Here is a 55,156-nt window from a genome sequence, read left to right on the forward strand (position 1 = left end):
GAATGATGAGAAAAACCCACAAACAGACAAACGGGCGCACACAGCTGTGGAACATTATTATCAGTGATGCTGCTGTGATCTCACACACACACACACACACACACACACAGACACACACACACACACACACACACCTGGTCTTACATCAGCGAGCTGTCGACTGCGCTCACTTTCTTTGCTGACTCAGCAGAGATCAAACACTCGCTCCCAGCAGCGTCACACATGTGCCCGCACGCTTTGATGACTCGACGTCTCCACACTGCAGCACGCACACATGACATCACTTCCTGCCTCACATTACGAGGTCTTTCATGTCCACTTCTGAAAAAGTGAAAGCCCAGAGTGGATCTGACATGAAGCAAAGACGGTGTTTCCAAACGTGACACAGCAGACAGACCCACGCTGAGTGAAACTCCACAGATTCATCGTCGGGATCAAAAGGCTCCAGTGACACGCCCACCTTCATGAAGGCACAAACCCAGAGGATGAGGAGCAACGATCAGCGTACGAGCTTTGTATGAAATGTTTCTCAGAGGTGCTGACATCATCACAGAGACTTTCCTATAATGACCAGAGTGTGTGTGTGTGTGTGTGTGTGTGTGTGTGTGTGATACACAAACTCACCATAAAGGGAACTAAAACAAAAAAAGATGCAAACAGGTCCAACAACACCTCAGCAGCAAAGACACAAAATAAAAGCAGATAAAGAACGAGTTCATCTCGACACTGTTTTGAGATTTTCAGTTTACGTTTAAAAGATTTTTACAAATGATAAAAACGAATAAAGCTCAGGCACAGGAAGTGAGGCAAACATCACAACAACACACAGACAGAAAGGCTGATTCACAGCGACTGAAACACATCGCACAATTCATACAACAGGATGTAAACCTGCACTGTAAAATATAACTTGTTGTTTCAACTTAAAAATATGAGGTAAAGGGCTGCCTTAAAATTTTAAGTTAAGTCAAGAAATAGAGTTTGTTCTTATAACACAACCAATTGTTATCTTAATGAAAAATCACATGTTGTCTAAACTTTCATCTTAGTTTAGTTGACTGAGATTTGTTAGTCAGTTCAACTCCTTTAATTGTCATTTTTACTTGGGAAAACCCTTTCAGCTAAATTAAAATAATCTATTGTTTAAACTCTTGTCCTAGTTCAGTTGACTTGGGTTTTTTAGTTAATTCAAATACTTTAGTAGTTCTTTTAACTTAGGAATCTATTTTAGCTTAACTAACATAACCTGTTAGCTAAGTTGATTTAAGTTTATTAATTAACTGAGCTCCTTAAGGTAGCTGAGTGAACTTGTAAATCAGTTTCATTTTAATTATCAGAGTTGATTGACTGGATGTAAAGAAAAATGTGTATTAAACATCTTAAGTTTTGTTTTGTTTTTTTAGCTTTCTAACATCCATTTCAGCAAAACTACCTGTTAGGTTTATCTTAGATCTCAGGTTTAAATATCTACATTCCTTTAAATTAATTTTCTGTTGTTTACAGAAAAAAAAATAAAACCTCACAGATTCCATTAAAGTCTATCTGATCATTTCATACAGAAAGTTTGTTTTAAGAACATGACAAGACAATTACTCATGAGCACCCAACATTCACCATTTATTGTGCCATCTTAGTCATCTGAGAAACAGAAAAATCAGTGACGTAGCTCATCAGGCTCACAATCCATCAAAACTCAAAGGCTGCTCCCTGTGAAACAATAAATTTGAACTTGGTCTTGAGCCCAGTTTGGGTGAAGATTAAATTCTGACCAATACTCTAGGAGCAGTAGTGATTCTTGTGAAGTAACAACATAAAGTCTGCATTAATGTAATGTATCAACGGGACACTTGCTATTTTAGAAAAGTTATTCTTTACATTTACAAAATTTTTAAACTTCATTGTGCTCAGTCACACCTGTTAGCATAAAACTTGAAATATTAAAATAGTACAAAACCTTTGATAAGTGACAGTAAAGATCAGTTTATAACAAGTAAGACATCAAACTCTTGTATTTGTCTTCGTTTACAATTGCAACAAATTCCACAGAACCAATATCTCTGAAAATGAGTGCATGCTTCTGAAACATTTGATAATATGGATATTTCAGAAACATCAGTTTGAGTCTGCTCAATTGCAAAACAAAGGAAAAACTACTGACTTGCATGAGATAAGCATCTGCAGAGTCCACCATTATATTGTTGTTCACATAAGTTTCTTAAACCATGAACAAATGAGTAATTGTCTAATCTGGAATGTAAAGTGTAGTCATTTAGTGACATACAAAAGTGAGAATGAGAACTTGCAAGAATAAAAAAACAAACAGTAAAATAAAAACTGTCCTTAACACTAAGGAACATACAATTACAGTTCTGCATGGCTTTCTGCAAGAGTCTGTTTCTTAGACCATGCAGTAGTGAGATGCACTGCCTTCCACCAATGTTCATTAGGATGTTCTGAATGACTTCAAAGATGTCCTTAAGTTCCTTTGGATAGTCTATGTTGAGGGCAAAAAGAAGGCCCATCAGCATGGAAATGGCACTTGAGACATCCCTCAGATTAGACAGGATTACTGCCGCCTCAAGGACAACCAACACATCGATGATGTCTTCTTCTTTCACCATCGCAATGCCAACTTTCATCCTCTTAGAAAACGTGTCTTCAATACCTGTCGGCTATAAAAGGGTTCAAAGACAAAAAAAAAAAAAAAAAATTACACAATTACAATTACACAATATCCCTTGTGCTTAAGAATTCATGTCTTTCCAAAGAAGAGCCATACTGATGCCTTGGATGATGGTGATTGGCTTTGGGTAACACTTATTAGTTGTTAAAGTTTTTCAGAATGAGATGTGCACCCCCATGTTACAAATCCATTTCTTGCTTTAAACAAAGACCATGTTCATAAATAACTGAGCATGTCTTCAATTGCAGAATTCAAACAAAATTTTCAATTTAAATGGTAAATGGCCTGTATTTGTATAGCGCTTTACTAGTCCCCTAAGGACTCCAAAGCGCTTTACACATTCAGTCATTCACACACATGGGTGGATGACTGAATCGTGGCTCAAGAGTTGACAGTTCGTCTTATAATTGGAAGGTTGCCGGTTCGAGCCCCGGCTCCGACAGTTTCAGTCGTTGTGTCCTTGGGCAAGACACTTCACCTGTTGCCTACTGGTGGTGGTCAGAGGGCCCGGTGGTGCCAGTGTCCGGCAGCCTCGCCTCTGTCAGTGCGCCCCAGGGCGGCTGTGGCTACAATGTAGCTTGCCATCACCAGTGTGTGAATTTAAATCTACTTATGCTAAATATTGGCTGTGCTCTAAACCAAATCTGGCTGAGAATACATGAAATGTGCAAACTGCAGCTACACTACAGGATCAGATTGTGGCTCCATAGACAATGCTTCTTTAATCAGTTTATTGATTAAAGTTTATTTTTCCCCCTATATTAACAGCATGAAAAAAGAGCATATAGACATGGCTGAACAGGCTGCATAATTGGCACTGAATATCAACATCCACCTTTACCCAGCTGCCCAATGACTCTCGGCCAGTAACCTTTAATTGCTTACCCAGTCTACACAGTCTCTTTTCCAGGGTCCAGGACATTTCACCAAAGTATTGCCCCCCACAGCTGTAGCAGCCACTGCAGCCCCTTAAATATCCTAATATCTCTGCCATTACAATATACAATGTGAGAAATCAAACGTAAAGCTGAAGTGAACAGTACAGCAGCGAAATGTCAAAGACCCTGGTGAAGACATGAATAAACACAAGACACTAATAATATCAATGCTAGCTTGCCAGTTAGTTTCTCTGAAACCCAGGCCAAATCCAGTGTCAAAGATCTTGTAATAATACATTTGGTGAGGAAAAAGTACACATGTTATCATGTGGCATCTATTGTTTCATAGATGCAACATGTTTCATTTAAAATCCACTGTGGTGCTGTCATTATTAAATTTACTAAAAGAAACAATGCTAACCTTCACAGTCTTGAAAGTGTGTGAGGGATCTTCCTTTAGAAAATGAGGTCCTCTGTCCTCTTCCTTTGTGTAGGGCTCTGGTCAAAGAAGTCAAAAAGAAAACAAAAACACTTTTTAAACAGTGTTTATGAAGCATGTAGACAGCTCCAAATTCACAGCTTTTTGATACATAATTCCATCAATATATGATTATCATTGGAGATTTTGAATCAGGCTTATCAGGACATTCAAGTAGAATATGATATCCAACCTACCACCAATATACATAGATTCTGTAAAAGTTACCACACTAAATGTCCAGTTGTGAAATATGATGACAGACTTTACTTATCAGCTTTCTTTCAATGAGTTCATCAGTTGAACTGGATAACCTAAAACTTAAACAAAGGATTAGATTTCGCAGTTGAACACTTACATCATCACCGAAGCATCTTATGAGCCTAGTTAGCCCTCCTATGCCGCTCTTGATTTTGTACAGCTCCACGAACCTCTCCATAATGGTCAAGCACAGCAAAAAGGAACCCTTTCAGGTCAACAGATGTAAGACGGGCAAATTCTGCTTCAACCTGAGCAATAGAAGAAGAGGGGTGGAGAGTACAGGCAGAATAAAAAAAAAGATTCTTTGAGACCCAAATTTAAGCAAACAGTCATCTGAGGCCCATTAGAGAAAACACAAACACACAAAAGCAAACAAACAAAAAGATGCATTTTACCTGCCGTTCAGCAAACAAGGAAGTTCAGAGAACAATAAGGTCTGTCTCGAAATCTTTTAAAGTAGAATGATTGTGAAAATGACTTATGTGATGTAAAACTTTAGTAAACGTGCGATTAAAAGAACACTGAGTAAAAGGACAAGTAACAGTTTCCTTATTCCTCAGATGTTTACCTTGATGAGCAATACTGTTTTAGTCCAACTGCCTCATTAAAGTTACACAACAGGCTTTTTACATTAAAGCCAGCAAGTCCATTACATACTCCCTTTTTAGATCTGAAATACTGTGCACATTCTGTGTATATGTAGTGGACAGCAATTTACCCAAAAGAGCGCAAAGTTTGCAAGTCCACCTCATTTAAATGACAAAGTCAGATGTGATCATCTAGACCTGTGAAAATAAATTAATGACAAACTTGCAGTTATGGATGTTATTACAACCACAAGAACCTAAACAGTCTGCTCCATTGCTTTTGTTAATGAATCATTTGTTGGTAACACGTCTGAATATTTAGTTTATGCCACCTGCATGTGATCATCAATAGTGCCATATTACTTATATCATTTGTTCTACAGAGCTATTAAGTTACAATATAATCTGTGGTGTTTCCAGTATGACAAAATGCACAAATTGTAACTTACCATTTGACTCCATTGACAAAAATAAATCCCCAGCATCAAGTTTGGCTTCACAGACCTAAAATAAGTAAAATAAAAATATATGTTATTATTATATTGTTTTCTCCATTTATTCATGTTTGCTAATTTTCTGACATATAAACAATGTTAGTTTTGTTACAATACAGAGAATGCAGTTTAATTAAAAGGTAAATTATGCAAAAAAAAAAAACTTCTGCAGTATACCATGCCAAAATCAGTGTCTCTGATGCCAATTATTTTATCACTACAGCTCTTTTAGTATGGAAACTCACACAAACTAGTCATACTGATCACAAGAGTTCAAAAATAAGTCAAAATAGTGAGCTGTTGTTAAGCATAAAGCATTTCAGGGTAACAAATAACTGCACAATAGAATTAAAGCAAAAAATAAACACACTTGAGGACTATCTGATAAAAACTAATATAATGCTGGTTTGTAGACCATATTTTGTCTCAGTCCTCAGTGCACTCTTGCAGCTTAGCATGCAGCAGTTAATAACAACTTAAGTGATTACATAGGGGTAAACAGATGACAACAAGCATCGGAGTCCTGCCAAAAAGTTCTTTTTGAACCCAGTCAGTTATTGGAAATATTGCCAAAATGAACTTCCACCAAAATACAACAGCCTGTGAACTTGAAAGAAATTTACAAGCACAGAGACAATATGAAATAAGCTTTATTAATTAGCTGAGTTAGCTTGCTAATATCGCAACAGTGGTTGAGTGCACAACCTTAAAGCTAGCGGCACAATACTTGTGATTTGGTCAGCGCCACATTAAACCCATAAAAAAGGCCATATGTCAGTTTATTAGGTCAAGTTTGGTCATGACACACAAGCTGGACCTTGTCGGCTAAAGTTACATTAGCTAAAGCAAACATTTCGATAAAAGAGAAAAACACACATCATGCCATAGATTCAAAACATGTTCCAACTTTTGTATCTCTCTTTCCTTATAGTTATAACCAATGTTACTCACCTTGAAAGCATATTCCAAAGAAGACGATTAGAAAACGTCCAAGTAAAGTGAGCATGTCGTTAACCGCCAATTCCCCATGATGCACCTCGGTAGCAGTCACGTGAGGCAGTTTTGAATCCTGCTGTGCTCAACTTACCCACATTGTCAAGTTCACATAAGTTTTTGATTTAGCTGGACATGAGTTTTCAAGTTAGCTTTTTTTGGTGTAATTGGGACGTTTTTAACTTGTAATTCTATGTTATAACAACAACTTCAGTCATCTATCGTCAAACTGATATAGAATAATATGTTGAAATAACAAACATCTAGAATTACATTTTACAGTGTGCTGCAGTCACAGCTGTGAGGCTTCTTCACTTCCTGTCTGACGGTTGCTCCTTCCTCCTCGCGCCTGTGTGGAGGTGATGGTTTAGACTGACGCTGACCTGCTGTTGACCCCACTCAGGGAAAGTTTCACGGTGAGGTCGGTCACACACAGGCTGCTGCACCAAAATCCTCCATGTGCTCGTTTAGGCAGATTTCAAAATAAAAGCTCTGTATTTTGAAATGTGCTGATGTAGCAGTTGGGCACTTTTACTTTGAAGGTGAGTGACTTTGTTTAGCTGTACACTTGGAGGAGGTGGTTCCACGGAAACTGTGAGGCAACCAGGTGGAAACCAAAGCAGTCCAGCAGCCTCCAGCAAACACCGTCCAATCAGCTGCCACGTGGCTCCTGGTGACCTCAGCGGTGCCCCCCCCCACACACACACACACACACACAGACACAACAGGAGGTCTGCAGGACGTGACTCAGCAGATCCTTCTGTCTGATGTGGGCTGCTTCACCACAACACACACACATCTGGACACACACTCATTAACAGCGCAGTCACATGCTCAGATAAACGTCACACACCCACTCATGGAAACACACACACACACACCTGTCCCAGCTCTGGTGGTGTGTGAAGCTCACCCAGCTGCTCGTGAACCAAACTCATGATGACGGTTGATGGAGACGCTTCATCCTGCTCTGACCTGCAGTCTGAGGGTGAAGCAGGTGAAGTGTGTGTGTAAATAAAGTCAGTCAGTTACACTTACACATCAGTAACACCTGCATATGCTGAGAATGTGATCAGGACCTTTAAACACGCCACAAACAACCATCTGCTTCCCTCCCAGGAGCTCATGAAGCCCTCGACCCTTCGGAGAGCCTCTACGATCACCTGTGTGTGTGACAGTGTCACCTGTGTGTGTGTGACAGTGTCACCTGTGTGTGTGTGACAGTGTCACCTGTGAGACGCCCCACGTGTCCTCAGTGACAGGACAGACCATCAGACCATCCCTCACCTGACATCCACAACAATCCAGCAGATCTCTGTTACCTCACCAGTTACTGTTACTGACCTTTGACCTCTGAACAGGCAGGATGACCTCTCGCAGTAACCTCACAGGATAAAACATAATGTCTTCTTAATCAGCAGATGTGCCCTCCTCCTGCAGCCAGCTGACAGAGAGCATGGATGGGAATGTTAGCTCCAGGCTCCTTCTTATTAAATCGTGGCAGGTTTGGAGAAGCAGCTGAACTGTAAAGACAAAAGGCTGCAGTTCCTCAGGACACCTCCACCCCTACAGAGGAGGCCTCGTCTTAAACATCTCGTATCTTTAGTGGATTCTGTGTTTTTTCTTGTCCAGCCTTTAATCACCACGGAGCGGCTGAAGTTAGCTAAAACACAAACTGACCCTCTGAAAGTCTTTAACCAGCAAACAGACCAATCAGAGCCTTTAAATGAGACTGAATCGTCCACACTGAGACGAGAACACAGCAGTGATGCTCGACTCTTCCCAAAAACTGCTGAACAACAACGAGCTCACAGGGATGTTTGTGAGGAGATCCAGCAGAGCCAGAACCACAACAGACACACACACACACACACACACACACACACAGTGGAGGCGTGCATGCATTAAACTAGCTCAGCATCACAGACAGAAACTCTCTAACGAGCAGCAACATCATGTTTCTTCTGCTGAAAACATCCAGATGAACAGAATCAACTTTTGGGGATTTCCTCTCCTGGATGATGGAGCATCAGGACACTTTACTGCAGACCTTTGAGACTCTGTTTCTGTTTTCTGATGGTTCCTGGTGGTTCTGGGTCTCCCTGAGTCTCTGTGGTCTGCAGCTTCATCTTCTCTTCGATAGGTGGGAGAAGCTCTGAGGAGGAGAGTGTGACGGGTCTGGAGGTCTCCAGGTTTAATTCGGTTTCTCTTGGCTGACCTTCTCAGTCCTGGTCTCTGTGGTCCTGAGCTGCTGTTTGCTGAGACCTGTAAGCAGCTCCGCCCAGGTTTAGCTCGTCCTTCTTCAGCCGTCACAGTGTTTAGTTTACAGGGTTTTACAGGCCATCATCCTCTGAACCTTTGCTTCCAGCGTGGATCAGAGCTCTGAACATGCAGGTAAAGATGGACGCTCAGGTGTTCCAAAGCATTGCTCCGCCTCCTTTGGGCCGGCGTGTTTTACCAGCAGGTGTAAACGTTTGTGGTGTTGTTGCTTCACACGGTTCATGAAGCGCTTTACGTTCCTCCACGTGTCCACGCATCTAACCTCACTGCACAAGATCACTTCTGATTGGATCACTTGTAAACTGCCCCGCCTTTCTACACAACGTGATGATCTCTGATTGGACGTCGTCTCCCGGATGTATTTTTGTCTCGTTTTTATTTGTTGATTAAAGTGTTGATGTGTTTCTGTCCTCCTGCATCACGTTTTATTCAGTTATTGTCTCATTTTCATCAGAAAGCAAACGTCATCCATGAAAACTGTGATGGAAATTACAGGTGATAGAAACGAGCTCTGCTTCAGTGAAAGGCCGAATCCAGTCTAAGAGCAGAGACGTCCTGACTGAGCCAACAGGTGCTTTTGGACTGCAGGACCAGAACCAGGACAGCTGCAGGTCTGAGCAGAGACCCAGAGCTGCTGATGGACGCCATGACCAGCAGGTTCACAGCCTTCACACCATCACAGCGGCGAACATTTTTAAACACACGGCTCAGTGAAGAGTTCTCGTGGTGTATTTGTACTTGTGTACCTCTCATAAACTATAACTGCGTACATGTAACAGCACACTTCAGTGTTATTTAAATCATCCTCAGCACTGTGGTCTGTGCTGTAACCACACTCAGGACCTTCATCGATGAAGGCCCCTCATCTGCACCTGCCTCCATCAGTGCTGCCTCACACAGAAGCAGATGTGTAACCAGATGTGGGTGTGATCAGATAAGTAGGAAAGCACAGTTTTAACATTCCCCTCATTCCTTCCCCAAACTCAGCGGTCTGAGAGCTTTTATGAAGATGAATAATGGAAATGAGGCAGCTCTGTGACCCTCTGCCTCGCTTTAACGTGCTTCCTGTGGCCAGCAGAGAAGGCTGGAATGCATTATGGAGATGAAGCCAATGTTTTTGGACGTCATCCTCCCGCAGTTTGACTTTTATGTGCTTTTACCTCAATCAGGCAGGTCTGAGAGCTGCTGGGCGACCCGTGCAGGGCAGAGAGCAAACGAGCCGGTGGGCTTAAAAGCAGATCAATTTGCATGTTCTCATCACGGCGCTGAATTATTCCTCAGTGACGCAGCGTGACTGAGAGCACAGCTCGCTCTCCACGCACCTGCCGATTGATGTGGACGGTTTATTGGTGACTTTCCACTTCCTAAACTTTTAAACGACTGCATGAAAAGCTGATTTTGTTTCATTTCACAACAAGCAATTTACTCACGTCCACCAGTAACAGACGCCTCATGAGTCCAGCTTTACTCATCTTTATAAGCACGAAACATCCAAACCATCAATGCACAGACTCAAGTTTGAAGCCGTGCACTAACCTAAAGTTACCTTAGCTTTAGCACCTACATCCCCAAATGATTTGACCCTAATTTATTGCCTCGCGTGTCCTGACAGGGCGCCACTGCCGTACTGCGCCCAAAACACACAAGACTGAATGAATCTCCACCCGTGAGCTTTCTCTGCAGCTCTCTGTCTTCTGGGGTGGAGCTCGCTGGTCATCATGTGACCTGAGGACCCTGACCCTGTAGAGACAAAAAACTTCTTCCACTAATAACATGCAGAAACCGTCAAGGAGTACGAGCGGCGAGGGAGGAGCACCATCTTCAATAAAGTATGAGTCTGCTTATCCGGGGCTAGGTCACAGGGGCAGCAGCCTGGCCTCCCTCTCCTCAGCCACCTCCTCCAGGGGCCTCCTCCTGTGACAACATGCCCAGAACACCTCCCTCAGGAGGCGTCCTAGTCCTGTACCTGAACCACCTCAGCTTAAGAGAGTTCATGTTTCAGAGGGAGAGAGGCGCCCTTCAGAGAAAGTCCTGGAGCCTGAATGCATTCATTAAGACTCATAGAGTCGGTTGGTACATATCGTTACATCACGCACTCCAGGTGTACACAAGCATAGCAATGCTATAACGCCACGCCCACAGAGGGAAAAACAGCTGTTATAATGTTAGCTAAATGTTAGCAAGCTGCAGTTGTTATACGTAATGACGTCGCAGCTTTGTGAGTTGTATAAATTCACCTCCAACACCACGATGCCTAAAAGCCACATGAACAGACGGGTAAACGGTGTTTGAATCCAGAAGCTCTTTGGTTTTACGAACGTTGTCATCTTGTAACAAAGTGCTGCTAGAAACATCTTCACCATCTTCAGATGGACACGTATCCATGCAGCTGTTTTAAACCATCAGTTTAGTCAGATCTCAAACACTGGACCGACAGTTCATCAGCCAATCAGCTGTTAGCCTTTGTTGTTGTTGTTGTACTGACTCACAGTACAAAGATGATCAGGAGACAACAACGATCACACAAACATTTACACAGCGTATGATCTCACAACAGCTCTGCATTAGTTCACCTTCTATTGACCAATCACGTTTCACCATGCAGGTAAACATTATGTTTGTACCTGCTGAAACATGACATCAGCCACACCCACAGCAGGAGTGGGTGGAGCTTCACTGTCGTCCCGAATGTGAAAGCTGAAAACTGTAAACTCAGGAAGTGTTTCTGCGTTGTGTCACACAGACGAGGGAGCGAGGAGTCTCAGATGGATGTTGCACGCCGCCCTGCTCGTGCTGCACCTACACGCTGCAGTACAGGAGCGCATTAATGTTTCACAGTCAGCCTACAGCGAGCTCCATCCATTACATTCAGTTTTTCTTTGCTCCTCTCCTCTGTGGCATTCACCCACCTCCCTCTCTCTGCAGTCTGTATGTAGGTCAGGAAGCCGTGTTAAATGTAAATGTCGCTCACACGCTCAGAGCGTCCCCGTGATGCAGGGACTGTTGAGAGATGAAATGAAACACCTCCGTCCTCTTCAAACGCTCAGAGAGAGTTCGTCTCCCGGGCGACCCCGCGAGGCTGCAGCCGCCCGCAGAGTCCAGGTGAACTCGCTGAAGCCGCTTTGATGAAGGAGTCTGGGGGCGGGGTCACATCTGCACAGGTCAGCCAGGTCCGCCGCGGCACAGGTGGGACTGGAAAACGAAGCAACCAGAATTGAGCCAAGTGGACGAACCCCACACTCCATCAGCGCTCCATCAGCGTTCCATCAGCGCTCCATCAGCGTTCCATCAGCGCTCCATCAGCGTTCCATCTGCGCTCCATCAGCGCTCCATCAGCCGACCACAGGAACATATTCATCACATACTCTGGATCCTTAAACTAAAGATGAGACCTTACTGGCCTCTCTGACACACGTGGAATATTTTCCGTGTGAAGGAACTGAGATGAACTCTGATGATGGCGGCGCCATCACTCAGGTGTCTCTGCCACAGAGTGTCTTATGTTGCTGTCACTACGTTTAATTCACCAGAGTCATAAACTCCAGTGGGAGTGGATCCTCCTCAGGTGGCAGCACACTTTCCCACTGTGGGAGTGTGAGGAAGTGTGGAACCTCTGCCGGGAACAGTTCCATCACTGATCCGACACCAGGAAGGCAGCGAGTCCTTGTGATCTGTGGGCGGGACAGGAAGCACTCAGGTGTCACACGTGTAAAACGTTCAGGTTTCCGTGGTTACCTCGGGCGGTGACGGTCACAGCTGGAGGCTCATTGATGAGTGCGTCTCAAAGAGGAAGTGATCAGGAGATTTATCTGTGTCGCAACAAGATTAGATTAATTTATTTCTAATGTTTTCATTCAGATGTGGGTCAGAGGGTCAGTGGCACAGGTCAAAGGTCAGCGGGTGAATCAGCAGCATTTGCAGGATGTAGTGCTGAGCGGGAGTTTAACAGTGTGGAAATGAAGCAGCAGTGAAAACGCCTCCAGCTCCTCCAGATTCTGAGTAACAGCTTTGATGCTGCGCTGCCAACCAAACCACAGCGCAATGAAGCCAGCCAACCAGAAGAGCCGCCTCCCCCCGCACGCCAGGGAGGAGGAGAATCCGTCGCTGCAGCGGGTCAGTGGGTTTGATCGCTGAGAGGAGTCACTCCGGGGCGAGCCGCGCCTCCTCCTGAATTTTAATGAGGGTCTGCTACACAGAGCGAGCTCACACCTGCCGCCATCACACAGTGAACATCAGGCTCCTGCCTCCGGCCCTCTTACAGGTCTTATAGACACACCTGCTCAGGTACACTTTCACAGCAGAGCAGCTGCGACTGTGATGTGTTGCAGAGACATCAGCTGAAGCTCTACACAGCTGGCTGTACTCTCATGTAATACCTCTTTGAACCACAAGATGGTGCAGCGAGTCGGTGCACTCGGGGAGGATGCTTTTATAACTCACCTGTCTAAATCGTACTTAAAGTTTGCTTTATTAGGGGCGTGGCCTCTGTGACTGACAGGTGGCTGTAGCTGCTAGCTTCACCTGAACTGGACTCATTCATGTTTTCTGTCTTTACTCAGCTGAACAAGTAAAAGACTGAAGTCAGACGTGGATCCTGAATCATTGTATGAGTTATAGATCTGAGAGCTCGGGTCTCACATTCATCAGGCTTTAATATCCTGTTAGTTTGCACTAATTAACAGACACGTAAAGTGAAAATAAGCAGATATAAAATCAGTCGTGTTGATGGTCAACATGGGATCCACAGAGGGTTTCAGGTCTTCTCTGCTCATTTGATTTCTTCCATGTATTAAGAGAGCAGAGCTCCAGATGTTTGCACAGCAGCAGGAGCTGCAGCCTGATGCTATCCTGGAGAAAGGTCAGCAGGTCAGAAGATGACATCTATTTCCATCAGCTCACGCTGCAGAGCTGCATGAATATTTAGATTTCCACACGGAGCAGATGTGATTAAATCCTGGTGATTAGACTTTCAGGCCAACTTGGAAATGTCATGTGAGGACAGGTGTGAGGCGGCGCTGTCACGTCCTCCCCCTCCCATCCGCACGAGTCCCCAGCTGATCTCTGAGGAAATTTTCATTCCAGCGGCTCGGCGCAGTCATCTGAATGTAAATGCTGAGCTGATTGCAGAGCGCGGCGAGGATCTCCGGCGGGAGGAGGCTCTCTGATGCGAGAACGCAGCCGGGGTCGCCGAAAACCTGTCTGACACCGAGACCCCAATCAGGTCTGCGAGGGAGGACGACGTGACGGGAATAAGCAGGTGCTCCCGTCACAGACTCACAGAGAGCTGGATCACTGAAACACTCACAGACATCACATGATGGAGACAGATTTATGAACCAATCACACGCCTCTGAACACGCCCGTGTTAGAAACTACACGAACAGTTCGTTTGTTATAAATGTTTGGTTTTCTTTCTCTATCAAAGTGTTTGAGGCTCTCCTGTTAAAACCATGAGCTGAGACGCTCAGCTGGCAGCTGGGAGCAGATACAGGAGACTCTGACCCGGACGCTTCCTCCTGAGGCTTCAGGTCCCCGAGCGGCTGCTCGCTGTATCGTCCACATTAACCAGGACACACTGCTTCCTGTCCTTTGATGGACGGGTTCCTGAACTCCTCGACCTTCAGCTGTTGTGAAAGTTGATGTGTGGACGTGTTTATTATTATTTTTTATTATTTGATTGTAGTTTACTGTCATCATTGTTCATCGGTGAAGCTCACCTTCAGCTCACGTCTGTTTAAATCTCGCCTCTCATTTTGTTTTCTTCCACCAAAACCATCTCTGCTTTCCCAGCTCTTTACCCCTCCCCCACCCTTTCTCTCGCTCTTCATCAATGACTCTGTGTTATCTCCTCCTCCTCCTCTTCCTGCTCTCTGTCCTGACTTGATGCTCGGAGGTCACATCAGGTAAATCCAGCTCTGTCTTTGTTCTTCAGCTGTGAAGTTTAATCCTCTGCTCCATTAAACTCTGGAGGAACTCAACCTAGAAATGCATCGATCTGATTGGTTCAGTGAGCGAGCTCATGCTATAGACTCTGTGTGAGTCTCCGTGGATAAAACCTCCACCCTCCTGTGGATGTGGACAGATTCAGAGTTAGGTCAGGACAGCGGAGGAGAAGTCGCCTCAAAGCATCACAAAGTCTCACAGAGAGCAGCCGGGCACCTTCACTCTGCTGATACTGAAGTCAAAGGTCAGCGAGCTCAGCTGTCTTCTGCAGCAGTTTAACTTCATCTTCACATTTCTCTTTCAGACTGGCCGTGTTGTACTGTAACAGTTGGTAACAGACGGCGCTCAGGAGACCACGGCGCTTTTTATTTTTCTGTTACTGCACAGCTACAGCACACGCCCGCCCTCTGCTGGTGGAGGAGTCAACAGCACTCCCACCACAACTGTATATTACACCATCCATCCATCCATCCATCCATCCATCATCCATCCATCCATCCATCCATCATCCATCCATCCATCCATCCATCCATCATCCATCCAACCATCATCCATCATCCATCCATCCAACCATCATCCATCCATCCATCCATCATCCATCCATCATCCATCCATCATCCATCTGTCCAACCATCCATCCGTCATCCATCATCCAACCATCCATCCATCCATCCATCATCCATCCATCCATCCATCTGTCTGTCCATCCATCCATCCATCATCCATCATCCATCCATCCATCCATCCATCATCCATCCATCCATCCATCCATCCATCCATCATCCATCCAACCATCATCCATCATCCATCCATCCATCCATCCAACCATCATCCATCCATCCATCCATCATCCATCCATCATCCATCCATCATCCATCTGTCCAACCATCCATCCGTCATCCATCATCCAACCATCCATCCATCATCCATCATCCATCCATCCATCCATCTGTCTGTCCATCCATCCATCCATCATCCATCATCCATCCATCCATCTGTCTGTCCATCCATCCATCCATCCATCATCCATCCATCCATCCATCCATCATCCATCCATCCATCCATCTGTCTGTCCATCCATCCATCATCCATCCATCCATTATCCATCCATCCATCCATCATCCATCCATCATCCATCCAACTGTTAAGGTTCAGAATATTGAGGGGGAATCCAAAAATAACCACAGATCCAGGCTGGTGCAATTAGACGGCATTTTAATGAATACACATATGCGGAGCCAATACTGTTCAGATTCAGCATTGAACTGCTTTACAATCGTCAGACCATGGTTTTATAGGGTTAAGATAGTACAGCCCCCCTTTTCTGTTGCTAGGCAGATTTAATACAGCATACATCAACTCAAAACCACAATGACTTTTAACATAGTTTAAAACAGAACATCATCTTCGGGTCGAAGCCAGGTGCTTCCCCCCTCTCGTCTTCGCTGTCGCTTCTCTTCTGGGACATCTGGTGTACTTCCTGGAACAGACTACCACGTACGCACCCAAACTTTGCAGTTATAAACTCTTACCTAAATGAGTCGATCTAATATGTGTGTGCGTGCACGTGCGGGGGCGCGTGCGTGCTGTGTACTGCGTACGTGTCATGACCTCTCTCACTATATGTGTCTGTATGTGTGTATGTCTGCACATACACGCTGCACCTTAATTGACCTCAGCTTAAGCAACCAGGCTAAGGCCATCCTGTGTGTAATGATCTTAACTTCTATGTAAAATGTATAAAACAAATGTTTCAATCTAATACAACTACTTAAAGCTTAAATCAAAGATAAATGCATAATAAAACACCCTGCTCTTAACTTGCACTCACTCTGCTTTCGGTTTCACTTCTGCAAAAGCATGTAACTTCAAAAACATGTACTTCCTGTCGCTGCAGCTCAGTTTTCTCACTCACTGAAGACTTCAGTGTAAGAATATAAAAACATTCAAAAACCTTTAAATTATAGATTCAACTCCACAGTTTGAAGTGGTTATAACTGAACCTGTAATAAAGACTATAACCATATATTTGAACATCTGAATGCATCTGAATGCAACATCTGTCATGGTCCCCGCACCTCGCCGGCTGACAACAGTCAGGCGCTATGTATGTTGTTTATTCTCTTCTCTCGCACCTGCTCTCTCTTTCTCTCTCGTCCTCTCCCTCTCTCTCTTTTCCCTGCCGAGGTGGAGCTCAGTATGGGCTCCCGCCTCTGGCCCACGCACCTGGGGATGATCAGCACACCTGCCGCTGATTACCAGAATTAGAGTCCTACTTAAGATGGCGGATCTGCTCTACTCGTCGCTGGATCGTTGAGCCATCAGCGTCAGTCGCCCTGCACTCTGCAAAGTTTTGCTCGTGAGTACGTCTGAACCAGGAGACTAACTGTTTCTCTGTCTGTATATAGATTACCCCCGGACCCGTTTCCCGGTGCACTGTGATTGAACGTGAGCAAGAGTGGTTGAGGAAAGAAGAGGAGCTGTGTGTGTTTGCGAGAGCTGTATGGAAATCTCCCCTCCCTGGACTCCTGCCCCTTTCACTCCGGGACCCTGGAACCCCGGCCCCTTTTCCCCAGACACCGTTGTGTATATATATTTCACTGTGGAGAACACTGTAAATAAATTCACTTTTGGTTTGAAGGAACTTGTGGTCTGCGCCTGAGTCCGCTCCGCTAATCGTGACAACATCACCATTAATAATAAAATGGTAATGATGATTATACTAATAGCCACAAAAATATCTTCCTCCTGACACAACCATCATCCATCCATCCATCCATCATCCATCTGTCTGTCCATCCATCCATCATCCATCCAACCATCATCCATCCATCCATCCATCCATCCATCATCCATCTGTCTGTCCATCCATCCATCATCCATCCAACCATCATCCATCCATCCATCCATCCATCATCCATCCATCCATCCATCCATCCATCCATCATCCATCTGTCTGTCCATCCATCCATCATCCATCCAACCATCATCCATCCATCCATCCATCCATCCATCATCCATCTGTCTGTCCATCCATCCATCATCCATCCAACCATCATCCATCCATCCATCCATCCATCATCCATCCATCCATCCATCCATCCATCCATCCATCCATCATCCATCCAACCATCATCCATCCATCCATCCATTCATCCATCCATCCATCCATCCATCCATCCATCCATCCACTCACAAACAAAATTTTGGTATTTTGTCTCATTTATTAGAGAAACTAAGGATTGTTACATCGAACTGAAAAGTCTGCTTTCATGCTCTTTAACTATCAGTGCTGACTGGCCTCAGCTGGTTTCATCACTTCTGCCATTATCATTGAAGAACGTGGGTTCAGTTGACCTTCAGAGGTCGTCGTTTGTTTCAGAGCTGGTTTTGGAGAAAGTGTGAACAGTTTATGATGTTTGTCAGAATGATTCTTTTATTTATTCCATGACTATGAAACCAGAAACGCCACACTGGTGTTACCTGGTTAGAGTTGGTGTCACAGATAACTGGCTGAAGGCAGGCGGAGAATCACAACAAGCTCATCCTGAAGCTGGAGCTGCTGACCTCCACCGAGTCCTAGGATCTAGGAGCACATCTGGATCATGAGAACATCTCCCAGTTTTCTCAGTGGACTGTGCCAGATGTTCAGTTTGTTCCTCTCACAGCGGTGAAGAGTTCTCCCAAAATAATTCCTGGATGCAGATCAACTTCAATCACTTCTGAGTCGGGTGAAGCCTCAGCTCTGCGAGTGTTTTCATTGGACTCTGGTTTTTTGGGTAATGACCATCAAACCGATCACATGACCTCCTTCATGGAGGTAATGAACGTAACAGCGACGCAGCACGGCGCCTTTTAGTTTCATTTATGAACAACTGAAGGTAAAAGCATAAAAACTCCAGGAATCACGTCTTCTTCACCTCCTCTCTCTCTGACAGATGGCAGGTCAGTGGGACACGTCACAGCGACTGATTGATGATTGGTCCCTTCAGGGAGCGCCAGTCATCCAGCTCATGTGATTGGCTCCTCACAGCTCACCAGAGTGGAAACAGAGTCTGTGTGTTTCCCTGAACACTGAATACACATCCATCCATCCATCTCTACCTTTTATCCAGGTAAAGGTCACAGGGGGCAGCAGTCTAAGCTCCGCCTCCCTGATCCTCCCCCTCGACTCCAATGTGTCGTCCAGCAGATGTGGGCTCAGACTTGGAGGTACAAACATCACCTCAGTGTAAGTCTGAGGTTATGAAGCCAACGTGATCACATGATCTAACAGGACACACTCTGCCCTGTGATTGGCCCAGAAAGTAGCGGCGCTGTCGACCAAACAGCCCGTGACCTTAAAGCCTCCGTGACATCATCGCTGTGCTTCTTGGTGTCTGTTTTTAGCCATGTGTGGGTCTTTTTCAGCCCTCTGTGCTCGTGTACGAGCAGTTTTAGTCTTTGTGGTTGTTTTGTGTGTTTTTAGCCATGTTGCCTCTGTGTGTACTCCTCCACCTGTCCTCCACCTGTTGTTGAGCTTTTAGATTTTTTCTCTGATGTTTCTGAGATTTAGTGTCTGTGTTTGCTGCTCCAGAAATGTGACTTCACTGAACCACCGAGTGAAACGTGGAGGAGGACGACTGTGGGTGAATGTGAGCTGAGTGGGAGACAAGCCGAGGGAAACCTGACCGGGTGGAGCTGCAGCCTGAGAACAAGACAGGGAAACAGAAGACAAGGAAGGGAGGAGACGAGGAAGGGAGGAGACGAGCAGATGCTGAGAGTGCAGACTGGCAGCTGGTTTTCCACCCGTCTTGTATTTCATGTGAAGGATGTGTCCAAACCCTCAGCAGGCCACACACCGGCCGCTCCACCAGCACCAACCTGTCTGCAGGAAGATTTAAAGGATCTGAGGTGCACATGATCAGGTCCTGATGGAGTAAATGTTCCCAAACTGTGATCTCACACGAGCGTCCTCCTAGAATGAAAATGCTGTTGTGCAGGATTACATCACTTCCTGTGAAGACGCGCTGTGATAAATCTGAGCAGCTGGACTCAATCAGCAGTTTGAGAAGCTCATTAAATCGAGTTTGACCAACTTTAGTTTAATAAATCTGACAAAAGATTAAAAATTAACATCTTTCCTGTGTTTTTACTCTCACTGACTTTAACCTGCAGGCTCCAGCACTTCATTAATGAAGACCTCAGTGACCACTCTGCTTCTTTAGCTAAAGGGTTAGACACCTCGCTCAGCACGAGGCCTTTAACACACCGTAGATGCTCTGTTAGTACACTGACCTCACAGCAGCCGTGTTATTGGTCACATGACGTCATTAAAAGGCTCCAACAGCACAAACACGTGCAGAGGTCCAGTTCAGGTGAAGCTAGCAGACAGCTAGCAGCTACAGCCACCTGTGTCACCATCCAGCTGTCACTCACAGAGGCCACGCCCCCAATATTGCTAACTTTAAGCCTGGTTATGATTTAATGTTGGACACAGGTTTATCTTCATGCTTTAGGGGACAGATATCTGCTGAGTGTGACGTCTGTGTGTTTACTGCTGTGTTCACGGAGCAGATTTAACATTTCAGAACAAATAACGGACCAAAAACGATCAAAGTAAAACCATGTGAAGGATTTTTATTCGTTCTGTTAGAAACAAACGGCTCTGTGAGATTTCTGCACATTTTCATCCTCTGAGGCTCCGACAGTCAGATGATGATGTCTTCTTCTCCTGCATGCATCACTGAGGGAAATCAATCACACCTGTGCAGCACCCTCATCGTCCCTCACATTATTATGTAAATGGGACTCGACACAGTGAAAGTGATTCTGCAGAGAAGCTGCACATGTGGACGTGGTTTCCTCCTCCTGTCCCGGTGCTGTAAAAGCTCCGTGTTGTTTGTCAGAGCAGAGACGGGTTCATTCACTGCCTCCTGCATCTCAGCTCCAGGCTGAGCTGATTTATACGTGGCTCTGGGGCGGCTGCAGACTCCGGCATGTTTCAGAGCAAAGATAAAACTCGGTGACGTCCATCGGAAATAAATAAGAGCTAAAAGACAGTCGCAGACTCCCACAGCACGTCCCACAGCTCAGGACGCCATCGTTAAACACGACAACAACAGAATTGAAGCAGGGCGAGCTGCAGAGGCCACAGCTCAGAGAGATGGACCCCGCTTCCTGCTCAGGTTTCAGAGCAGAGCGGGGTTAAACGTGCGCCCAGATGTTCCAGATGCTCCACTTTTACTTTCACACAATCTGAAAGCTGAGCTCCTGCTGCCCACACCAGAACACTCCACTGTGGGCGCTGAGGTCACAGCTACACACTCATGACCACAGTCTGCTAGGAACCATCATCCATCCATCCAACCACCATCCATCTAACTGACTGCTCCATCAAACCTCCGCCCGTCTGTCCATCCAGCCTCTGCTCACAGACCTGCTCCAGACTAACCTCCATGTGACGGTCAAACCCACGACCACACTCTACAGTCTGTAACTCTCATCTACTTTTATTATTCATTCATCTAAACACAATCACACACTTTAGTTTGATTTGTAGGCGCACACATTTAACTTATGTATTTGTGACTGATCCTTGTTTCTTTATGAGCCTGACATTTATTATTTTTTAAATATAACTTCTTAGGTTAAATAAAGGAAAACCCTTTTCTTCTAATAATTCCTGTCCTGCTGTTCAGCTCCATCAAGGTGTCCCAAAGCCAGTGAGGGATATAATCTTTACAGAAGAACATTCATGAAACACTCAGATCCTGAACATTGACTCTTTTTGATGTGGAGGAGCAGCAGCTCTGCTCTGAGCTTCTCCTGAATGAGCGAGCACGTCGCCCTCTGTAGTGCAGAGCCCAGAGTCGGGCTACAAGAACAAAGAACCACAGCACGTTGTCCAGGCTGAGGATACTGGGGCTCTGTTCTGGAGATAGGTGATGTGGTTTGGTTGGAGGTCTGACCTCAGTCACAGTGACTCATGTGGGTCTGGGATCCTGGCGACCAAAGAAGGGGCCGTAGGGGTCCAGAGGCTTGTGGGTGGGCGGGTCAAGGGGAACGATTCAGTCCAATCTCAAAGACTTGATGCTCTCACCGAGCAGCTCCATGAAGGAGACGGATCACTCCTGTGTTATCTGCTGAAAGTGACAGAGTGGGGGGACTTCCTGTCAGGTCACCGAGTGTATGACCTGTCCTCTGCTGTGGGATGAAGTCGCACCACCATCCAGTGAACCGGCCCGTAAACATCACAGCTGAGGAACAATCAGACTTCCTGTTTGCTCCTCAGTGTGATCAGTGAAGCTGCAGGATCACCTGCCACCCTCACAGCTGCTTCATGTGCAGGTGAGTGCTGCCACCTGCTGGACCGTCACCACCAAACAGCACAAAACCTTTCAAATCTCTCATTTCTAACAGCGTCTCATCTAAAACCAGCCCGATTCTGTCTGATCTTTAACTCCTGCTGCTTCTCATCAGCTGATGCAGTGTCCAGTTTATTAGGTACAGCTGCTAAACTCTTCATTAAACTCATTCTGACATTTACATTACATAAAATGATAAAACAGAATCAGAGTTAATGGGCGGGGTTTAACCTGCATGTTAGCCGTCACTGACAGGATGGCAGAGCAGACAGGACATGACCGGGTGGGCCGCTCGTCTTCACCATCCCGCCTCCATTTGATCCGAACCACAGGAGCGTGTCATGGGTCAAAGTCCCGGCTCATGTTTCTCATTTATGAATATCTGTGCGAGTCTGGCTTCATGGCTGCTGCTCAGACAGCGCCCTCTGTTGGCAGTTAGAAGTACAGAGTCGGTGGGGGCTGTGCTTCATCTATACGAGTCAAAATGATGAAGACTCATCCTGAACGAGTGAAAGCAGGAGGATCATGTTAGTTGGAGTTCAGGTTTCCGGGCCACAGGAGTCCTGTGTTGGCCAAACGTTGTCCCAGCGTTATTATAAAACCTCTGGCAGAACAGCTGGATGAACTCCGGTGTACACAGGTGCTCACAGACACAAACTACATCTTTCTTGGCTGCTACCTCAAAACACACTGTGTACTGTCGGTCCTGTGTGCTGCACAACATTCAATATTTAGTATTTACTGTTATTGACATTTATTTAGGTTATTGCAATGACGTTTTTATTCTGTTCCTCTTTTTTCCTCTACAGGTGATTTTATTTCTTCTTTTTTGTGTCCTCTCTCACTCTCCCTCTTCCTGTTTTTCTTCCCCTCCCTCTCTTTTTTCCTCCCCGTCCTATCCCCCACTCACGTCTGTCCCGTCTGTGATAACTTGAAATGAAATAAAATAAATAAATAATAAAGGCCAATCAAATGGACCAATACGGCAAGGCCGTGATGACCCACTGGGTAAAGTAAATCCGTTGGGTCTCTTTGTCGGCCTTCACACATCAACTCTGACGGCTAAAGAACCAAACAGGCAAGAAAAAAAAAGGTTTGATTTAAAGAATGAGGGTGATGAAAATGATAACTGTCAGACAGACTTTATATCTTTGTAGGAGATTATAAAGTGTCCTTTCTAAACACCCACAAACACAGACTGAATATTTACAGAGAAACGACCTCATCGAGTGATTGATTATGAGTTTATTGGACAAACAGACGTGGGAGAACGCTGAGCAGCAGTTACAGAGTGTATAAGGCACTTTAGCAGCAGTGAGCACACTGAAAGCATCACGGTGTAAAAACTGAAGCTGGTCCATCAGACTCACACTGACTCCTCCTGAAACATCAGCTGAGGACAGAAGCTCTGTGAGCTTTAAGCCTGCGTTTCATTCACTGAGATGAGACCTGCTGCTGCAGCCTCAGAGCCTCTGCACCGCCCTACCCCGCCCACCAGGTGGCGCTCACACTACAGAGACCCACCTGTGAACTGTTTTCTGTCTGTGGCGCCTCAACCTGAGCTGTGATTGGTCACGAAACACCCTACAGTCTGCTCTAAGTCACTCTACAACATTTACAATTAATAACCATCGTCTTCACCATGCACGCCTCCTCTTCCTCAGAGCTTGGCCTTGGCCTGGAAGAAGCTCATGACGGCGTTGAAACACTCGTCTGACGTCCAGCGCTCCATCAGGCGCTCCACCTCGGCGTCGTTCACGGCGTGCAGGCGCTCCTTCTCCACCGAGCGGATCAGCTGTTTGGACAGAGCCAGAGACTGAAAGAGGGGCGGAGACAGAGAGGTCAGAGGTCAGATTAAGCTGATTCAGGGCCTGGACTCGTTTCCCTGCAGACACAGCCGTCAGCATCACTCTGAAGTAAATTTACTCAATATAAGAAAATCCTTTTGTACCCAGGACGAGACCAGTTTCTGGGTCACCTCAGAGCTGACTGCTAACAGGACAGTAAGTACTTGAAAGCAGTAGAGTACTCGAGTAAGTCTGTGTGTGATTACGTTGCGGGGCAGCTTGGCGTAGGCCTTCAGCCGAGTCCAGACCTCCGACTGGAAGCTGCTGTCGGGGAAAACCTCGGTGACCAGGCCGAGCTCACAGGCCTGAACCGCCGTCAGCTTCTTGTTGAACAGCAGCATCTCGCTGGCCTGAAGACAGAAGGAGACACTGAGAGAGGTCATGTCCTCTGTGTCCAACCAGCAGATACTCACGTCACATCAGCGTTACCATGGTTACAGCCGTTTTACTAACTCTGATGGTTTTAGGTCCAAAGATTTAAATGCTGTAAAATGTAACTAAAAATGAGGCAGCTTGAAATCAAAGAGGTGAAGTCAGTGTTTTCCTTTCATGTGATCCGCAGAGGAACACTTTCACTGTATGACCTCACACAGAAGGAAAGGAAACATGTCATCAGTCCTGACAGCTGCCTGCAGTGTGCACAGGTTACCAGCAGGGGGCAGCGTTCATATGAGCACTGCCTCTGTGACAGACCTGTGTGTGTGTGTGTGTGTGTGTGTGTGTGTGTGTACCTTAGCAGCACCCATGAGTTTAGGGAAGATGTAGGAGGAGCATCCCTCGGCGCTCTGACCCAGCTGACTGAACGGCGTGTGGAAGGTGGCCTGAGACACACAGAGGCACAGCGTCATCACCTGGAGCAGGTCGCTGTGTGTCATGTGACCTGAAAAGGTGTCTTTCATGGAAACTGGACATTAAATTGTTCATTAATAATATCAATGAAGCTCTGCATAAACACCCAGCATCAGATAAATGAGGATAACACAGGTCTGCAAACTGCATTTGACTGTTTCTTATTTTTACTCACTGAAACCGGGAAAAACATTAAATAAAATTCCATCTGATAGGTTTTCTTGTAACTCTTTTTAGTTTAATTACGTGTAGTTTCCCTTTTTAAACTGAAATCTGGTGTCCTATACCTGAGTCAAGAAACATATCAATGATATCCTGATGCACGCTCAATCATCCAGGTAAGTAAATCTCCAGAAGTTGATTCTGTTCATCTGGACGTTTTCAGAAACGTTTCGTCATCATCCAGGTGATTTCTTCAGTCTCAGCTGACTGCTGGTTTCCAGCCCACTGAGTGAACAATGGGCTGAGAGGCCAGTTCACTGATCATGGAAACCTACATCCACATGAACAGACTCCAGAGAAATACAGAGAAAATGTGAGGAATTGTGGGAGTCAGTAGGAGGGGGGAGGGTAGGGTGGGTGTGGCGGTGTGAGGAGCTCAGATGATCGAGTCCCAGCAGGTTTATTTTGTTCATAGTGAAAGATCAGGAGTCTCACAACAGTTATGCATAGTTTATAAAATATTGATGTTTTCATGGCTGTTGTGCATTTTTAATGTAAACTCATGTTTTAGCAAAAACACTGTAGGTGATGGAGGGAGATGGTGCTTTGCAGAGCTGTGTTATCGTGCACTGATAATCACGCTACGCTGCAGTCACAGAATAACCACGCAGAGCAGGTCCAGCTGTGACGTGATCACAGAGGCAAGATCATCATCCAGGTAAGGAAACACCTGAGTCTGCACTCACAAACATCCTGAGCCTACGAGTCACAAAGGTTTCATCATCATCATCATCATGTGACGACTTCTGTGTGTGTGTGTGTGTGTGTGTGTGCGTGCGCACCCTCTCTGTGGCGTAGACCAGGTCAAAGAGGCCCAGCACAGTGACAGACACGCCCACAGCCGGTCCGTTCACCACGGCAACCAGCGGCTTGGGGAAGTCTATGTAAGCGTTCACGTACTTCCTGCAGAGAGAGAGAGGAGAGCTCAGGGTTTCAGGTTTGGCACCAAATCAAACATCCTGACTGTGCAGGAATGATTCAGGGTGGGCTGATCTCTCCTTCAGGTCAGTTTGAGGTTCAGAGGTCAACAAGGAGACGACCTTTAACGACCTCACGTGATGCAGCTAACAGCATGCATGCAGAGCCACTGTGACCCACGCTATACTTAAGGACATGAATACTTAGGTACTTTTACTCGAGTACAGTGGGTTTCCTGCTGCTTCCATCATGAACAGTCACCTGAGCAGATCTGCACCATGTCTGGCCATCTCCTCCACCCCGTTCTCCGGGATCTTGGTGAAGTTGGTGAGGTCGTTTCCACTGCAGTAGAAATCGCCGGCGCCTGAAACGTGAGAACGAAGAGAACACGTGTTCACTTCAACACGAGCCTGAAGGTTTCAGTCGGGAGTCGGAGTTTAGTCCCAGCGAGGACGGACCGCTGCGTTTCCTCAGACTCATTCTCACCACGAACAGCAACAACTCATTCATGATGTTCAGTAACACAGAAACATCTGCATGATGAACCAGAAACATCTGCAGGCCTGATGCTGAACCAGAAACATTCACACAGCAGCACAACTTCATTCATTTGACTCTTCTTCCTGTCAGTGGCTCGTTCTGGAAGCTCACAGGACCTGACACACAGCCCTGTGTGTGGTGTGTGTGTGTGTGTGTGTGTACCTGTAACGACGGTGATGACAGAGTCGTCCGTGGCCGCCTGCTCCAGAGCGGCGATGATCTCGTTGTACATCTGACAGGAAACACAAATATAAGAAGAAAAGCAGGTTTACATGTTTTAGTTTCAGAGTAAAGCTTCAGTCTGAAGCGTGGCTGACCTCGGTCGTGATGGCGTTCTTCTTGGCCGGTCGGTTCAGTTTGATGGTGGTGATGTCATCCTCCTTGGTGACCAACAGCGTCTCGTAGGTCGCACCGCTCCCAGCTGGCTGTGCGCTCACCTGGGCGGAGCTTCCACTCTCTGCCTCCACCAGGGAGCCAATCAGGTCGCAGTACTTCTGTCGGGCTTCATCCTAACAGATTCAAACCAAAGAGGAAAGAACACAGCAGAGCGGCCTGTTAGCATCAAGAAGCTAAAGGAGGAGCAGGTCTGTGAGCTCCGAGCGCAGCGACGCTCTTTCATTCAGGAAACACTTGAACCTGTCTGCAGCCGTTAACCTGAAGTCCCGAGACAATAAAAGACTTCCTACAGACAGCTGAGCAACGACCCTTCATCATTTATCTCCCTGCTGTGTTTGTACCTGTGAGATGGAGCCCAGAGACTTCCACGCATCCCACTTGGCCTTGTTGACAAAGTCCAGCATGCCGGGTTTGGGAGTGTTGCAGGGACCCTGGGTGGCCTGAGCGAGGAGGAAAAGGAGGAAGAGGAGCAGGTGAACTTAAACTGAAGTCCTTCATGAACCCACACACCGGGACTTTTACACCGGGGCAGAGTTTTGAGCATCTCTGTCACACGTGTCGAGCTCGGCTTCACGTTAGTGCTCCGAGGAGACAAAGCTGCAGCACACGCACGACTCCAGCCAATGACAGGAGATCAGCACGCTCCCACATGTGAACGCTGAGCATAGTTTTACTCACATCTCCAACCGGGACGACCGACTGCTGAAGAACGAGCAGAAACAGAAGCAGCTGCTGACCCCACAGCCGGCCCCACAGCTGACGTAAGACTCTGGCAGGTGGCAGCAGTGAAGCTCAGTAACGAGACTTATATTTTCCTTCACTACCAAATCTAATCAGTCCCACAGTAACACCAATTAAATTAGTTTTTTACACTGAGGTTAATGAAAATTAGACAGTTTTATGAAGTTTTCATAAGTATCATTTTTTTAAGCTAATACTTTTTTTTAAAGGAGGACATGATTTTTTTTTTAAAAAAGGTTTGACAAATCTGGATTAACCATTTTAAAACCTGCTTTGAAAAGCTCCACGTGAGAATTTTCCAGAACACCAAATGTCTGAATGTGGAACATCTGGAACGTGTGGAACGTGTGGAACATCTAGAACATGTGGGGAACTGGCACCTGTTTGAAGAGAGCGTAGATCTTCAGTTTGACCTCGTTGCCCGGGTCGTTCTTCAGCGTCGACAGTTTGCTCTTCGCCTGCTCAAACTGCTCCACCGTCACACCTGAAAACACGCAATGACATCATCACCGAGAGTCCCCGATCATTATCATCATCATCATCATCATCAGCTGTTTGAGCTCCTCAGGGCCTCTGAGATGAACGTGGAGAACTTATTGTGAGATTATAAAATCCCAGCAGAAATAAACATGATTCAAACCTGTTCCGGGCTCTGTCCTCTCCGTCTCCATAATAACACCTGTTTATAACTCACTGTGCTTTGAAGGCTCTCCTGCTGCTGTGAACATCATGGATGATGATGATGATGATGATGATGATACTCACCCATCATGGGAGACGCTGTGGTGTGAAACTTCAGGCTGGGAATGTTGGATCGGACTGAGCTGGAAACAGAAGCACACACAGTGTTTACAGAGCCAATCATGACTAACCTGACTCACACTTTCACTACAGCTTCACCCAAACAGGCGCAGCTCAGTGATGAAGAGTATTGCTGTGGCTTCATCGTCATTTAAGAGCAGAACCTCCATCTTCAGAGTGAATAATATGAGCTAGTGATGGGTCCAGCAACACTGACGCACCGACGCATGTATCAAGCTCACAGAGCGAAGCCTGTATCGGTGCGTGCGTCACTTTAAGAAAAAGCCACGTGATCGATACAGCTGCTGTATCGCTCATTACCAACGCGCCAAACTGTGTTTAAAAGGTACCGCATCCGCACCTGCCAACGGAATGAGTCGCCACCAAAAACCCCCCCCACAAAATTACTCTGGCAAAGAAAAAAAAAATACACATCTGTCCATAACAAAATGGAGCCCAAAAGAAAAAGAAATGTTTCTGTTGTGTGGGATCATTTCGATCTTTTAACTGCAAATAAGGTAATAGTTTGTCTGTCTTTGTTTCAGTGTAATCTATCAGAATAGGAAAAACAGCAATGTGAGTTGAAGTGTAAATTATTTATTTCATTTTATGCAGGTTAAATGTTGCATCTGTTCTGCATTTCTTACACAAACAAAAGCACCTCCTCAATGTTTAGGCATTACAGAGCCAAACATGAAAATGAGGAGACAAACACACCGAGAATGAACACAGGTCGGCCTATATCATAATTTTTTTTTTTATTAATATGTGTTTTATTTTTCAAATCAAGCATCTAGGAAGACTGCTCTGGGCCAGGCAGTCCTGAATTTTATTATAAAGGACTGCCAACCCCTTAGTATTGTGGAGAGTGTTGGAGAGAAACATCCCAAGATCAGAGGATCCTTTAACGTACTGGGGGAATAGGAAGACACCACATCAGAACCTTTTCCACCTGACTTTACAGCTTTTGTGTACCCCAGCTTCATCTGTGCCGGTGAGTTTTCCAAAGCTGGGGAAATGGTGTAAAAAAAAAAAAAAAACCGCAATAGACTGAATGCAAAAAGATTGAATAAACTTATTTTTCTGATTAGAAATTTATAATAAACTCTGAGTCGAATGGGTAATATTACATTCACAACACTTTCATTTTAATTTTCACTTAGTGTCATTCACACTATATTTTAAAGATGTATTGTATTTGTATAGCACTTTACTAGTCCCTAAGGACCCCAAAGTGCTGTACACATCCAGTCATCCACCCATTCACACACTGGTGATGTCTACAATATTTGCAATATAAAAGATATAAAATGATTCCATAGAAAGTACAATACCTTACAGTGTACAAGTATGACTAGGTCATTGAATTGTTGTGAAATGTTGTGAGTCTCAAGTAAGTTGCCTGCAATGATATTTAAGGTCCAGCAGGTGTCAGTATGGAGCAAAACAGCAACACTGTGTCGACACGGTGCCGATACAGTTTGGGGAATGTGCTGAAACGCTTCACGAGGCCTCATCTACCCATCACTAATACGAGCTGTAACATGCCAGCCCACCTGTCTGCTCACCTGTGACCCGCTCACTGAATGAACAGAGGATGAAGCTGAGCCTCATCTTCAGGTCATGTCTGAATGTGGAGCAAAGGTCGTGGCTAGCTGCAGCTAGCTGCTTATATAACAGCTGATATTTCTCCGCTTTGAGCGCGAGCAGCGCACCTGTCAGCCTCAGCCCGTCTCTGTGTGACACCTGAGTCTGACAGATGTCGTTAGCTGTCAGGTAACCACAGACCCCCCGACACTCAGTGCTAACAGCCATGCTAACTGTTAGCTTCCTACAGACTTTTCTAACTACAGTTAGCATCTAAACTTCTGGTTCCGCCTCAAACACCCCGCACCGGCGGGCCTCCCCGGTCATACCCTGTTAATGTGACACGGCGCCAGACAGCGGAGCACCTCAGGGCGATGCCGGCCATTAAAGCGCAGGTCCGGGGGTCCAAGCTTCGGGAGGACGGGCTAAGGCGGTGAAGGGTTAACTAGCGTCGCCACAGTGGAGCTAATCAGCGGCTAACATGTTTACATCGCTGCTCCCGCCCACGCCGTCATCTCCTGCTCTCCCATTGGTTAAAGAGAACTGCTGCATGTCTTCCTCTCTCTCTGCTTCCTGTCAGTCCTGACTGTATCTATGGAATAAAGCCAAAAAATAAATAAAGTCAGCTTCAACACAGACTGAGCTCATGATTTGATTTGATTTGAAACTAATAAAATGGACAGACTGTATATAAAAGATGGCTGTAGCACAGTTGTGGAGCCTCTTGCTGCCACCATGTTGCTTTCTCTGTCCAGAAGTGACCATATTTAAGAGGCTATCAGCTGATGTCAGCATCACACAGACATAGGTACCTTCTCATTAAGTATCCAATTCAATCCAATTTTATTTATAACGCACTTTAAAATACCCAGCACAGGAACAAAGTGCTGTACAGAAAATAAGTTAAAACAATAGAACAATAGAAAACAGCAAATATAAATAAATAAAACACATAATACATAAAATTAAAACAGCCCTATATTAAAACAAAAACAAGATAAAACAGCATCGAATCACCTAAAAACAACTGAAATAAAAATAAAAACCAACATCTCACGTGGTGTCAAAGGCCAAGGTAAAGAGGTGGGTTTTCAAGAGTGACTTAAAAACAGGTAAAGAACTGGCCTGTCTAATCTCTAAAGGAAGCTCGTTCCACAGTTTTGGAGCTGCTGCAGCAAAAGCACGATCTCCTCTAAGTTTACGCTCAGTCCTGGGTACATTCAGGAGCAGCTGATCAGCTGACCTGAGAGAGCGGGTGGGTGTATACAGCTGTAGCAGCTCAGAGAGATAAGATGGGGCGAGGCCATGGAGGGCTTTAAAAGCAAATACAAGAATTTTAAAATGAATCCTAAAAGAAATGGGCAGCCAGTGAAGTGAAGCTAAAATAGGGGAAATGTGCTCAAACTTTTGAGTGCCAGTTAAAAGACGAACTGCAGCATTTTGCACCCTCTGTAGATGACTAATATATGATGCACTGACCCCAATATAAAGTGCATTACAGTAATCCAGCCGAGTGCTAACAAAGGCGTGGATCACTGTCTCAAAGTGCTGCGGTGAAAGAATTGGCTTTATTTTTGCCAACTGCCTGAGCTGAAAGAAGCTTGATTTTACCACTGCCTTAATCTGATTATTAAACTTCAGATCACAGTGCACTTTGACCCCCAGGTTTGTGACAGTTGGCTTAACATACTGGGCCAGGGAATACACATTGGGGGTCTCAGTGGGGCTACCAAAAACCATTACCTCTGTCTTTTTATCATTGAATTTTAAAAAGTTAACAGACATCCAAGCTTTAATGTCATCGAGACACTGAAGTAATGGCTGTGTGAGGTATCTGCCTTTTTTCTTTAGAGGGACATAGATCTGACAGTCATCAGCATAAAAGTGGAAAGCAATGCCGTGCTTTCTCAGTACAGAACCAAGAGGAAGCAGATATAAAGAGAAGAGGAGGGGGCCTAGAACTGAGCCCTGTGGGACACCACACAAGAGGGGAGGACGACACATGGTCACCGAGACTGACACAAAAAGTTTGCCCTGCCAAGTAAGACCTGAACCACTCCAGTGCTGTGCCCCTAATGCCCACCCAGTGCTCCAAACGAGAGAATAAAATGGCATGATCCACAGTATCAAACGCAGCTGTCAAACCTAAAAGCACAAGAACAACACAGTCCCCAGCATCAGTCGCTAAAAATATGTCATTAAAAACTTTTAAAAGGGCTGATTCAGTGCTGTGAAAGGGTTTAAAACCAGACTGGAAAACCTCTAACACATTTTGCTTTTCCAGGAAGGCCATTATTTGGCTGTAAACTACCTTTTCAAGAATTTTAGAAAGAAAAGGTAGTTTGGAGATAGGCCTGTAATTTGCAAGAACCGTAGGATCAAGAGCAGGTTTAAGTAACACCCAATCAAAGTTCTCAAATTTCACTGTGCACAAAACCTGGAGCTCCACATTGTTGGATGCTCTGTTACCACAGTAACCTCACAGCCGCCATGTTATTGGTCACATGATGTCATTAAAAATGCTCCAACAGCACAAACACGGTCCAGAGGTGCAGTTCAGGTGAAGCTAGCAGACAGCTAGCAGCTACAACCACCTGTGTCACCATCCACCTCTCAGTCAAAGAGGCCACGCCCCTATTAATGCAAACTTTAATCCTTAATACGATTTAAACAGGTGAGTTATAAACAGGTGTTATGAACGCAGATATTATCTCTGGAGATCAAACAGTCTGTGTATCAGTCTGTGAGCATGAATTTTTTTATCCTTTATTGAAAGAAATGATCAAATACAAGACAAGGAAACAGACCAGCATTGTAACAATTTACATTATAAAGATGGTGAAGTAAGTCATTTTAATTTCAAAGGGAGAAAATAAAGTATCTGAGGTATAATAATAAGGAACATGGGCCTTTTGACACAGGCAGGAATATTCAGAATAGCAAGTACTCTGTGGTTTTACAGTATAGTACAGCAGTTTTTTATTCATATTTGAAATAAGCTTAAGTGGTAAATGGCCTGTATTTCTATAGCGCTTTCTAGTCCCTAAGGACCCCAAAGCGCTTTACATATCCAGTCATTCACCCATTCACGCACTGGTGATGGCAAGCTACGTTGTAGCCACAGCCACCCTGGGGCGCACTGACAGAGGCGAGGCTGCCGGACACTGGCACCACCGGGCCCTCTGACCACCACCAGTAGGCAACGGGTGAAGTGTCTTGCCCAAGGACACAACGACCGAGACTGTCCGAGCCGGGGCTCGAACCGGTAACCTTCCGATTACAAGGCGAACTCCCAACTCTTGAGCCACGATCGCCCCCTAGTGACTTAAAATTATGACAAAAGTAATTGAAGAAGACGGTAAACAGAGGAGAGGCATTCTTCCACTTACATGAATGAATAAAAAACTTACATAGCACTATTACAAACCTTACAACATCTGAGATTTCAGAATCCAGATTGTCCATAAAGTAAAGAACATCCTCAGATGTGAAGGAAGGTATATTGGAAACTCTGAGTGAAACCCAACAGAGTATTTCAAACCAAAAAGCATCAACATACTGACGAGGGAAAAATAGATGCTCTAATGTTTCTGGATCAGAAGAACAGAAAGCACAAGAGTCGGCCTCAAAATTAAACCTTTTATACAGGAAGTCTCCAACTGGATAAATGCTGAAGTGTTTCTTTCATTTTAGGCACAAGTGGGTATTTTAGGTAAAAAGAAAATGACTTTTCTTTCAACATGCTATCAAGGTCAAGTCTGACATTGACATTATAGTTACAGAATACTATTTGCTTAAAGGTATTAGAGATTAACTTATTATTAAATTGTTTGTCCTTTATTGAGATATTACCATCAGTGAAGGTAAGCATGTTCTTATTAGTGAACACTTTAAAGTATTTACGATAAGATTTAACAACGGTGTGGGTATCGCTTTACAAACCTTATTATAATTATTAAATGAAACGTCTAATTTATGTTTATCAATAAATTCTTTGTAAGATAGCAAGTTTCTGTTTTTATCAAGCAGATCAACAACAAAACTCTCACCTCTATCATACCAGTCTGATTTAAATAAGGATTCTTATTGATGACTATGACCCTGTTATTCCACAACACAGAATTGTGGGTGAAAATTAGTTTCCCAAAATCCAAAGCTTGCTTATAGAAACTAGACAACTTAAGAGGAATCTTAGATATTTCATAATCACATCTGAGCAAAAAATCTAACCCCCGAGCTTATTAAAGAGTTTGTTTGGTCCCACATAGACTGAGGATAGGAAATGCAGTCTTTTAACCATCTGAGCCTGAACGCAGCAATAATGGATTCAAAGTCTAAAGCTTCCAAGCCCCCGTTTTCATAGTCTTTAACTAATTGTGATTTGCGTATATAATGTGTTTTATTCTTCCAGATAAAGCTGACTATAATAGAATTGGACAGTTTAATCATTTTAGGAGATGTAAAAATTGAATAACAGGAGTATTTGAGTCTTGAAAGTCCTACTTTAGACAGTCAGATACGACCTAATATGGATAAATCACGAGTTAGCCAATGATTAAATATTTTTTTAACTACATTTAATCTGGGAGTTATGTTATTATTCTCTCCATCATTAATATTCTTACTGATTATTAAACCAAGGTCCTTTACCTCCTCTTTTACTGGAATATTGTTAATAGTACTTTGATTACAGCTGTGCACAGATAAGATTTCACATTTTTGAAGGTTTAGTGTTAAGCCGGATGCTTTGAGAATGAAAGGATTTTATTAATTGCAGTAGAGACCATATTTACATTCCTTAGAAATAAGGCAGTGCCGTCAGCAAATTGACTAATTTTAAATTCTTTATCAAGAATGTTTATTCCTTCCAGATCTGAACAGAGTTTGATATAAATGGCATTTCTGCTGCAACAATAAACAATAACGGGCTGATAGGGCATCCCTGCCGAATGCCACGATTAATTTTAAAACTATTAGAAAACCCTTGATTGAGTGCAATACTACTTGTTATATCTCTGTACAACATTTTCACTACACTAACAAACCCACAGCCTCCAGAGCTTTAAATAAAACATTATGCTCCAAAGAATCAAACGCTTTAAAGAAATCAGGAAATAAAATAAGGCTATCATGAGGAATTAATACTAAACGGGTATGATGATGGATATGACGTCCTTTTATAAAGGCTGACTGTGTCTCATCTATTATTTGAGTTATTCCTGTTTTTAGTCTGTTGGCAGAGACATGAGCTAACAGTTTATAATCACAGCAAAGAAGTGTGATACGTCTCCAGTTATCTAAAAGGATAGAGTCCTTGTTTGGTTTAGGAAGTAAAGAAATGATTCCTGTTTCATAGTTGGAGATAACATCTGATCATTAATACATTCATTGAATACTTCTAATAATAAATCTTTAATGTCACTCCAGAAATATCTGTAAAATTCAATGGTGGTTCCATCGGGACCTGGTGATTTACCACTCGCCTTTTGGGAAACAGCAGTATCCAAATCTGTGAACGTGATTATTTAAACACGGAGTCTCTGCGGCTGACTCACTGCTGCCTGTGTAGAAGCCTGTAAACCAGGGGTCCCCAATCCCAGTCCACGAGGGCCGGTGTCCCTGCAGGTTTTAGATGTGTCCTTGATCCAACACAGCTGATTTAAATGGATAAATTACCTTCTCAGGGGCCGTTTATCAATGCCCAAGCACGCGAGTACGTACTCGCGTTCTCGGTGAGTACGTACCCGCCGAGAACGCGAGTACGGACTCGCGATATGTACAATTGGAACACCTGCGTACGTGATGATGTCACAGGTCCGGAGTTTTTACTGCCGTCCCCTCCTAATTTAACTGTGAGTAACATGTTATGAAGCTTAACTGTAATCACAGCCAAACCGGTTTACCCAGGAACAAATAAAACACTGAAATAAACCAAACATTAACATGTAGAAGTGATCTAAGTGACTTATATATCATTTTTAACCTCAGTAGTGAAACCTCTATTAATAAAAATAGTGTACATGTACATACGTGTACATACCTTAATAAAAACAAGCAGGTGAGATGTTAGAACGCTTTTATTTCTATTCTAGTGGACACTCAATACTATAGACAGCTGCTGGGGTTTCTTTAACCTGAGTAGTGAGAAGACCGCGAGCGGGGGTGGGGGGTGGGGGGGACGATGTGCCGGGAGTCCGCTGTTGAGTTTTGGACGAAATGCATTCTGGGATATTTAGCTGTACCAAGTCCACACCGATGCATGCTCGATAAAACGGGCGGAGCGAGAACACATCCGGGACTTTTTCGCGTTCTCAGCTTGATGCGTACTTCGAATTGGAACAGTACTTGGTCTCCGACTGATGACGTATCACGAGTACACGAGAACGCAAGTACGCACAAGTACGCATATTGAGAAACGCCCAGGATGTCTTGAAGTTCTCCGGAGGCCTGGTAATGAACTAATCATGTGATTGAGGTGTGTTGACCCAGGGTGAGATCTAAAATCTGCAGGACACCGGCCCTCGTGGACTGGGATTGGGGACCCCTGCTGTAAACCCTGTCGAGCAGACAGCGATCAAGTCTGTGCCCGTGGAGTCTGAGTGCAGTGAACTCATCGGCGTGTTCAGGAAACCAGCCTGAGACCATCTGAGCTCTGACACGAAGCTTTGGCAGCCTGAGCCCAGGAGGCTGTCCTGACAAACAGCTGACTGTGATCATGTGACCATGGGTCAGAGCTGCAGGTCGTTAATGTGCTTTCATTCTGCCGGTGTTCAGCCTGATCCTCAGAAAACCTGCAAACACACCTCAGATAAACGTTTATAATATTTCATGTTTTAAACAATATAAATAATATTTAATGTTCCTTCAGGTTGAAGGCTTCAGCTCAGAGCGCCGCCTGAAAGAACAGAACAAAGCTTTGATTCTTCATGTCTCGTCTCAGTTTGGTGCAGAGTTTCCATCAGCTGAGAACACCTGACGCCCTCTGACTGTCCACCTGTGTGCTGACAGGACACATACATGGAACTGTAAGCACACAGGTGAGGACGGGGCGGGGAAACCAGCCAGCAATAAAAACAGGAAACACAACAGCAGTTACCAAAATAAAACAGGAAGCAGAAACACAGGAGACACGAGGAGGATAAAAACCAGAAAAAGAACCACACACAGGAAGTAGAAACCCAAACTGCTCTGTGGTGGTAAAACTCACCTGTTCACCTGCTGAGAGTCAGCTTTACCTCAGCCTGAGGTTCACTGCTGCTGCTGTTTGTGCTCACAGAGATGAAGACGTCACATCAAAGCAGGACTGAAGTTTAAATAGTCAGAATTACTCATAGAAAGACTGAACGAAATCTAACAGCTGCATCAGTGCAGGCAGGGTCAGTGACGCAGTATTAGTACTCTACTTTTATGAGTACTTTTACTGCAGTAAAGGATGGCAGCACTTCCTCCTGACTGCAGCCTGTTTGTGTAGAAACGTGACGTGTGCAAGATCATTGAGCTGCAAAGCTGCAGCCAAGCACTTTCTATTCACACACACACACACACACACTCACACACACACACACACACTCACACACACACACACACACACACACAGCAGAATCAGCAGACAGGTCTGGATGAAGGGAAAGCGTCGAGGCAGCAGAAACCTTTGAAGCCGGCTCTTTTGTCCGGGGCCTCGGCCCTCGGCCCGCCGCGCCCCTCGCTCGCCCCCCTGCCGTATATATTGGGGTGTCCAACTTTTTCTCTGTTACACTGTGTGTGTGGTTGCGGGCCAGGTTGGACGACATCCAGCGGGACAAAATGTCACAGTACTCTGGAAAGGTGAGTGAGACCGACGAGGATCACTTTGAGCTCTGAAGCTGGAAGGACAGGCTGCTTAAAATAGTTGATTTTTGAATGGAGTTTGGTGTGAAGCTCCTCACAGCAGCAGGAAGTTTTCTGTTTTTAAAGACAAGAACAGAAAAAATAAAACATCACTTTGAGTTTCACTTCACATTCACGTGAAACATTAAAATGAAAGTTTCTGTTTTTGTAAAAGCTGTTTGCTGTTGATGATGTCACTTTAATAAAGCAGCTGGAGTCATGTTTAAGACCAAACAGACATCGCCGCACGCTCGATCGTCCTCTGAGCCCAGGCTCAGGTTACAGAGCAGCACCTTCAGGGTACCCAAGTAAAAATACTCAGTTACTTTCGAGCCTAGATTCAGAAATGTCATTCACTGTTATTTATTCGTGTTATTCCATGTTAGAGCCATCAAAGACTAATAAGCTGATGAAGGATGGAGATGATTCACATGACCGAGTCATAATAAATTCAGACCTGTCAGACTGAAGGCTTCAGATTACAGCAGGAACTTCGTCCTGTCAGTCATTTTTAAATAAAGTTTTATTGAATGAAAGCACGTGACCGTGAGCGTTTGTCCTGCAGATTACTTTTTATGAGGGGAAGTGCTTCACTGGCAGGAAGCTGGAGGTCAGAGGTGACTGTGATAACTTCCAGGACCGCGGCTTCATGAACAGGTAACTTCCTGTTTTCAGGTGTTTGTGTTCTCTTTTTTTCTTTACTGAAGACGTTTGAACCTGAACTGAGTCAGAGCAGATCTTCAGTCACACCTTCAGTTTCTCTGAACTCAGAAACCAGACAGAGTCTGACTGATCAGCTGATCAGAGGAAACGTAACAGCTGCTTTTATGTCATACCGCTCTGAGCCACGAGGGGGCGCAGCCTGTCAGTGTATCTGTTCTGTAAGCAGGTCATGAAGTCATGACGACAACAAATGTCAGAAACTGAGAAATGCAGCGCACATCTGGAAACACATGAGTGTGGAATCGCTGCCCCCTGGTGGTCACATTTATATTCAAACTGTGTGGACGAAACTGTTTCTGCTTTCAGCTTCTGAAATTCAGGCGAGAGCTGATATTTCTGACGAGCCTCTGAATACTGATACGAGGTCAGCTTGTGTTTCAGTTACTCGTTAAGATTTTTCTAATGACATCAATGAAAACACAGAAAAACAGAAGATTTGTGATTTTTGGCCGTACAGGAAGTCTAAACTTTTCCTTTTTAGTGACAAATAGACACACATATCAAAAATCTGATGTTCTGCAAACTTAAAGATGTGAATTTGATGACCAACAGTTTTCACTAACAGCACAAACTCAGACTGAAGTCCGTCCACACAGAAACCATCTTCAGCACTTTCATAAATCTTAGTTTCATCACTTTTATTCTGACCTTATCAAACATTCAGTCGCTCTTCATCAGAGGAGAGCACGAGGCCGACATCATCATCATCATCATCATGGTCAGGGTAAACTGGAGTTCTTGGTGGAAGTGCTTCCTCTTTCCTTCAGCTGATCATCACCTGAGCTCCATGACTGCGTCTGAGCAGCGAGGATGATGGTGCTGGGAGGGAGGATGAAAAAGTTCTGACCAGTTAAACCTGCTGATGGTTTCAACATGTGACTGAGCACCTCTGCAGGGTAACATCTGGAGCCTGTCTTTGTCTCTTCAGGGTGAACTCGATCCGTGTGGAGAGCGGAGCCTGGATCTGCTACGACCACCCTGACTTCAAGGGCCAGCAGTACATCCTGGAGCACGGCGAGTACCCAGAATTCCAGAGGTGGAACTCCCACAACGACCACATGGGATCCTGCAAACCCATCCGCATGGTGAGCACCTCCGTCGGGGTCGTGATTATTTAAAGAGCACAGATGATTTTACTGCTGTCAGGAAACACAATTTCATCTTCTTCTTTTTAATTCACACTTTGAAAAATGTCAGACGTTTGTTTTCCTTGTGTTAGTGAAAGACTGACTTTGTGAGTCTTTTCCACTGAGGGGAATCCATCTTTTCTCACTTTGTGGTGAAGCACCTTCATCCTGAAGCTACAGCTGCTCCGTCTGGTCTGTGGTGTAGGTTTTGTTGTTGGATTCTGACCTAATAGTGTCCGTCTGTCCGGCAGCATGGCGAGCACTACCGCATCGAGCTGTTCGAGGGCTGTAACTTCTCCGGTCAGTGCGTGGACATCTGCGACGACTGCCCCTTCCTGCAGAGCCGCGGCTTCTCCAAGAACTGCATCAACTCTGTGAAGGTCTACGGAGACGGAGCGTGAGTTTCTCCTTTACCTCCCAGCCGCGATTACCAGAAACCTTAATGCTGATGTTCCTGCTCCCCAGAGGATAAACTTTGGTGACCTTTAACCTGAGATTAGTATTAGTACAATATTCCTACCATGCTAACAGGAAATATTTATCATTCACATTCAAAGTAAAGGTCAGTTGTTGACATATTCCTGCTCTCCAGAGGATGAACTCTGTAGACTTTATTGCTACTGGCAGCTTAGACTGTGGGGCTCATTATTTATTATTTACCATGAAAGTGTATGTATACATGCATGGCCCCCAGATGATGAAATATGACACAGTGATGTTCTGACTGTTCTTATTCCTGGAAGGTTTGGCTGATTATTGATTTGATTGATTGAGTTCAAACTTTAGCTTTCAGGATTTTTCACGCTCATGTCCCCCTGAGGATGAACCTCACCAGGCTTATCTTATTATTAGACTTCTCACCTGGAGACCAGTAGAACTGTTTTTCAGCCTCAGCTTAATTTTTCTATTTAGTGCTAATGTTAGCATGCTAACAACTTAAGGTTAGACGTGTTAGCACGACTTAACATAATAGAACAAAGTCTAAAGATGTTTTAAGGCGGAATATATTTAAACGTCATTCTGAATCCTCCTTAACAAAAGTGTGACAGGTTAATAAAAGCGTCTTCCTCACTTTAACCCCGCCTCTTCTCCCTCTTTGCTCCGCCTTCAGCTGGGTGATGTACGAGGAGCCAAACTTCCGTGGCCGCATGTACATCGTTGAGCGTGGAGACTACTGCAGCCATAACGAGTGGCAGGCCCAGAACCCCAACATCCAGTCCATCCGCAGAGTCGTCAACTACTTCTAAACCCCTCTGACCTCTGACCCCCAACCCTGACCAGCCCCCCTCACCTGTGACTGTAATCATGTACGATAAATAAACTCAGACTAAAATAAGAAAACAGGTTTTTTATCAAACAGTCTGTGTGTGTGTTGATTTGTGTGGCCACACTTCACTGACACTGTCACACAAACGTTTTCATTCCTGCTGTGACAAAAAAAATTATAATCTGGATTAAAGATCAGATAGCAGATCAGAAAAAAATCTGTTTCTGAAAGGTGGAGTGTTAATTGAAACTTCTGACAAAGTTTTAAAAATGTATTGTGGTGAATCACACTGATGATGTAAAAGTTCATGTATTCATAAGATGCACAAGTGTTAGAGGGTTAGGAGAGTCCAGGACCCTTGAATATGTCTGTGAAGGTTTTCAGTCATCCAGGTCAGAGTAATCTAAGGAGCTTGGTGGAGAATCCCAGATTTTTAAGCCCAATTGGGAATGTCCCTAAGAGGGTCATGGACCCACTACTGACCCTCTTAGGGACATCCCATAGGGCTTAAAAATCTGGACTATCTACCAGTTGCTCTTAGAACTGAAGAAGCTTCTCAGACGAGAGGCCAAAAGTCTTCAAGAGACTTAAAGTCCAGATGGTTTTCTCTCCAAGATCCTTAGACTAGAATTTTTCAACCATCAACCACTTAGATTTAAGGAGTAACAGGAAATGTGAAGGAATAATAAGTTGGTCTGTAATTATGAACTACATGAATGCATCGATCTTTAAAGCACTTTTTGGCTCCGGGCTATATTCCTGGAGAATTTACATCAAGTTATTATTCAGAGGCCCCTCCATGAATCGCTACCTCATCGTGGTGGAAGGTTTGTGTGTCCCAGGGATCCTGTGTTGTCGGGTGCTTTTGCACTCTGGTAGGGTCTCCTGTGGCAAATCGGTCCTGGGTGAGTTAACAGACAAAGAGCGATTCAAAATCTCCAATAAGAAGAAGAAGATCCAGATTGTCTGCACTTAGCATCAGTTCAGAGTACCCGGGCTTCCTGAAGTCCTTGGGTGTGGTGCTTGAGGGTGCTCCACCTCGGGACTCGTCTTACTGGGAGACTTCAACACTCACTCACAGACTTCAACCCCTCTAGGTCACAATGACAGTGTGACCTGGAGGGGCGTGATTTGGAGGAATGGCCTGTCAGATCTGAACCCCTGGGGTGGATGTTGTAGGGCTGTCTTGGTTGACACGCATCTGCATGGTTGCGTGGAGATCAGGGGCGGTACTCTGGATTGGCAGACTGGGGTGGTGGTTCCCATCTTCAAGAGAAGGGACAGAAGAAGTGTTCCAACTACAGGGGGGTCACACTCCTCAGCCTCCCCGGGAAAGTCTATGCCAGCGTGCGGGAGAGTCCGTTCGTTAGTTGAACCTCGGATACAGGAGGATCAACGCGGTTTTCATCCTGGTCGTGGAACAGTGGACCAGCTCTTCATCCTGTCAAGGATACTTGAGGGTGCATGGGAGTTTGCCCAACCAGTCTGCATGTGTTTTTTGGACCTGAATAAGGCATTCGACTGTGTCCCACACGGTGTTCTGTAGGAGGTGCTTCCGGAGTATCGCGGGAGTCTTTGCTACGGGTTATTTGATCCTTAAACAAACAATCGCTCCCGGTGGGCGTTGGACCCAACCAAGGCTGCACTTTGTCACTGATTCCGCTCATAATCTTTATGGTGGAGTTTGGCCATCTGGGAGGGGCTCATAGCAGCCTTTCCTGCTCAGACTCAGACCTTTCCATGTTCGACCTCAGGTTTGTCTCACAGTTCTTCTGGAAGATTCTGAGGGTTCGAGCCTGAAGTGCAGAGTGAGACTCGGAGTGAAGACTGAGTCTGGTTCTGCACCCACAGCCTCACTGAAACCAGAATATCTGACATGATCTCATGTCTCTGTGAACCTGTCACACCATCATGTTAAAGTGAACGAGCCAGATGTGGACGTTAAAAAAAGCAGGTGAGGTCACATCGAAGCTAAAGGAAAACACACCTGCAGCCAGCTCAGAATCAGCTGACCCTAACAGGCATGTGTGAGCACGTCAGAGGACGTGTTAGGGCGATGCACCACCCTAACCCCCATGCTACACCTCCACCACCAATCAGCTTCAGTCTCTGTTCTTCTCACTGACCTGGTGTTTTTTACTTTTGTGTTTTTGTGTTTTTATGTTTTCAGACAGACAAACAGACAGAAACACTTTGTGTCGTCTTTATTGGATCCATCACAACCAAAGAATCAACAGGAAACTGCTCAGACACAAACTGAGACTCTGATCCAACATCACCATCAATGATGTCATTGATGATGTCACTGATTAAACTGATACACCTGTGCGTCCTTGAGCAGCAGGACTGAATTATTGCTGAACAGATGATCGTCACTGTCTCCACATTGGCACGCCGCTCTGAACTCCCCGACTGCAGGACGATCTGTGTGTGTGTGTGTGTGTGTGTGTGTGTGTGCTTGTTCTACACAGCGACCACACTCAACCCGGCCCGAGCGTGTCACTCGGTGTGGGCGGGCTCACGGTGCAGGTACGCCTTCATGGCAGAGATGAGCTCGCTCTCCTCCTCCAGTGTGAGGTCCAGGTAGTCCTCCTCGTGGGGGGCGATGTCCTCGAGCACCTCGCTCACCAGCTCGCTGTCCTCTGGAGGGTCACACAAGCAGATTTTAGATCATGTGACTTTTTTATTTTCTTAAAATGTGTTTTTGTCTTTAAGGTTTTTTATTGATTCTATTTTAAACATTTAATCTCCGACTGACAGTCTGTGTGAAATCACAACTACACCTCTGAGGTACATTCCTCAGCTCGTCGGGTCACTCAGGCTTTCTATTGGACGATGAGGACATGACCGTCCTCACTGAAGCCCCATTGGCTGGTTCTGTTAGCATGTTTTCACAGTGACTGATGAGATGAAGATGAACCTGCTCTAAACGAGTTGTGAGCTCTCAGTTTCAGAGAAAAGCAAAGAGACGTCTGTAGAAGTTTCCATGCTCATCAGATAAAACGAGACACAGAGACTGAGGAAGACAAAAAGTCTAATCTGGCAGCTCATGAGCAGATCTGCTGAAATCTGCCTCGTTCAAACATCGACACTTCCTGTTCTGTAACGTTGTTCTGTTTATGCTGGATGAACGAAGGGCGGTTCTGTTACCCGGGGAGCTGGAGGCGGAACTGGGCTCCTCTGAGGATGGTGTGGAGGAGGAGGAGGACGTGGAGGGCGGGGTCAGCAGCTCCGGGGAGAGGACACCCTGGTTGTCCAACAGCAGCTGTGTCGCTGATTGGACGTCTCCACCTGTCAGTCTAAGCGCCGCTTCAGCCGAATCCCGCTCGAATCCTAAATACAACAGCTGGAGGGACAGAAAGAGAACAGCTGGAGGAGACACAGCTGGAGGAGAACAGCTGGAGGAGACACAGCTGGAGGAGAACAGAGAGAAGCCCCGCCCCCAGCTTTCCTCTGGCTTGTCTTGTCACTGTTCAATAAAGTTTGAATGTTAAACGTGACCTCTGAGCGTACCTGCTCCACCTTCTCTGGGCTGGCTCCGCCCTCTGTGTTGTTATTGGTTGCCTGGGCCTCCTGGCTCGAGTCCAGCAGGATCTGGGGACAGCACAGAGGAGAACATGGAGTCAGTCACAGCTCCGCCTGTGAGACCTGTACGAGGAGGCGGGGCCACTGACAGCGTAAGCTCTGTCTACGTTCCCGTCGGCGTGGTGCAGGGCGCGGGCGGCGTCTCTCTGGGAGAACCCCAGCTCCATCAGGGCAGAGATGGCCTCCATCCTCGTCCTCCTCTTCTGCCTCTCCCTCTGCTTCAGCTCCTCCCGCTCCTGATAAACATGCATAAAACTTTATTAAACGCTCAAACGGGACGACGACAGGCGGTGAACTGACTTCCTGTCAGGTGTGGTTACCTGTCGGCGGGTGCTGATGTGGATGGCGGCCTCCTGCAGGTCGCCCCGGCAGGCTCTGAGGCCGAGCCGAGCTTCTCTCTCGCTGAAGCCCAGCGCCATCAGCTGAGCCATCTTCTCCGAGTCGGGATGCAGGCGCGCGTACAGGGACTCCACCTGACACACACACAGCAGCTCAGTGAGCCACTCACACACAGCTGGATTATTGTGGACTGTCACTCATGCTAAGCTGAGGTGAGTCTCACCCTGGAGAGCTGCAGCCGCGCCTGAGAGTCGTTTCCTTCGATGTAGGAGAGGAGGCTCTGCAGGAGGTACAGACGCAGGAACAGCACCTCCTCTCTGCCCGTGTTACCCTGGCAACATACACACACACACACACACACACACACACACACACACACATATTAAGTGAATGTCAGGTTAGGTTGAAGGTTACAGCAGTAAGTTAAGCATAGCTCATCAGCATGTGTTACCATGGTGACACATCCCAGTAACAAGACATCTGCAGTGAGACTGTTCAGCTTCACATTATTTACAACATGCTGATAAATTTTATTTTTTCATTAAAACTTTATTTATACAGGTCGTCCCATTGAGACTCAACGGTCGTGTCCAAATTCATGGGCTGCATCCTCCTGAGGACGCATTTGTAGACCGATTACATCACAGCGACGCGCCGAAGGCTGTCCAAATTCATAGACTCCTCTGAATGCGGCCGACAAATGCGTCCTCCTTTTCCCCGAATTTGAAGGATGGGGCTGGTGTGTCCTTCGTGGCCCACCATATCCCAGAATTCATAGCGCGGCCCAGCCAAACTCCAGTTTCCGGCAAAGGCGGCTGCTACTAAGTTTAAACTTCAAATATCTGCTCAGTTTATCAAGACATCACATATCATCACTTGCAAAAGTGCTCCGACGTTTTCGGAGACGTCTGTTACCCACCAGCTCGATAGCTAGCCGAGAGCTCGAGGGTCACTGAAGCCGCCGAGAACGGCACAACTCCCGGCACATCATTTTCAGATCACCGCGGACTTTCGGTACTCAGGTTAAACGTAATATATAAGTCACTTAGACAACCTAAAAATGATATTGCTTGGCTTTTTTCAGTGTTTTATTTGTTCGTGAGTAAATCGGTTTGGCTGAGATTAAAGTGATTAGATTAGATTAGATAAAATAAAACTTTATTAATCCCCCGGGTGGTTTTCACACAGCTGAATAAACGTCAAACAGAAAACTGATTAAACAGAAGTGTGAGACGGTCGAGAATTTACACCAGTGTCCTGTTATATTTTAGATAGCAAGGAGCAGACGGCCGAGTTTATTAAACTCCACCGAGACAGCGGTGACGTTAATCAGAAGGCTAGACCGTCCAATTCCACAGCCGTTTACTTCCGGCCTACCCGACCTTCTGAGGACCCGGCCCACGTAGACCGAAGGCCGGGTCCTCAGGAGGATGCAGCCCATGAATTTGGACACGACTAATGTGTCACATACAGCGGTGCTCACTCTCAGCATCGCTTAAGAAGCTGACCAATCAGAGTGCAGTCTGTCTTCACCTCCACTCACCCTGCTCAAACCTGATTGGTCAATGATTCTCAGACTACAGGAAATGGATTACAAATATAAACCAGAAAGTTTATTCCCTCATGTTTGTTACAAATGTGAACACGTTCCCTGATGATGGTTTCACACCCAGCATCAACACACAGTGTGTGTGTGTGTGTGTGTGTGTGTGTGAGAGAGAGTCTGACCTTGATCATCAGCAGTCTCTCCTGCTGTTCTCCGTAGCAACGCAGGAAACAGTCCTCGGCTCTCTGCAGGCGGCTCCGCCCGTCCTCCAGGCAGGACAGCGCCTCCAGAGCGCGGTAACACCACACGATGTCCAGCTGCAGCACGGCGTAGTTATCCACGGAGCTGAGCAGCGCCGAGCCGCACTTACTGCACACACACACACACACAGGACTTTAACTCTCATTAATGACAACTCTGGAAAACCTCCTCACTCTCGAAGTTTATTTTGAAAGGCTGGTGCACGTTGCACCCACAAACAGGGACTTCCTGTCTCATGAAGACAGTTTCAGACATTTACAGTGACGGTGTTTCTGACCTCAGGCTGAAGGCTGATAAACTCACGACTCGCGGTGAGCTGTGACGCGGCTCAGAGCCAATCAGCTCGCTCGTACCTGAACTGCTGGTCGGCCTGCAGCAGGTGACACAGAGCGTTATCGTGCTGCTTCCTCTTCATCAGAGCGCGACCTTTCTCATGGAAGCCCATGGCCAGGATCAGAGCCTACACACACACACACACACACACACACACACACAGGTTACACAGCAGCGCCCCCTGGTGTCTGACCTCCACACTGCGTCCTATCTTAAACTCCACCTTCTTCTCCGTGGGGGGAATCTTCAGCGGGTTTCCTTTCTGGTCGGCGATCTCCAGGAACGGCGTGGTGTCTGGGTCCTCGCTGCCATCTGATGGAGAGGAGCAGACATTTAAAAACAAACAGCTGTGCCCCTCCCACTGCCACGTCCACATGGTCACCTGTTAGCCTGGGACTGCTTCCTCCTGAGACACCACCCTGCTGTGGTCACCTGTGGGCTGAACAAAGGTGTGTTGGAGGCGTGGTTGTTTCCTCACCTCTCTCTGACAGGATCTGGAAGCCTTTCTGGGTCCTCTGGACGCTCTCCTCCTGGCTCCTCCTCTCCTCCTCTTCCTCCGTCAGCTGCTGCTTCAGCTCGCCGTCACTCACCCTCAGCACCATCACCTTGCTGTGGTTCTTCACGCCCTGCTCGTCCAGACGCCGCTCTGCACACACACACACACTCGCTCGCTCACGCTCTGCTCTGACAGATCACATGACTACTGTAGCTGTGAGGTCACTGACCTGCAGACAGACTCCTCCCACTCAGGATCAGCTTGATGCTCCTGAGGCCGTGCTCCTCAGCGACCCTGCACGCACACACACACACACACACTCTCTTTACTAGAGTATTGAATGTAGAACCAGTTCTTGTAGATAACTGCTTCCCAGTATTCCAGCTCCTTGGAATCATTTGTCCGCCTGTTGATCCCACTTCTTGTCCTCGCACTACAATCAGCTGATTTCAGCTTGGATGTCAGAGGAGGAAATAGTGACCATGTGTGTCGAAATGTATTTTTTATTGCACAAAAGAACAAGATGAATGTAAATGTAAATAACAGGACAGAAACAACCACAGTGCTGCTAACACAACCTCAGTTCTTTACAAGCATCTGCACTGACAGCATGCTAACGCTAAGCTAGCCAAGCGTTAAAGCTGAGCGTGTGCAGACTCCAGACCAGCAGCCAGAGCCTGAACCTCCACAGGTAACAAACTGACGATTCTACCTGTTCCTGTTTCTACAGTAGAATCACCATGGCAACCATTTTTTGTGTGTCTTCATCTTTGATTTGTGCGGTCAGCTTTGTGTTAAGAGAGATGTTAGAGGTGTGTGTCCTCATTAGGGATGTGTTGGTGCCTCAGGTTTATGTTTAAACAGTGATTATGAGACAGTGAGCTGCAGCTGCTTTACAGAGTAACATGAAAGTAATGTAACGACTAGTATAACTAGTTACCTTTTTCCAGGAGTAACTAAGTACTGCATTACTTTTACACCACGTTCCAAATTATTAAGAAAATTGTATTTAAGTGTCACAAAGATTAAATATGTTGTTTTTCAATCAAACTCATGTGTCTCAGAGCTGTTTGGATCACTGACATCAGCCTCAGACTGTGATCATTAGTTTTACAACTACTAAAGAAGCATGCGCCACATTATTAAGCACACCACCATTATCAAGCAACACGGGAAAGAAAAAGGATCTCTGCTGAAAAGTGTGAAACAGTTGAATGCCTTGGACACATAATGAAAACCTTTCACGTAAACGTAAGCGCGATCATCGTACTGCTCACAGACCTGTGGCTGAGTCACAGCATACTGACAAAACTCTCCAGGTCCATGGATGTAATCAAATAAGGGGTCCTGTGTTATTATGGAACTCGACCTGTTAATGTTTTTGATTGAAATAGTTTTGATTTCAGTAAATTTGATCTCCTAATGCTGCAAATTCAACAAATAATCACTTTCAGTTCTTTACAACCAATTACATGTTTGGAAGCTCTGTTGGCTTTTTAAGTTTGTTAGTTTAGAAAAACACGGTTTTCATTGGGAGGTTTGTTCAGTAACATCTGAACTCTGAGGGTCGATGACTCAGACGTTATGCTGACCGTCATCTGAATTGAATATTTAGTAAAATCAGAGAAAAACATCATAATCATAGTAACGTGTAACATGGTGCACGTGTTGTGTGTAACATGTGTCGACCACAGTGAAGAGAACAAACACACAAACATTTGACCCACAGCATGTAATTAATATGCATCAGAGTGACGTTTTTATTGTTGCTTAGCGATGAGCTGACTCATCAATGACAATCGATGAACATCTGAATCAATTAGAGATACCAATAATAGAATCTGAATGGCTAAAATCTTATCAGTTCCCATAGCTACACACACACACACACACACACACACACACTCGGCCTGTGATGTAATCGAGTACCTGTCCACCACCTGCTGCGCCGACACGTCCAGCCTGGTCTCCAGGTACATCCTCACCTTTGGATCCTGGAAGCAAACACTGAGGTCATTCTCCTCCGTCACAGGAGAGCAAAGCATTGTGGGTCGGTGTGTGTCATGTGATGAGTGTGTGGCGTGAGGTACACCTTCGGGTAGCTTCCTCTGTCCTCGCCGCCTTCGTTACCTTCTTGGCGTCTCGCGGCAGCAGCAGCTCCAGCGTCGCCACACTCGTCTCCCTGAACGTTTGGTTTCCTTTGCCTCGCTTCACCGCCTGAGCTCGGATCGACTCCAGAGCGCCCCCTACCTCCGACACGGGCAGGCCTAGCAGGGGGGCGTAGTGCCCCGCCAGCTCCTGATGGAAGAAGAACAGCACTGAGCGCGCTCAGAACTGAATCCAACGACACTGTACATGGGCTGAACTTTGTAATGCTGAGACAAAAACCTCAGTGATGCTTGAATCTCAGTGAAACAGAATCAGTCAGTCCTGTTCTCTCATGTATCCTCATGTGTTTCCTCTATAATCAGTTTCACTGGTTTAGTAAGTTGTTTAACTGAGGTTTCCTCTGACAGGAAAAACTGAACTCTTTAATGATGGTTTTATTTCTTTGTTTTAGCAGATTTATTATTTTATTGGATTCATGTGAATGATTAATTTCTTAAACAGCGTCACAAAGTAACCTTTATAGACCTGACTGAACTTTATATCCTCATACTTTGATCTCAGTAGGAAGGTGTGTATGGCCACGCCTCCTCAGGCGGGTCACCCACCTGCATGTGCGGCCGCCCCGGCTGCTGGTCCTGCTCGGTGTACGGCGGGTTCCACAGCTGGATCTTCTCCTGCTTCAGGAGGTTCTTCAGCTTGGCCTCCAAGTTCTGCTCCGCCATCGTCTCTGAGAGGATACAAGATAAAAACTGTGGCTTCAGCATCTCAGGTCCACGAAGACCTTTTTAAAACGCCTGGACCAGCTCAGAGGACAGCAGCTGCTCACATCTGGAAGCATTTCAGTGAAGCTCCGCCCCCTGATGGTAGCAGGTGATCACTACAGGAAGTGCAGCTGTAATAATCTGTTTCCTGACTTTGAGTTAAAGCTGAGGTTAGTCATCATAAATCACTCACTCCTGTCACACAGAGTTCCAGCTGCATGATGGGAAATGTAGGCTCCACACAGCAGCCTCGTTGTATAAAGTCAAACTAAAGTTCAGAGGTCAAACTAAAGTTCAGAGGTCTCGGTTACTTCAGCACAAACCTGTGGTGTGTCTTCAGCTGCTCCAAACTCTGCTCCCGGCTGATTTACGACACAACAGCCTCAAACACGACACTTAATCAGAGAAATGACGCCACCGGGCTGACATCAGCAGCTAACAGCTCCAGGTGAGCACAGCTGCTCTGACAGGTAGCTCACTGTCACAGGACCCGACGGCGACCAGCTGCTCGGTCTGAGAGCCGGTAAAACTCCGGTAAAGCTCCGCGGCGGCAGCTGCCTGCTGTTGTTTACGTGAATCAGGCTTTTCTGGGAAGGAAACGACACTCTGCGCATGCTCCAGGATCAGCTGATCGCAACAACGACGTCTGCCGAACACAGGCCGACGCTCCAGGCCACGTCACAGCAGACACGAGTCTTCACGAATATAGACGATCTTCGATCCTGCCCTACGGTTGCCCACGAGGGTCAAAACGAAAAACGCTACCTTAATGACACAAAGGGAAATGTGTTAAAAATGTAAATACTAAAGTACAGCAAAAAAAATATTGTTTGAAATGTATTGAAAATAAAATAAATAAGCAAATGATAAAAAAGAAAACCAAAAAATATAACAGTGAGTGATACAACATGTTAAAAAAAAGGCAAAAAAACAATTAAAAATAAGGTAAGATCTATTTTTAAAGTTAAGACAACCCAGCAGGATCAAATTCAATCATAAATAATAAAAAACAATTTAAAAGAGTATAAGTAAGAACATTAATAGAGCCAAATCCAAAATCTGTGGTTATACATTTATTCCAAACACAATCTCTGTGTTTGTTTTTTCAATTTGTATTCTACATCCTATCAACAACAACATCATACTACCACAAACAATAATAAACTATGTTCCCTTTTGTAGACAACAGTGATGTTATGTCTGCCTTTGCTGCAGTTACGGAGGTTTCCAGCAGAGGTCGCTGTGGTTCTAACTGGGCTATGTGTGCTTCCTGTTACCTGTGTACGAACGTTTATGTTGGCTGCTAATAAACACCTGTCATACAGTTACAGCGGACTGGTTATTATAAGCAAACCTACACCTTTGACCTTAATACATAGTAAACACGCTATTATTTCCACAGTAACTGAATCAGAACACGTGAAGCCACACTGAAATGTATTTTTTTATTTGTATAACACTTATTTCTTTTCTTTGTTTACATGATTGACATAACTTGAACACAAACACAAAGAGAGGATAGCTCAGTAGGTGGAGCATTCGCCCCATGATCGGAAGGTCGGGGGTTCAAATCCACCAAATGGCTCCCCTGAGGTACCCCAGAGCAAGGTACCATCCATACACACTGCTCCCTGGGCGCTGCGTTGGTGGCTGCCCACTGCTTCAATACAATACAACTTTATTTGTATAGCACATTTAAAACCAGCGGTACACCAAAGTGCTTTACAGTAATACCGTAATTTAGAGAAAGGAAACATTAACAGGGAATAAATACACCAACAGGGGGAGAGCACTAATTAGTAAAAGAAAATACAAACACAGCTCGACTAGGAGATTATTCAGCAATAAAATACAATAGAATGATTAAACATACATAAAAGAACATTTGAAGGATACAAACACTAACTAGGGAAGGCTAGTTTGAATAAAAAGGTTTTCAACCGAGATTTAAAAGGTTGAACTGATTCAGACGCACGAATAGCAGTAGGAGGACTATTCCAGAGTTTGGGTGCAGCTATGGCAAAAGTATGCTCACCTCTGGTCTTCAACCCTAGCAGCTGGCCCGTTGATCTCAGTGCTCTATGAGAAGTTCAACAAGATAACTGGGAGCAATGTTATTTATAATATTATAGGTAAGCAATAGTATTTTAAAATCAATATGGTATTTGATGGGTAGCCAATAGGGATGGGTATTGATAAGATTTTCACGATTCTGATTCCATTTTCGATTCTGTTTAACGATTCGATTCTTTATCGATTCTTTTTTAAAAAGGAGAACACTAAGGTCGATTAGCTTAGAACTTTGTTTTATATCTTCTCTTTGAACAAGATAGAAATTTAGGAGTAACATGGCCTTACAAACCCAACAGTGAGATCTTAAGAGATCCACAGCCTACGGCTCTTCAATGGGGTGTCACAGGGTCCCCGGGAAAAAAAATTGTAAATGTAAAATAATAAAATAAATATTCTTCTGTAGCAATAACAAAGTATAACATAAATTATTCTGTAGCAATTACACAAGAATATCCAGTAATGTCCCTGCCTACAATTAAACACATTCACTTACCGGAAATCGGGGGCATCTGCTGTGGCAAATGGGTGCAAGCCTTTGACCACAAACTTAGTCACTGCTCGGTGACATTCGTCTATCCTGGCCTGAAAGGAGACGCTACCGGTAGACTGCAGCGAGAACTGCCAGCCAGACTCTGTCTCTCTCATCATGGTCACCTAAATGCACAGTAATGGCAGGTTTTGTAATATGGCAGATCGCGCTAACATAATATGCACTGTTAGCTGATTATTTACCTGCCGCATTAACGGGAGAGGACGTGCAAACGTTACCGCTGCTGCTGGGTTGAGATTCACGAGTCCGGAGCGGAATTAAAACCACGACATTCATTTAAGGTCATCGCGTGTTTTGTGAGCAAATGCTTTTGCATCTTCGTAGTGTTTCCTCCTTTAAATGAAATATCTACTTTGCAAGTATTGCAAGTTGCCCTGTTGTCATCCGTTCTTGTAAAGTATGACCAAACTTTTTAGCGTTTGAGCTGCTTAGGCGCCCTGCCAGGTAAATGATGCTCCGCAACGTGGTGACGTCATTCGGGGTGACTGGAATCGATAAGGGAATCGTTTGCAAAAATGGCAAACAATTCCAAGGAATTGAAACAGTGGGAACCGGTTCTCAACAAGAACCGGGTTCGATACCCATCCCTAGTAGCCAATGCAGGTCAGCAAGGATAGGGGTGATAAAAACCTGTTCCAGCTAAGAGGCGTGCTGCTGCATTTTGAACAAGCTGCAGTCTGCGGAGAAGGGTAGATTGGAGGCCAGTCTCGAGGCGATACAGGCATAGATACGTTTCTCAAGGTCCTTGCAGGGCATGTAAGGCTTGGCCTTGGCAATTTGGCGTAATTGGTAAAACCTAGATTTAACTACAGTGGAGACTTGTTTATCAAGTTTAAAAGAACTGTCCAAGAGAACACCCAGGTCGCTTACAGTGTCAGAAAGAAAGGTAGCAAACAGCCCAAGTGAAACTGTTAGTTGGCCCCCAGGAATATGGCTGTCGAAAACAACAATTTCAGTTTTCTTTTCATTTAAAATGAGTGAGTTACTCAATAACCAATCCTTAACCCCTTTTCAGTCACCTTTCTCACTCACTATGTGTTAATAGACCTCTCTGCACTGAATCATATCTGTTATTAATCTCTGTCTCTCTTCCACAGCATGTCTTTATCCTGTCTTCCTTCTCTCACCCCAACCAATCACAGCAGATGGCCCCGCCCCTCCCTGAGCCTGGTTCTGTCGGAGGTTTCTTCCTGTTAAAAGGGAGTTTTTCCTTCCCACTGTCGCCAAAGTGCTTGCTCATAGGGGGTCATATGATTGTTGGGTTTTTCTCTGTATTTATTATTGTGCTATCTACTGTACAATATAAAGCGCCTTGAGGTGACTGTTGTTGTGATTTGGTGCTGTATGACTAAAATGGAATTGAACTCAATTAACTTCTCTCATACAATCAAAAACACAGTTTAGTGATGATCCTCAGTCAGATGAAAGTAAATTTGAATATCATCTGCGTAACAATGGCAGGAAATTTTATATTTTTCAAAGATGCGACCTAGAGGTAACAAATACAAAGAGGACAACATAGGGCCTAACACAGACCCTTGGGGCACACCACAGGAAAAGGGGGCAACAGAGGAAGAGTAACTTCCCATCGTAACAGCGAAGGACCTTTCAGAAAGGTACGATTTAAACCAACTAAGAGCATTACCCTCAATGCCTACCATGTGCTCTAGCCTCATCAAAAGCATGTTGTGGTCCACTAAATCAAACACTGAGGACAAATCCAAAAAAACTAAAACTGCTGAGCGCCCTGAATCAGTGATTAAAAGGAGATCATTGAAAACTCTCAACAATGCCGTTTCCGTACTATGATGTGATTTGAACCCAGACTGGAATTTATCAGTGATGATATTCGCATCTAGATGGGCCTGTAGTTGCAAAAGGACTATTTTCTCTAGAATTTTAGCCAAGAAAGGGAGTTTGGAAATCGGCCTATAGTTTGCAGGGTCATTTTGGACAAGGCTACTTTTTTTAAGAGCAGGTTGTACTACCGCATGTTTAAAAGTGGTCGGACACCACCCAAAAGCAATGATAAGTTCATAAGGATAGGATGATAGGCCCAATTACATTAAAACCCTCCTTGATGATGCGAGATGGGAGGATGTCATGTACAGAGTTTGAATTTTTCAGATGCTCAATTATCCCCTTCAGGGCAGAGAGTGACACCGGCTCAAACCGCTGGAAGGATGAGGTGCATCCCGAAGCAGAAACCTGATTAAACACAGGAGAAAGTGGAACTGTAAGAAAACACATTTTTTCTGTAAAGTGGTTTAAAAAGT

The 55,156-nt window shown here is 45.3% G+C and overlaps 3 protein-coding genes across 5 annotated transcripts; 1 reads left to right on the forward strand and 2 right to left on the reverse strand.

Moving 5' to 3' along the window:
• Positions 1 to 23,171: 23,171 nt before the first annotated feature.
• Positions 23,172 to 30,379, reverse strand: eci2 (enoyl-CoA delta isomerase 2). Of its 3 annotated transcripts, none has more exons than XM_005461857.4 (11): positions 30,174 to 30,379; positions 28,222 to 28,280; positions 27,837 to 27,940; positions 27,057 to 27,155; positions 26,637 to 26,828; positions 26,482 to 26,551; positions 26,041 to 26,143; positions 25,644 to 25,764; positions 24,522 to 24,611; positions 23,997 to 24,140; positions 23,172 to 23,759 (listed from the first exon to the last, which is right to left on the reverse strand). In XM_005461857.4, the coding sequence occupies exons 1-11, from the start codon at positions 30,227 to 30,229 to the stop codon at positions 23,604 to 23,606; spliced, it is 1,194 nt and encodes a 397-aa protein (XP_005461914.1). In that variant the 5' UTR covers positions 30,230 to 30,379; the 3' UTR covers positions 23,172 to 23,603. The 3 variants fall into 3 exon arrangements, with proteins under 3 accessions (XP_005461914.1, XP_013120739.1, XP_025765987.1); XM_013265285.3 differs by lacking the exon at positions 30,174 to 30,379 and adding an exon at positions 29,826 to 30,125; XM_025910202.1 differs by lacking the exons at positions 28,222 to 28,280; positions 30,174 to 30,379 and adding an exon at positions 28,151 to 28,199.
• A 7,089-nt stretch (positions 30,380 to 37,468) lies between these two features.
• crygn2 (crystallin, gamma N2) lies at positions 37,469 to 40,908 on the forward strand. Its single transcript, XM_003457167.5, has 5 exons — positions 37,469 to 37,668; positions 38,276 to 38,367; positions 39,362 to 39,518; positions 39,812 to 39,957; positions 40,672 to 40,908. The coding sequence occupies exons 1-5, from the start codon at positions 37,648 to 37,650 to the stop codon at positions 40,805 to 40,807; spliced, it is 552 nt and encodes a 183-aa protein (XP_003457215.1). The 5' UTR covers positions 37,469 to 37,647; the 3' UTR covers positions 40,808 to 40,908.
• Positions 40,909 to 43,016: 2,108 nt separating this feature from the next.
• On the reverse strand, positions 43,017 to 50,875 carry nub1 (negative regulator of ubiquitin-like proteins 1). Its single transcript, XM_005461858.4, has 15 exons — positions 50,581 to 50,875; positions 50,102 to 50,223; positions 49,518 to 49,685; positions 49,317 to 49,381; positions 47,617 to 47,681; positions 47,370 to 47,537; positions 47,115 to 47,203; positions 46,912 to 47,018; positions 46,480 to 46,666; positions 44,975 to 45,082; positions 44,733 to 44,885; positions 44,502 to 44,648; positions 44,341 to 44,421; positions 43,978 to 44,173; positions 43,017 to 43,469 (listed from the first exon to the last, which is right to left on the reverse strand). Exons 2-15 carry the CDS (start codon positions 50,216 to 50,218, stop codon positions 43,327 to 43,329), a joined length of 1,794 nt encoding a protein of 597 aa, XP_005461915.1. The 5' UTR covers positions 50,219 to 50,223; positions 50,581 to 50,875; the 3' UTR covers positions 43,017 to 43,326.
• Between the last annotated feature and the right edge of the window lie 4,281 nt (positions 50,876 to 55,156).

The sequence above is a fragment of the Oreochromis niloticus genome, linkage group LG9 (assembly GCF_001858045.2).
Source record: "Oreochromis niloticus isolate F11D_XX linkage group LG9, O_niloticus_UMD_NMBU, whole genome shotgun sequence".
Classification (NCBI taxonomy): Eukaryota; Metazoa; Chordata; class Actinopteri; order Cichliformes; family Cichlidae; genus Oreochromis; species Oreochromis niloticus.

Coding starts and splice junctions, on each gene's coding strand:
- crygn2 (XM_003457167.5), top strand. CDS start 37,648: ATGTCACAGTACTCTGGAAAG. Junction 38,368..39,361: donor GACCGCGGCTTCATGAACAG/GTAACTTCCTGT, acceptor TTGTCTCTTCAG/GGTGAACTCGATCCGTGTGG. Junction 39,958..40,671: donor AAGGTCTACGGAGACGGAGC/GTGAGTTTCTCC, acceptor CTCCGCCTTCAG/CTGGGTGATGTACGAGGAGC.
- eci2 (XM_005461857.4), bottom strand. CDS start 30,229: ATGGCCGGCATCGCCCTGAGGTGCTCCGCTGTCTGGCGCCGTGTCACA. Junction 24,612..25,643: donor TGGTCTACGCCACAGAGAGG/GTGCGCACGCAC, acceptor TGTGTGTCTCAG/GCCACCTTCCACACGCCGTT. Junction 24,141..24,521: donor AACTCATGGGTGCTGCTAAG/GTACACACACAC, acceptor TTCTGTCTTCAG/GCCAGCGAGATGCTGCTGTT.
- nub1 (XM_005461858.4), bottom strand. CDS start 50,218: ATGGCGGAGCAGAACTTGGAGGCCAAGCTGAAGAACCTCCTGAAGCAG. Junction 47,682..49,316: donor GCGCAGCAGGTGGTGGACAG/GTACTCGATTAC, acceptor GTGTGCGTGCAG/GGTCGCTGAGGAGCACGGCC. Junction 43,470..43,977: donor TTCCGCCTCCAGCTCCCCGG/GTAACAGAACCG, acceptor GTGACCCTCCAG/AGGACAGCGAGCTGGTGAGC.